The following is a 71,518-nucleotide window of genomic DNA, read 5'->3' as shown; positions in this document are numbered from 1 at the left end:
CTCCTCAGCACCTGATTTTTTCATACCTTTACTAATTTAGGCAGCCAGGCAGTGACATCCAAGGGCAGCATCTGTGGGTGCATGGACAGAGCCAAGGGCAGAGAGCTGGAAATGTAAGACAGAGGAGTTCAGCAGTGACACCATTGAAAACATGATGGTCACACTCTTGACGGGAGGTGCAATATCATTTTTATCACACGTGATACTTTCACTCTACCATTAATCACTTAAAAAAATTAATTACAAGCATTCTTTACTCTAGGCAGACAGTTCCATTTTGGTAGCAGGGAACAGGGTGTGCCACAGATTTCTCCCTGTCACGCTGAGCCTACTGTCCTTTCGTGTTTTCTCTGTGGAGGATTTTGGTGACAATATCCAGTTGCCTCACACCTTGCAGATGATTGCTCTGCACTTATCCTTCAGTGGAGTGGCAAGAGTTTTTCAGATTCCTGTTACATATTGCCCACTGACCATCTGCTATTACCACCTTAATGAGAAATCACTTGATGAAAGGTGATTGAGTGGTTACCATCCAGTACAAGGTTACAAGCTCATTATACTACTTCCCCCTCCAATAATCAGCAATAGTGATAAGCCAAGAGTCTTAGCTGATACAAACCAGTGCATTTCTGCTATTTCAATAGTGCTGCCTTTGTTTACATGACATTTAGCTTAAAAGCATTTACTGTTAGGTTAATTTAGATCCCAGCCTTTGGTTAAAGTGGGTTTCTGGGTGCCACTATTGTAAAATAGAAACATGGGATAATCAAGGAGTATTCTATTATTTATTATTCTTTTAGTCATCATGGATGGGATGCTTTAAAGATGAATCAACTGTGGTGTTTCTGTAGGACTTGTGAGAACTTGGTTTCTGTTTCCCCTCAGAGCACTGAGGTTTCCTGTAAAGCTACTCTGGCTCTGGATTTATGTACCATTTGCAGAGGAAGATGTATCCACTTAAAGCTTCCACTTTAGGTTTTGCTGAGTCAGTTTTATATATGAAGATGTTAAAAAAAACAAAAAAAACAAAAAAACAAACCAAACAAAAATAGGGAAAAGTAAGCTTCAAAAAATGAGTCCAGAGGAAGTTCACAGTTCCTTCAACAGTTTTTTTTTCCTAAAAGCAAACCTCTACATTTCTCTTTCTGCATCAGGTCTCTGCTCTGATGTGTTCCCACTAAACTAGAAGTATTCTATGCAGCCTGTTAGGGTCGTGGATTTCAAGACAATCTCCCAAATAAAAATCAGAGAACAGAACTGACTGAGGTAAGCTGTTAGAACACAAGAAAAAGCCAGAGCTGCCTCTTGTCATAGAGACATAGAGACAAAACTGCAGAGAAAAAAAAGCCTGGCAGTGTGATTCAGAACATACCACTAGGGGGAAATGATAGAGTTGCTGTACTTAAGTTTGGAAAAAAATGTTCTGAAAGGTTGTGTTGCTAGCACATACTCTATTTTAGTTCTGGGACTCATCCTCTAATGTCATATATATTCTGAGTGGTAAAGGAACCACCTGATGTCCAGCTTCATTTCAGGGAAAGGGAGGGCATAGGTATGATGGGCACTGGAAGACAAGTTTGGATGTACTCAAATTACTGGGAGATAGTTCAGAGGAGAGACACCTTGAAAGGTCAATGTCAGGAATGCAGCATGCTAATGATGCTAATGATATAAACAACACCCGAGATAGGTCTCCATTTGGTGAAGCACTTGTGTACATGTTGTACTTGAAGCACCTGAGCTGCTGTATTCATTTCAGCCAGGTGACCCGTGTACCTTACCAGACAGGAGTTCCAGGCATTGCACTATCACAGAACTGGTGTTTCTTGGCATTTATCCACACTCTTTGAATGCAAAGACTAGTGCATCTTCCTGTAATAAAACTGCCTTCTGCTGGTGATCATTCTCCTGATTCCAGACAGCTCTGATTCACAGCATAAGAAAAGCTTTCCCAAAGGATTCAAAGGCTCTTTTTCCCCAAAACACACACACCACCTGCATACATTTGTGTGTATCTCATTTTATCCCCAAAAATAAACAAATCACTTCTGGGCCCCTATTCTCTTATATCCAGAAGGAAAATATTGCCTGAGAAAACAGTTTTGCCCCCCCCCTTTTTTTTTCTTTTGCATAATAGGACATAATTTATTATTTGGCTTACAATCATTGACAAGGGTTCAGAAAAATACAAATCTACTGTTTTGATATCTTACACTGATTGTAACTTACCATGTCATAGGCTCTTTTAGCACCAGAGACATCATTCTGGTATAGTAATCCCTTCAGAAAACTCCTTCCAACAAATATAGAAGACTGTCATCATGATGAGAAAAGCCTTTCCCCTAAAAGTGTTTATCATCCAAGAATAAATAGAATAAATGAAAATAATGGCTTTTTGAGATTTTAGAGATAATAATCCATTTATCAGGCAGATTTTGTACATAAGCCACTCACCATTTCCATTGTCTTACAGTCATCTGAATGTCAATTAAAAAAAAAGAGAGAAGAAGATGAAGTTATAATGCTGTATCAACAGACAGCTGTCCTAGTGGGCACCGGGAGCACAGGATGCCTGGCATTGCTGAGCAGTGCAGTCACTGCCAAAGGAATGAGCTCCCATTTCAGGCTGATTCCCGTCCCGCTGGCCAGGCTGTGGGGCTCTCCCCCTTGCTCGCCCAGCTGACGCCCCTCTGCTGCCGGGACACCAGATCTGGCTCGTTAACGCGTCTGGAATGAGCCTGAGCCACGCTCAGCTGGCAGGCACAAGGGCCGTACTTGGATTCCCAGGTTGGAAGATTATCTCATTCAAGCACAGTTCTCCCAAAGATATATAAGTGCAGTGAGTGGTGGTCGCTGCAGAGCTGGGCTGAGCCCTGGGAGGTTTCAGCACAAGGGAGCACAGCCTTCCACCACCGCAAACATGACCATGATGATGAAAGTACAAGAGCTGGTAGGTGCAACCTTCTTTCATTTACTCACAATTCATTGTTTTCTACACTGCCATTAGACCAGGCAGACAGAGGACCTTTGTGGATCACTGATTTAGCAGGTTACCAGCACTGCTGGGCTCTAGGTGCAAACCCTCAGGTACTATTTACTATATTATTGTATTTTCATTTTCCTTGGGAAAGAGTCTCACCACAGGCACAACTACACAGCTGTTTGGGTTTGACATCACAGCACTAGGAAAAGATCAACCAAAATTTAGCTATTTATTTGACTTTGTCCTTGATTTTAATTTATATATATTTTTAAAAGCCAGTAATCTAATGATCACACTAAGTAATTCCAATCTAATAAGGGACTGGAAGAACATATTAATGCAGAGAAACTAAAATATTTTATAATACTAAATTAAGAGCTTAATAATAGTATTGTTTTCTAATAAGAAACTAGCAGTTCCTACAGCCACTGCTGTTTATGATGTAAGAGAATCTTGGAAAAATTAGGTCCAGATCACAAGTAATGGGACATTCCACTGCAGAATTCAGACTGTCTGGTCTAATCTGATCGAGAAACTGGGAAAGCAGGAATGATTCAGGAAAACACTGCATTTATGTTCCCAGATGGCTTTGTTAAGATACAACTGCCTAACTAATGCTGTCTTAAATTGTTTGGCAAGGTTCTCTCAGTTTCTTCTACATTAGACTCTATAACAAATACAATTTTACAAGGTAAAACAGAAAGGCAGTCTAGGCCACATGAACCACTCTCAAAATACACATCTGCCTGTACTAAGTTGAACAACTTATCTTTTTGTACACTCTTAATTGGGCACCAGAGGTATTTCTGAAAACAATTGAAAGCTGTTCTGCTGCACAGCACCACATAGCTTGTGCCATTCTGCTGTAAATGGGACTTTGGTACTGACAGCAATGGATAAAACCAGCCTTGAAATGACTCAGCAACCCAATTTAACTGCATGGGAGGTGTGCTCCAGGCAGTTGCATCCCCAGCTAACCCAGGCACAGGCAGAATGGCCTGTCCTGGCTGTCACACACTCCCAGAGGGCAGGAATGAGTGCAATCAGCCCTAGACAATCCACCATCCCAGGGGGTGGCTACTGCATTAAGAATCCACTGATCTTATTATATCATGTTTGCATTTACAGGTGACTGGGAAGAAGGTGGATGATAAGGAGACAGGCAGCTTCCTCCCTGAGGACTTCAAAAACGGAGAGTATGAAGCTGCTGTCAGATTAGAGAAGCAGGAGGACCTAAAGACCATCCCTGAGCACTCACTGACCCGAGGAGATCTGCCTTATGAGAATGAGAAAAGACTAGAAGCAGAGGTAGGTGCTTGGGTCTTCTGCTTGGATTTTTATCATCATGTGTGCACTTCCTGCTGCAGTCCTGGAAGTTCTGCCTCTCTCTAGGTTAGAAATACATGCATGGTGAGCTAGAAAAACCCTTGGGAGACCACCACAAAAGGAGGCTGGTCTGAAGTCCACTGAAGAACATGGAGACCTCCTCACCTGTGTAGCCTGTGGATGCAGGCAGTGACACTGAGGCAGAATCTAAAACACCCCCTGTGCTGCCTGACTGAAACCCTGAGAGCTGCTGCTGGCCAGGGTCACCTGCTGCTGGCTGTCAGTGAGCAATCAGAGCAGTGAGACACCTTCAGCTTGCACACCTAATGGCTGCTACCAAAAGAAACCAACTCACAAAAGATGGAACCGTGCTGTTCTGAAGCCAGAAGCCTTAATTAATATGAAAGTGTTCTTTTTATGAAAACACAGCATTACACTTACTAGCACATTTGGGAAGAACACTTACAAAGGAAACTCATACTGGTCTACAGAAAAGTACTGATTTCTGTTCCTGGAGAATTTGACAATTCTCCTTAGCTCCCTAAGAAATGATGCTTTTTCCCCCAAGAAACACAGTAGCTATAATATCTTTAATAATTTTTTTTTTTTTTGGTGAATAAGACATCAACTGGCTTAAACATTTAAAGTGATTTGGAAATGATATAGTTTAGCAGGGGGAATAAGACTTTGTTCTAAAAAATGAAGAGTGAGAAAGTCAGTCTCAGAAACATCAGAATGAAAAGTTTACTTCTTAAACTTCAACAGAGACATCATTACTGGCTACAGAGGGTTTTTTTTAGTTCCTTCAAAGCAGGTTCAGAAGAACTTTGTGGGTTTTCAGTTATCCACAGTCAGCATAATTATTTTCCATTAGGCCAATGATCTGCAGATCAAACCATAAATGCAGAGAACAATAAAAAGACGAGGTAGAAATAACTTGAATAATAATTCAGAAGACAAAAGTGCATTCACCCTTAATCACACCAAGGGACAGAATCTGTCATCTGTATTCACCCTGAGTTAGTCCTTGTTTGTGAATCTCCCTTCTGAAGTCAAGGACACCTTGTGGGATCTCAGCTCAGGCACTGCTGACACTTGCTCTTGGTGTCAGCAGGGCCCCACACTGACTTCATGCCCAGATGCTTTTTACAAGCAGGTTTGGAGAAGCCTTAAATATGTATTGAACTGCCCCATCAAGGACACAGGGCATTCTTTGTGGCTTCCCCGAATGCAGTAACACTTGCAGACTGAAATGCTAAGATCATTCTAAACTTTTTTCTTCTCTTGGGGGTATGTTTTTAAGCAAAGAGAATTAAATTCCAATAATTAAGGGGCTGCATCATTAAAAAAGTGATTAAAGAAAATCACTTGGTGGAAGCCAGTTGAAACTGCAGGAGCATTCCAGCTCTCATAAGTTCACGAGATTTTTTAAATTGTTGTGCCAGAAGAGACTGTAGTGCTGCTCTGACTCCTGGTCCAAATTCATGGCACAACATATGGTTCAAGAAGTTAGGAAGAGGCATATGAATGCTATATGAAAATATATAATAGAATACTAAAAACTACAGATGAGATAGAATTCCTCACATAGTTAGCAACTTATTGTAATGGTCAGTTAGCCCCAAAAAGAAAAGAAAACCCCCTACAAAAGAAAAAAAATTAAAACAATTTATTTCAAAGTTCATCCAATCTTAATTGAATTCAGTTGAATAATATCACACTGCTGTCCCACCACTCTGAAAGGGAGAGATGGTCACTCAGCTCAGCTTACTGACTTCCCTCATTTATTTCAGCTGAAGAAGAAGAAATTACAGGCCAGGTCAAAACTTGAAAACTTGGAGGATCTTGAAAAAATTATTGAGCTGAAGAAGAAGAAAAGATGCAAGAAAGTGAAAGTGCCTGTTTTAAAGAAACCTGAACCAGAAGTTATTGTAAGTTACTTCAAAGTACCTTATTCTGGGAAGGCATTAATGGGGGTTTGTGCCACACACATTTATGTTCTCTGTATTCTTTCCTTCAGACAGGACCTGTGGATGTTCCCACATTCTTCAAAGCTGCACTGGAAAATAAGTTGCCAGTAATTGAAAAATACCTGTCAGACAAAGGGGATCCAAATGTCTGTGATAAGGTACAGTCTTCTTCCTAATGCAAAGCCTGCTACAGAAAAGAGCAAAAATAACTTTTACCATAAGAATTTGTAGATTCCACCCTCATTAATGAAAACAAGGGATGGGGGAAAGTAAATAAATGCTGAAGTTCTGTACCTCAAGTTTTCTAGTGGCCACTGAGATCCTTCAAAATCATAATACCTCAAAGGAGTCCTTTATATTTAGAAAATGCTGTTAGTGCCCTGGAAAACCTGATTTTCTGTAAAAGGCGATCTTCCAATGCTATGGAAAAAGAGAGAAGAAATTTTTCTGCAGAACAACAGAAATAAGTGGCTGCCCTTATACTCCATAATGCATAAGCTGCCTTTTCAAAACAGTGTAGGATGTTGGATGGGAACTCAACAGGTGTCATTTCAAATCTGGATGTCATGCTGCAGATACTTCTCCCATCCTTTAAAATGCAGGATAAGCAACTCTCAGCTAGCAGGTTGCTATTAAAATTTAGCAGATTTCAGGTCTCAAAACCAGTAGCTCTTTAAAAGGAATCAGCATTGAGTATGTATTTGCCATCATCCAAGGGGGAGGAGAAGAGATTCAGAGATACCTTTGTGCCATATGTAATGTCTAACTTTGCCCTGCTTCCATTGCCAGTTCAAACGCACTGCGCTGCACAGGGCATGCTCTGAAGGACATCTGGAGGTGGTGAAAAAGTTGGTGGAAGCTGGAGCCCAGCTTGAACAGAAAGACATGGTATGCACATCCACTCACACCTCTTCCCAAAAGCTGCTTGTTGTTTTATACATGCCAGGAGAACCATTTTTAGAAGTGCTTCTTACAGAGAAGGGGCACTAAAAGACCTTACCTTTGAAGTTTATCCTTAAAATAATTTTGTTGATGTTTCAAGAGGGAGGGGCTGCTTCCCTGTGCCCGAATGGTTGTTGGAAAACACAGGGAATGCTGGCCAGCACAGTGCCACAAACAAGGAATCCCAGGGCAGGCTAAGAGAGCTGAGGTCAGGCTCCCACCTGAGCCAGGTGCTGGGACAGTGCTGTCACACACAGGTACCCAGGTCAGCAACAGGATTTCCAGGCTGTGCTCGGGAGAGCCCCCTGCTCCTCTGGAATGCTGGAAAGGGCTGAGTACCGACAGCTTCTGCAGCTGTTTCTTGCCTTCTCTGCCCTTTTCCCTTGGCTGAACAGGTGCTGCCAGCCTTGCTCCCCCTCGCTTATCCCAGCAGTGCTCGCAGAGGGTGAGGAGTGACAGGCAGAGTGGGACCATCCTGTCCTGCACAGCTCAGGGCACAGATGCTGAATCTTGCAGAGAAAAGGGGTTTAAATTAACTTACTTAAGCTGCATAACTCGGGAATTTGTTTTTTAAAGAGAACTATTCTTTCCCTTGAGCTTCATTTTCTATGCATTTTAGAACTCAAAAGGCATTGAATACAAAATATTAACTAGCATATTCCAGCCACACATCTGGCTAAAGGTAACTTCTAAGCTTAAAGAATAGACAACACACATCCTTTCTCACAGCAGGGTTGTCAAGATCTCTGTCTTTAGGAGCAATATGCAATGAATGTGAAGAGTGAGAAATTCACAGTACTGCAGAAATTTGGGCAAAATAAGAAAAGCTGTTACTAGAAGCATTTGTTTTTTACTAGAAACAATTTTTTTTTACTAGAAACTGTGATCACTGTGTGATCACAGTGAAGTGCTCTAGGTTAAATCGCATAAAATTAATTTGGGTTAATTTAGAAAATTGATCAAAATACTATTTTTGTTAAAATATTAAAATACTTTTAATTTCTTTTTCCTGTTAAAGCTTCATTCTACAGCTCTGCACTGGGCATGCCGGGGTGGCAATCTGGATGTTCTGAAATTCTTACTGGACAAAGGGATGAACATAAACGCAAGAGACAAGGTAGGTGCTTCTGGAACTCTGCAGCTTTTCAAATCGTAGATGAAAGCTGCCCCTCGCTCCGGGTAGATAATTTCTGGCAGCGGTTTTTGAGGCGGCTTTTAGCTGTGCCATGCTCTGACCGTGTCCCCGCGTCCCCAGCTGCTGAGCACGCCCCTGCATGTGGCGGTGCGCACCGGGCGCTACGAGTGCGGGGAGCAGCTCATCGCCTGCGAGGCGGACCTGAACGCCAGGGACAGGGTAAGAACCACAGAACCGCCCCTTGCCCGGCTGCACCGCGGCAGCCTGTCCCCAGCGGCCCGGGGACAGCCCTGGGCGGCGGCGGGTGGCAGGGCTGACCCTGTCCCCGTGTCCCTAGGAGGGGGACACGCCGATGCACGACGCCGTGAGGCTGAACCGCTACAAAATCATCAGGCTGCTGATCCTGCACGGAGCAAACCTGACCCTAAAGAACTGCGTAAGTAATAGCACCGAATCCGAGTGAGTTTTGAATGCTTTACAAGAGTTTCCCACCAGAGCAGTTCCATAGGTTTCCAGATCGGGAGAGACTATTTTGAACAGACTTAATTAGATCATCTCAGAGCTAATTAAAGCAGAGCTGAGACAGGGAAAGAGTAACGGGAGAGGTCAGGGAACAGAGGAAGACCCACTGCCTCTTTTAAAACCAGAACCCACTATCTGCTACTGCAACATCACACCTTTCTACGATTTAATTACTCATATCATGAAAATATGGAATAAACAGACACGCTGCACTACTCCTGGGCTTCAACCACCACTGAGACAACAAAGACCTTAGCTTGTAAGAGAAATCTCCTTTTTGTTAAGCCCACAGCTGAGAGGCAGCCCCAGCACTACACCTGGCTGGTAACCTAACTGCTGGGCAACAAACCCCTGTGGCTGAGCAGAGAGCAGTCCCACACCAGCTGTGCTCAGAGCCACTGCAGGACCAGTGCTGCTCCAGCTCTGTGACCACCTGTTAAAATACAGCACTTGACAGACCTTTTCTCCCTATCCAAACCTAGCAGCTGTAGCATTGCCAGTCAATGTTTTTGACTGACAATCAGTTAAAACGTCAGGGGACAAGGAAGAATAGTCACTGGGCTCTCTGTACTTCCTACTCTCTGCCCACCTCCCTGCAGTGTGTCTGCTCCCAGCACTACTCCTCATCAAAGTATGACAACTATGGAAGGTACAGCCCCAAAGACCAAACTTGCTCTCTCAGACTTTGCACATAAAAGTTGGCCCTACTTAATTCCTGTGCTTCATACCCTAATTAAATTCTTACCTAAATTCTGCATTAAACGGAAGAGTCTTACTGAGATTGCACCTAAAAATATTTCTAACCACTTGAAACTAGAACAAAAGGAACACCTGCATGTTCTGCTGGTCACAGCATTTGCCTAAACCCACTGAAACCCAGGGAATTTTCATCATGGGTCTGACCAGGGCTGGGACTAGCTGTGTAGAGCAAAAGTACTCTGATCTCAGGGGTGCAAGAGTAAGTCTAAGCTAGTGTGTGCAGAAGGGATTCACATCACACAGATGCACTGAACAAGCATTTAAGATAGAACAAGGACTTGGTCATCACTGGATAAAATTAAATATTCCTCTGTTTCTTTTAACCAGGAAGGGAAAACCCCTATGGATCTTGTTCTTCAGTGGCAGAATGGCACCAAAGAGATATTCAACAGCCTGAAAGACAATTCCAAAAAGAGTGCTCATCGAGGTAAATTCTGAAGAGAGAAACCAAACCACGCTCCTTTTGCTGCTTTGAAATGCTTCCCACAAACCTGGATGAAAATGTCCTTGAACATCTATTGAAAATATATGGCACTGGATTATTTGAGGTGCTTTCACTGAAAACTGCAAGAAACCTGCAAAGAAATTATTTTAAAAGACAGGTTGAGTGTTAAAATTCCACTAGCTCTAAAATGGCTTTATTTATTATTTATTATTTATTTATTTATTTAAAAGTAATTTTTAATTATGCTCACTATTTAAGCTTTTTATAGATGCAATTGGTTTAAATGAAATTTTTACCAGCAACATAAATCCTTTTTGTCTTAAATGGCATTTTCAGCTATATTAGCAACTTTCCTCAAGCCTTCCAATAGCTCTAAATAGCAAATACTTGCAACTGTTGCTGTGTCTCACGACTAAAATAACCTGTGAATTGAGTGGCAGTATGTGGAAGAGCAATGGGAGAAGGTATACTGAGGTGCCAAGTGGATTTAATGAAGTAGTTGAGTAATGGTGTTTACTCAGGGTTTGGCAATTGTGGTTGATAATGAGCCCAAGGACAGATCTCCAACCACCATGTGCCTTTTGGACTGAAGGATTCAGATATAATGTTGTGAGGGTGAGAGGAGATTGTATTAGGGAAGTGATTTTTTAAAAAACTAGACTACTACAAGTATGATGATAGAAGGATGCAAAATCAGATTATGTATATTTGTAAATTTGTACTGCTTTTTCTGTACATTTTGAACTGATCAATTTCAGATTAAATTAACAGAGTGGTTCTTTTTACTTGCTGGAGTGGTGAGCATGCATGGGGTAATTTTGTCTCTCTAAAAGAAGTTCACATAGTGTCTGCTGTAAAATTCTTAAAAATCACCACCCTCATTGTAAAAGACTTTTTCCTTGTATCCTAACTAAATCCACCCTTTTTTAGTTTAAACCCATTACCTCTGGTCCTATCACAATAGGCTGTGATGAAAATTCTGGAGAAATCTTTCTTATAAGTCCCCTTTAAACACTGAAAGGTCCCAGTAAGATGGCCCTGGAGCCTTCTACTCTCCAGGCTGAACAACCCCAGCTCTCTCAGCACTTCCACACAGAAGTGCTCCATCCTTCTTACCAGCTTTGTGGCCCTTTCTGGACACACTCCAACAGCTCCATGTTCTTCGTGTGCTGAGGACTCCAGAGCTGGATATAGCAGAGCAGAGGGGTATTTAGATGCTGCATTCATTTAAATTCCTAATTATCCATTGGGTGGCCTGATAGACAAATATGCCAGAGGCTCTCACACTCCTCACCAATCCATGTCAGCTGGCTTTAGAGTCTGGCCAAAGCAATGTGTTGGGCAATATCCTGAGGGGAAGTCAGAAGTGGGTAGCATGAACAGTTATTCCTGGAATGCAAATTTTGGAGTGAATTTACACAAAAGCCAGAGAAGCAAGCAAAATAATCACCTATTCTGTCTGCAGGCAGCTCTCCTAGACTGAGGCCAACAGCTTCAGACAGATGAGACTTTTCTCACACAAACATGGTAACTCACAAGTGTCACCTTGCCAGCCACAGGCCTGATTTGTGCACACCTTCTTCTCCATGGAAATTATGGCACACCTCCACTTGCTGCCCTTCACTGCAAACCATGACTTCCCTGCTTGTTTCTGCCCAATCACCCGGACAGGGGGAGCAAGCCTTGCAGGAAACAGCAGTGACATCAGTGCTGGCCATCTCAGCCTGTTTGTCACCTAACCCAGCAGCTGCTCAATTGTTCAGGCACCCAAGTGGCCACTGCAGTGTGCTTCAGGAAACTGGGGGAGAAGAACATTTTCAACCAGCTCCTGAAGCATTGTACCTAATAAAGGGCAAAGATCCAGAGTTTAATTTTTACAGTCAAATAAGTAGCAAGAAGGATCTCAAGCATTCAAAGCCTCCTTCCATATGTTAGTTAACAAGAACTTCTGTCATGCTCAAGGTAGGTTATTATCTGGCCAAGGCAGGATTAACATGTTATTCAGAAAACTGCAACAAACACATTTTGCTGCTTCTCTGGTTAGAGCATCATTTTAGATGTGAGTCCACTAATGAAAAACTACTTTATGCATATATACATATGTATATATACATACATAAACACATATATATATAAAAACTCCCCAATGCCTATAATAAAATGGAGTCAAGTCACAAAGTCAGCAAGTAATAACATACATGAAACATATTTCATATTTGTTGAATGAAGCTAAAGCTGTTAAATCTATGAGAACTTCATTAATTCTGCTCAATCCAGTTACTAAGAGCTCAGAAATGACCCACTGCAGGATTTCTGCAGTATATTTTACATGTTACAACTTCCACTTTTCAACTTGCAGTAGGCACTGGAACACTCACAGAAAAAAGGGCTCAACAGTATCTCCATACAGTATCTCCATGATTTTTATGTTCATTTAATGAAAAGAAAAATTTCAGTCAACTTTTGGAAGAGCTCTGAAAAAGCTCTGCTGATTATATCTGTTTGACTGTTTTTTTTTGGCAGCCAGATTAGGTTTGCTGAGGTATTAAAAGGAAGGAAAACAGAAAAGCAAGAGGCAGCAAAATGAACATGTGCATAAATAACAATTCCAGAGCAGGAAGTAAAGAAGGAAATAGTGCAGTAAAGATGATGTGAGGTGGGGGCTGCTCAGGCCTAGGTGAGACAGCTCCTACACCGCAACAATCCTTGCTGAGCACACATTGTAACCTCAGTGTAACCTTGGACTCTTCCTCCCAACTCTGGCAAACATCTCACAGTACTGTTTGGTTTTAAGTGCTGAGGACACAGATATGTCTCTGGCAAGTCAGGTCAGTCACTCCTACTGTAACCCAAATCCAAAATACCTCCTAGCAACTGACACATCCTGGGATCTTCATTATACCATTGATCACAAAACTGAATAGGAAGCAAATTTTTTTACTGTATTATTATTCTTCTTCTTCACAGGCCACTTGAAGGTAAGCTAAATCTACTGGCTTGCAGTTGTACAGAGATGTGTTTAAAACCTGAGAAACCAGAAGAGCTAGACTATGAAGGCGTGTGTTCTTAGACAAGTTTTTAATACAAAAGGAATGCACGTGTACAAGAGGAAATTTCCATGTCAGAAATGTTCTGTTGAGTTTGCATTGACTCCAGAGTCAGTCTCCTGACCTTGGCCAGAAGCCCAGCACGACCTTTCAGATGTGGTGAATACCATTCAGCAGCCTCATGCACACAGTTTTCCTCACTTGAATGCTGGAAGAAAAATTCTTCTGCAGGCTAAGCAAGGTAGTAAGGGAAAATTAGGTTGGTTGGAGGAAGACTCAACACTGGCTAAAGAAGAGATGGAGGCTTCTGTTGACATCTGGTTCAGTCCTTAAACTTGAGTCTTAGCTTTTTTGCAGGCTGGCACTGCTGTTTCTTCCTCCTCAACCTTGCGAGGCTTCTTCACCGTGTACACTACACCACAGGCACTCTTTCGAGTTTCTGGAAAACACAAGCAGAAGCTGCAGTACCAGTACCTCAAATACTCAAATAAATGCATTTAAGGCACACTCAGTTCAAGAGTTTGTGTCCCAAACCACAGCTGGACATGTTGAGCAACCAGCCAGTCAACACACATAGCAGGGAAGCAACCTGCAAGGGCAGGAGCTCAGGATTCACTGCATTACAGAAATGTCAGGGGGAATACAATGGTGGGTGTAGAATTAGAGCAAACCAAGCAAAACCAAGGTCTGCAGGGGCTGAGGAGCTGCAGAGACACTAAACCATAGGAAACCAGGCTTAGTCAGTTCAATAATCACAGAAGGACACATTCTTGGAAGCACTGACAAAAGCATTTCAGAGCCAAACATACTGTTCTTAAATACTAAAAAATGCTTTCACATGCCCCAGGATTCTTAGACTATGTGGGCACAACTGTATTGGCACAGGAATCCCTACATACCAAGGAAGTGATTTCATGGTATTGAAGAATTTTATTTACTGAACTCTCAACATTACCATGAAATACTGGTGTGTGATGCTACCAAATCCTGACATTTGCCAAATAAGCTACTGAGCATGATCATCCAATTTTATAATTACTAGTGGGAAGCTTCTCTGCAAAATTTAAGTTGGAAGAGATTCCCTACAAATACTCCATTAGCAGAGAGGTTCTGCAAGAACCTTGATGCAATATATTGACTTATTCTGGGCTAATATCCTCTCTGGGACAAGGGAAATGACACTTGCTATTTAATTTCACAGAAAGACAGATGACAGACTTGAGAAATCCCATATAAATCTGACAAACTCTTTATCTCTGTGTAGATGAGCAGCAGGTAGAAGGAGAACCTGTTGATTTTGCCATGAGTTTGAAATGAGCCATGTTGAAGAGTGAGTCAGAAACAAACCACATACTAAAGCATCAGAAAGGGACAAGACTAAGGTTGTTTCTGCACACACACTGCAAAAAGGCAAATGCAAAACACATGCCTACCCATTTTTTTTAAGTCAATCACTTAGTTTCTGTCAGTGTCACCATGATAAGCATTCAAACCTTTCTGAAATGGGATAGTTTCACTATGAAGCACAGCAGGCAGGTCCCTATTTTGGTTCAACCATTTATGACTCATTAATGTGGTTGAGACACTCCTCCAGCACAGACAGCACCATCAGTTCAGTTACTGATTTGACAGCATGGTAACAAGGGAAAATAAAACAGCTTTGCCACACAAGCTCCTCTTGGACAAAGAAGCTAAAACCCTGATCTGACTTGCCCAGTAGGGTCTCAGACCTTCTGGAGAATATGCATCAACAAGAACTTAGTTCAACAAATGCACAAAATTTGAGGAGCTCACAAGCACTCACCTCCATGCAGCATGGCTGCTCTGCAATTGGTGGACACAGCTGCCTTTGCTTCACCTTCTGACAGGCCAAACAGCAAACCTCTGTCACTGCTGCTCAGGATCAAAACACAGGAAGCAACAAACAGAACAGGGAAAGCTCTCTGCAGAGAGGTTTGCTTACTCTACAAATAACTAGGAATTAGCAAAGCTGTAACTCAAAGTGACATTTTGCATAAGGTCACCCAGAAGCAAAGAAATGAGGCACCCAGTTCTGGCTGCAGTTCCCTTGCAGCCCTCCTAGAAAGCTCCTGGCAACGCTGCTTCTTTCCAGACAAGAAGCTGTACTTTAGAAAATAAGTCTTTCAACACAGGAACATTCTAGATATGAATAATCAAGCAAAAGATTGCCCCATGGAAAATTTCCGTTTTGGGGATAGGTCACTGTTTGATACAAAAACATTATGCTGAGGTTTCCAGCCACTTTAGCAGGGATGACACCACATTAGCTATGTTAATTTGGGTTAAGCCTGACTGTTCATTTTAAGAGGGAAGAAAAAGTTGTGCATAAAATCCTTCCAGGCCACACAGCCTCCCACATGGTTCTCATGACTCAGAGCACACTCCTTCCCTACCAGGGACAGGCCAGATATGTGCTGCTGGGGTGAGGAAAGCAATGAAAATGCATCTGAACTCCTAAAAGAGGGAAGAAAAGACACTCTCCTTTGTTTCTAGAGCACAATCACTTACTGAACCTTACATGTGTAACTAAGGACTGGAAAATTCAGAACAGGAATAGTTACTGCTCAGATAGAAACTTTTGATTTTACATAAAGACAATTTTATAGCTTCTGCTACCAAAAATGTGGCACTTTGGAGACACTAAGTAATAGTCTCTTGTTTGGTTTATAGTATCCATAGATTTTTATGGATTGTATTAATTTCTCCATTTATACCCACACAACATGAATGCACATCACAACAAAACATTCCTGTAGCTGAAAAGTGATTTCTCATGCCACCCCATGACCAAGATCTGTTGCTCCTTCCACACACACTCAGAGCCCTGATTCACCAAAGGGGTCACCAACAAATTCCACTGTATAAAGTTCAAGGACTGTAAAGGATGAAAATAATTTCAAAACCACTTTAATCTCTCCAATGTTACTACTAGCTGCTGCCTTTGACTTTGGGAAAGGATACAGATTAGCCACATCATAAGGACCTCGGAGCTCCAGAGGCTAAAACAAGACAAAGAGGTTTGGATAGGTGAATGTCTTTGCTGTCAGGCTGACAGTGTGAGCAGGCTGGCCAAGGCTACCAGCTAGGCAAGATTAAATGCTATATAATAGCAAGCTACTGAAGATAATAGGAAATCAAGCAAATACTACTATTTTGGTGAACGGGGTCTCCATCTGGGAGAAAACTGTCATGGAAAATACCACAGCAGCAGGAAACAAAAAAAAAAACCCCAAACCCAACAAAACAAAACAAACAATAAAAAAAAAAAAATCCCAAAACCCACAATACAATTCTTTGGTAATGGCAACCATATTTGAACTTACAACTTTTATATGTTTAATGTGTAATTAAAGAAGTATTTTCACCCACACATAAATCTTTAAATTGTTGTGACTTTAAAAAAAAAAATCTGGGACTTACCCTTTCAGCTGCACTAGATATAACTATGTTCTGGAAAAAAAAAGAGAACAAACATTCACCTGTCAGACAGACCCAAGAAATGAAAAAAAAAAAAAGAAAATCAGCAAGATGCAAAAACTTTATGAGCATTAGCTGAGTTCAGGCTTAGAGCCCAATTAAACATCAGAGTACCTGATGCCCTCAGAAGAAGTAAACTCTATCAGAGTGGGAACTTAATTTGGGGACATGATAATTATTGCCCTGTTCCCTACACAGAGGCACAGGTACAAGTCCTCTCTTGCAATTACAGGAGATGAATAAATACATCACATTTTAGAGGGACAGGCTAAGCAGTAGAAGTGTCCAGAGTGATGGCATTAAGCAATAAACGATCAGCCTGTATCTCTCACAGTGGACTTCAAAGCACCCTGAAGAGTAAATAAAAATACAGAGCAGCAGGCACTGAGTTAAGAATTGTACCCTTTATTTACACCAGGTGAAAAAGGCCCACACAAACAACTCATCCTGAGCTGTAACAGAAATGGATTTAGGAATCCAGGATCCCCCAGAAGCAGCTTACACATAGTGCCTTGAGACAGTTTGGTGCTCCCAAATTTTCAGCCTGGACTGTTGCAGTAGAACTCAATGCTAGCATTCACATTAGCCTTGCCCATAATCATCACACTGGTTCAGGAAATGTATCTACACTTAGCTAGTGACAGACACTTTGTGCCACACACTTGCCTCAACACTGGCATCCCTATGAAAAACACCAGGCAGAGAAATTGTTCTCCCTTCTCTCCCCAAAGGTTTCTGCAGAATAGGTATGTGACTACCCAGGGGCTGACAGATCCCACAGCTCAGCTGCCAGAGCTCTTTTGATGCTAAGCTCCAAGGATGCTCACCTAGGGGGAGCCTGTTTAGCTCAGCTGGTAACTGCAGCAGCCAAACCTCCTTGCACCTTTTATTGTACTGAACAAAAGGCTTTGGGAATTCCTCCTTGAGTGGGTGAGAATTAGAATTGTGCTGAGGCAGATTTTCCCTCTCTGATGTCAGCACCACCAACACACCACTGCCATCTCTGGTTTCAAGGTGGAGCTTTAGATCCCTTCCCCACATTGCTTTGCTTCTCCTGACACTGCCCCAGCACAAAGAGCTGAGCAGGCACTGGAGGAAAATGCCCTGTGTGCAGCTGGAACACAACAGCTGAAAGACCTAGGTAAAAATGATTGTACATTCATGCTGGGCCCAAGGTTTCCTCATGTGCTGAGGAGGAGAGGATGGGACAGATGACTCTGCCTCACCATAAGGAAAGCCAGAAGCAGAAGCAACATATACATCAAAGTGACTTAACAGCACAGATCCTGGTGCCTAGGAGGCTGCTCCTTCTGAATAGCTCGCTTTTAAAATGGCTACACTACAGATCCCAAAGGTGCATTTGAGCCTAAGTGAAAGAGCTTGCTGGGAAAACTCAAGTCTCCTGCTCCAAACTGTAGCAACTAATGCCTGTCACCCAGGCTCAGAGAAGCTCCCAGAACAGTTGTATGAGATATTTCAAACCAGCACGGGATTGTGGATTGCTGCTGTGCAATGGAGATACACTCTGCCTGGTTCAAAGGCAACTGGCATTTCATTTTCATAGGGGATGGGTAAGATGGAGGAAGAAAAGCATTGCTGGTAAGTGAAGGAGAGGCAGGCAAAGGGAAATCCAAGGCAAAAGCTAAAGGCAAATCTGAAAGGCAAAACACAATCTCCCCCAGGTAAAGCAGACAGCAGCTGTTCAGTACACTGCTCCAGGCAGCCTCCAACTCAGTTACCAAAGCAGGGGAGGTGAGGGACTGTGGCTATACACACCTTTTGTCTGGCAAGGCAGGGAAGTTTCTCCTTCATTCCCTGCATATCTTAATGTTTTAAAGACACTGCTCAATGCCAGCTCTGACAACTCAAGTAAATTTCTGAAGGTTTCTCTGCCCTGCTATAATAGAGGAGGAATAAAAGGACCCAAAAGGTACTACAGGATCAGCATCTACATGCTACAGAACACGAGAGTTGCATGCCAGGTGCCAATGGAAGCGGCCTGTGGTCCAGCCATCCCATGTTTCATTTCAACAAGGGCCTTTACCTCACTGACAGAAGCAAACTCTCAGTAAGGGCTAATAACCATCAATGCTGGTGTACAACCTACTGTGTCTGGAGGCAAAGAACAAAGACAAGCTAGCAGCCCTCTTCCAGTGCACAAGATGTCATGTGAAGCTTCCAGGCACAGAAGAAACACTAGACTGACAGATGCAGAAGAAAAGGGCACCATGCACAGACTGAGTGCCTGAGCATCTCACTTGCCCTGTCCATGACATCAACTCAACTGGTGCTCTCCAGTTTATCAATAACCATGTAAGAAGCACATCCTGAACTGCACAGCAGAAAGAGGAGCAACGTCAAAAAGGGAATTCCAAAGGAAAGGGGTATGGTGTGTGTAGAAGTCATGTCTAAGTCAGTACTTCATGTCATTAACTACCAGAGTTGGGCTTCTCAAGATAGGCTGTGCAAATACTTCTTCTGTAGTACCAAGGAAACTAATCTGACCCACTCTGCTGTTCTTTAAAAGCTGCCATGCTTGAGGAGAACTGAGGTAATGATGGATCTACTTTTAATTTACCTTCCAAGCTCTACATCCCACCTCAGACTTTCCAAATCCAGCTTCTGTGGACTAGCTACATGTGGCAGAGGCCATTTACAATACAGAAGGGGGAGCTACAATTTCTGTTAACTTTGGTATGTATTATGATATGATCCCCTATGAAAATGCATGGCCTGAGAGGACACAGCATAACAGACAGCTTAACCTCATAGCCTGAGAGGAGGTAAGTTATGAAAGCCATGGGTTACAGGCATCTCAAAGTTACTTCTTCCTTGGGTTTCACTAGCATGGAAGAATGCAGTTCATCTGACTGCAGCAAAGCCTGGGCTGACAGCCTGCTAGCTGTTGGGTCTATTTTGGACACAGAGAATTTACTAATCTTCTAACAAAACAAAGTTTCTATTTTTTTTTCCTTATTGCTTTCTAGCCCCCCTATACAAAGTATACAGTCTAAAGAGGTTTTAGTCAATGAGAAATATGAAATGGAGGATTTTAAAGAAATATATTAATTTCAGTACTGGTGCAAACCTTACCTCCCACCTGTGTTTTGGGAACTGCATACCATAACAACACATGGGTTGTTCTGGGAAAAGAATCTAAGAGCTTGACAGCTTAAGAAGAAAGCATGCAGTGATGCAAGACTGGAAGTATCTGGAGCTACAATTATTGTGTCCTTGTGTTAGTAGGCCAAGATTTAGTCACAGCTTCAGATGTCCCAGCATCAAACTCAGTTAAAATGGCTCAGTCTGTACAACTCCAGAGGAATTTGATTTTATTACCTTGTTTTTACTTTGAGAGCTTACCTTTCCTTTGCAGATCTGCATCAGGCTGATGGCATTTGAAATTGTGTATCTTCTCATTGTAGAGTCTTTGATGGCAGGAGTGTAAAGAAGTTCAAAGTAAATGCCTCGATCTATTGCCTTCACATGAAAGAGAGTGATCAAAAATCAAAAGGAGAGAAGCCTAAGTCTCTAACAACTGCTGTCTATTATTGATGTAGCTTACTCTCAGTTTAACTGTGTCACATATGAAAAAATTAAGGCAGAATTGTTGCAGTAAGAGCATAGCACAGCATGACAGGAGATTGGGGGAAGGCTTCACTGTACACCAGATACTTGTGCATAAATCTTGGATGATAGATAAATGAGGTTTAATAAACAAATACCAAACACTTATTTGTTGCAATTGGCTATCACTAATATAATACACATTATCACAGAGTTGAGGAGACAGATAACCACTAATGGTTATCTGCTTTCTTTAAACTTCAAGAACCCTACTCCTCTAGTCCCACGCCCTGCTGTAAGAAAGATCACCACTTCCCTCAGTAGCTGTGTATTGCAGATGAAGAATTCCTCCTTGCATAAAAGCAGCAATGAGGACTCTTCTCCTGTCTCACAGCATACTCTGCTGTTTGTGACAGTGCTAAATAACAGTGACTCACAAAAGAGGTTTCAAATAGTAATACTGATTATATTTTCAGCTGCTTTGACATCCTTTGCTATCTGTCAAAGTGCCTCACCAAAAGCCTAGCATTCTTGTTTTTGCAAACACAGAAAGGTTAAGCAACTTGCACACAATGTGCCAGAGATAAAGACACAATGTAAAGCCAGGAGTTCTTTGTTCCACGGCAATCCTACATTTGCCTGAAATGATACTCTACATTTACACAATGCTATTAAAATATGCTGCAATGGTAATACTGTAAGAGAGCCCAGTAACTGAGTACAGCTGGAATTAATCCAGCTCCCACCCATGCATGACCTCTGCATGCAAGCACAAGAGAAGCTATATATGCATCAAATGCTTTACACAGAACTGGCCTGATAGTGCAAACAAGAGAGGCCTGAATTTATCAAAACCAAACAGGTGATGGTAATGCAACAATTTCCAGTCAAGGTGATTTTTAACCTCATCCCTACCACTTCAGCTGCCTGCCCATCTCTTTGGCATTGTAACAACCAAAACTGCCTGCCTCAGGAAGCACAGACCAGTCCAACAGACAGACTGCCTTGAAGTTGGGAGTGTGGAAGATCAGAAGTAGCTTGCAAGGAAAATGTCTACCAACACAGGGCTCTGAGACCCACACAGCTCCTTACCTGGACCAGCTGCTGGAGTTTTAGGCAGCTAGGATACTTTCATACAGTGCTTCATACTAAACTGTTATTCCAAATGAAATGTATTATTTTATTCCAATGTATTAGTTTTACTCTGTCTCAAAATTAACTATAATTAATTAATTAATTATAATTATAATAAATTAATTTTGAATTTTCATTCTAGGTCACACTTTCTAAGAAAAGGAAATAGGATTACTAGACAATTCCAAATTTAAATTTTTGAGTACTAAGTTCTATATCAGCCAAGAATGCCCATGTGGAATGAACCTTTACATATCTTCAGAGGAGAAAACAAGTTCCCCTAAGAGCAGATTAAGTTTTCTGGCAAATTACCAACAGCAGAACTATATTTGATCCACACTGATAGTCATCTTGGGTCCCACAGCACATATTTAGCAATGCTACATTTGGTTAATATAACAAGACATTCTTTTGTCCAAGTATGGATTCAATACAGTTGTCTTTCAAGTAACCAGCACCACATCCTTCTCCCAAATTAACACAGCCATTCACATTTCCTGTCTTTTAAATCAAAGGGCTGTTTATCTATTTCAACACAGCTATCCCATTTCTGGCTTGGGAAGGACCTTAATCAGTAATCACACCATATCTCCCTGCTTAGCAGCACAGTGGTTTCATTTCCACTCCTTGGGAACACCACTTCTGCCTTCTTAAGTGGGGACAGGAAGAGAAAAAGAAAGAACATACATCACTGTGTATTAAATGCTGCAGTGGAGGTGCTGAAGTGAAGGACATTTGAAACAACACTATACATTATGCAAGAAAATAAAAGAACCACTTGGATAGGAGTGGTGGGAGGAAAGCAGTAGGGAATTTGACTCAAATTCTGTATTTAATGTCAGTCTAACAGCAAGAAAACAATTTAGATGTAAATTTACCATATTCACAGGGGGCCTTCTGAAGTAGAATGGCAGCTTTTCAGTTACATTTATGCAGACCAGATCCACATCTAATGTTGTACAAGCAATCTACAGCAAAGAAATAGGAACAGATTGTTAGACATGCCAAAAATGCATAACCAACTAGTTAATTATTAGTGCAACAAGGTACACTAATATTGTCCTTCATTTCTTAATGCAACAAATGCCTCTCCAGGGTGAGTCCAGTTTTAAAATTAAGAGGTACTATGCCTTGCATGTATGCCAATAAAACAGCAGCATTTGAGACTTAAAACACAAGTCTTCCTCTTCTTAGAGAACTAATTTTCCAATAAAATAATGGCCAACCCCAAAGCAATACCTATTTCATTGTTTTTATCTGACAGAGGACATGCAGAAGCAATGCTGGCTTTTGACAAAAGAACTCACAGATAATAAAGGCCAACCCCAGTTTACAAAGGGAAGAGCCCAGGAACCATCATGCTCTGCGTCCAGTGCAGCACCTGTTTGTTTTCAGGATTAATTACTTTTACCAGAAGCAATAAAGAATGAAAAAAAAAGCAGAATGTGACTGTTACTGGTGGAGCTGCATGCCCAATACTGGAGACCAATCCAAAGAGCCTCCCTTTCCTGGCAGGATGGAGAATCTGCAGCTTCACCTGACAGCCACACCTCTGGCAGAGTCTGGAGACAACATTGAAGGCTACAGTTTAAGAGTTTAGCTTTGAATTCAACCACAATTTACAGGTTGTATTAAGAGATGGAGGGAATGAGCAAGGGGCAGAGACTCATCACACTGAGATACAGGGAAAATTAAAGGCACCTAAAAGGGAGTCCTTGATTTACACTCATCTCAAGCACCCAAGGTAGGAATTATATATGCCTACTCTGTAAGGATGATTACACAAGGCCAGACTAATATCTGTAAGCAGTGGTGTAACAAAGAAGGTAAGATAGGCTGAGGAAGTTGAAAAAGAATTTTCTGTGTGCAGCAGAACTCTCTGAACTCAGAAACCTGCCAGGAACTGCTCCAAATACACCTGGGCCAGGTGCCAACCATTCATCCCTCCTCCCACCAGCACAAAAACAGTGGGGCTGGGGGAGCCCCAGGGGTAAGGGCTGCTCTAACACAAGGCACACTGCTGCCTGGCAAACTGATCTTCTACCAGTTTGTTCACATGGAATTTGGATGGAGATGAGAGCAGACACTCAGCTTTAGGAATGTTTCTTAGCTGTTGATAGCACTCTCTCTCCCAGACAAGACAGCCACAGTACACATGCAGGCAAACCACAAGGTTTTTGAAGCTGAAGTGTCTCTGCCAGGACACTTAAGACTAAACTTTTTGTTCATGCCCTACCTTTATCTTTATCCTCCATTAGGCAGGACATGGGATGCCTATGGAATCTATGGCATAGAATTAGACTTGCATGAAGAAGTTCAGCCCTACTACAGTTCACTTCCCTCCTTTTCTTACACGAGGTACAAACTACTACACAGAGGTGATTTATGGGAACCTGCACAGAACAAATAGCTCTGAATCACAGCCTAGAGAACACGTCAGTGAGGACATAAAACATTCAGGAAGAGATAATGCTAAAAAATAAGGAAAGCAACAATAGACATCAGACACATGCAAGTTGCCCTATGTGAAGAGAAATCAGCTCCAGAAACACTAGAAAACTCTTTACCATTTTGCACATTAAACACTGTGGAAGAGGGAGTGACTCAAAAGCCAGGATATCTACAGGATTCCAATGACATGAACATTTCAGAAAAATATGTCCAAGGAAAAGCAAATTGCAAGTCATGTTTTCCCATGAAGAATTCCTGCACTGTATGAAAAACTGGAGAGCAGATTTCTCCAGAATTCTAACATTCAGCATAGCATTGGCTCCCAGAAAAGTCAGATATGCAGACATATCTGCCTGCTGAAAAGATCTGAAGTGCAACAACTTCACCCAGAAAATGACATGCAGCAAGTTGCACAACCCAGCAGCTGCCTGGCAGCTTTGTGGGCAAGAGCCCCATCTGCTGGGAAACTTCAGCCAGCCATTACTAAATACATCTGCCACTGTCTGGATGCTCTGAAGCAAGCTTTGGCAAATGTTTTAGGAATAAACATTGAAATCTGATTTTGCACTACATTTTCAGACTTACATATGTAAGTTATTTTAGATACTGGTGATGTGCTAAGTGCTTATGAACAGCAGACAGAGCTAACTAGTACCATTAAAACAGTCAGAAATCTTAGAAAGCAGAATTTTTAAAAGGCAGCAAGTACAGACTCTATTACCTGCATGCAGTGGGTACTCCTGCTACAGCCCAAAACAATCTTTTTAGGAGACTTAAACAAGGAGCCCATTCAATTGGTAAACATGGCTTCCTCATCCCCTTAAGGATATAAATTATTTGAAAATTTAAGCACATCTTTTAGTACATATCACTGCCACACTCAGTCACAAAAGAGCTTCCCTGGCTTGTGACAAAAGGGCACAAACTAGTTTTGGGCGATGCTAAAATTGGAGTATCTTAATGTATGTCATGTAATTTTTTCACAAAAACATGAAAAATCTTGTTCTATGGAGAAAATACAAGTGTCAAAATGTTAATAAAGATTATTGTCTTGAGGTAATGTTGAGTTACCAAAAGCCAATAGGAAGTTAATTTGTCATGCAAGACCCACTCTGGAAGGCTTTATTCTTAATAATGAAATATCCATGAGCTGAAAGAACCAAACTGTATGCACTGAAATCCCTCGTGTAGTGCCCCTTTCACCAGACTCCCTGTGTGATACCTCTGTGAAACTGAACCAGCTCTCCACAGAGTGAGACATTCTAAAATCTAAACACAAGACAACCATACAAACCCACCCTGAATGTGAAAATGTAAGGATAAGTCTTTCACCTCATGCAGTTTGCAAGAAACACGCTTGGGTTCCATCCCCAGCTCAAGTGCTGCCAGCATGGAAGCAATGAAGATAATCTCACTGACAATCCTGCTTCTTTCCTCACACCCTGTCCATCACCTGCCAGAGTGTCAGTTTAACCAGGCACTGTCTGTCCTGGCCTGCCAGAGCACAGCCACCCGCGTGGCTGGCTGCTGAATCACACTGGGAAAGTGGATCTGCTGAAAAGGAACTTGGCAAAAACTCTGGCTACTGCTCAGCCAAAAGCTGGCTCCTCAAAGCAAGCTAAGCAAGCTAAGCAAGCAAGCAGCCTCAGCAGCAAAGCAGACAGGCACCTGCAGAAATGAGTGGCTGTTAACACCAGTTTAAATGCCAACACAGCTGGACATCCAACTCCAGTAGGAGTCATGACATAGCTGAAAATAAACAATAATAACCCTTAAGTGAGAGAACACCCTTTTCCCAAAAAAACAACACAGAACACTACTGCTGATTACCTAGTTTCAGGTGCTTGTTTAAACACATGATAAACTGACTGAGCTCACTTGAGAAGTGAGATTTTATACTATTGCCATAGATCAAATGAAAGAAGTGGAGAGTGGCCCTCAAAAAATATTTTAAACCATTTGCCTCTGTCACACCCCAAGTGTCCTAAAATCTTGCAAGTGAAATAAAATTCAGAAATTAGCTTCATTTAGTGGTAACTCTTATAATTAATGCTTGAATTCTGCTGAAAAATTCTTTAAAGTTCATGTACTTCGACAGCCTCTTGGCCTTGTACTTTACTTGGACAAGTCTTGAAATAGGAGGGGAAATAACATAGAAAAACAAAATAGAAGAATACAATTTTAATGTGGCAAAACAGGTACTCAGCAGTACTAGAAAGTGACTTGAACTTATTTAAAATAAACAACCACCAGACTCAGTTTTAAAGTGAGAAACTCTCTTTGAAAGTAAATTCTTCAAAGGAACTTGTTTTTTTCACACTGCTTTAAACTGCATGCCTGCCTGCTGCCTGTCAGGGCTAACAGAGATGAAACTCTTCTATCTACTCACCCAATTCAGACTTAATGTTTATTATTTACAAGCTTACAACAGGTCAGACATCACAATTTTGGGTTTTGTAAGAAAAAGTCTGAGAAAAACTTAACTTGTTTAAAGGTCCTCCACCCAATCAGAACATTGACATCAGCTGTTATAAAGCATTTAAGAACAACTTAAAAATGTGAAGGACATGGAGGTGAACAGCTATCAGGTAACTCACAGAACTACGTTAGTTCTACTTTAAAATCATCCCTATTATATTAGGGAACAGGAATAATTAGTTCAAACAGAAGATCAAAAGCACATTTTAGGGAAGTTGTCAAGAGTTTGAGAAGTTAAAGATGAAGATAGAAGTTTTCTACATGATGATAGTACACATATACTGATGGGAAAAAATGATGTTTTCTCTCTTCACTAGAGTACAAGGCACACAAAGGCAACCACAGTATAGGGGCATACAAGTCCATTCATCAGGTAGGTGAGGTAGATGTTTCAGACTTCAACCTGTAACCAAGAGTCTTGCAGCCTCCTGCAAATCCTCCCAAACCCCTCAGCCTATCAACTGGCCAGACAGCCTATAATGTTTAACTCCATGAGGTCTTTATAAAATAGGAAATAAAATCAAAACAAAGCATGTACTTAAAATAGCACAAGACCCCAAAGGTTACTGAATAAGCATTACTGATGAGATGATTGTACTTACATGGAACAGTTTCTCAGTTTTTGGAAATACTGCTATGATGTCATATAACCTTATATTTGCAGATGTTGACCTCTGTAAAAGGAGCAAACAATTACTACCTTGAATTCTGACAGATGTAAAAGCAATGCACAATAAACACAACCAAAACATTGAGAAGAAAAATGCTTTTTCCCTGTCAAGTACTAAAAGCCAATAATAATCCAATTACACAGCAGGTTTCTTCAGTAAAGTCATCCATTCTCAGTTTGAGGCTTGTCTCACTCATCTACTAAGACACACTTTTTGCTTTGATCTTGTAGCCCAAAAGCACAACCAGACACAAGGCTTGCCCATGGCCTTCTGTTTTATGCACAGTAGTCCAGAAACCAAGGAACAGAATGTTGTTCCATATTGACAAATGATCAACAAAAGCCATATCCAGTCTTATAAATCTGCATCTCCTCATGATCAAATTATTTGTTATAGATGCAATCTCAGAAATCACTGCTGAGTGCCCTATAAATTCCAGAATGTTGTCCCCATAGAATTTCCAAAGTTTCATTCATTCACTGAGAAAAGGAAATAGAAGTTGCAAAACTGATTGCTGAGTATACTTACCAAGAGATTACAGTGGGAAGGATCAGAAACAATAAGTGTCAGCCGTGTCAAGACTCTAATTCTTTTAGATGTCCCCTACAGAAAAAACAATAACAAAAAATTTTAAAACTCAAAGCAAAAATTTGTGTTAATTTCTACCCAAATTGCTATAAAAAGAAAATGGTGCCATGCTTATAGTCTTGCTATACTAATTTTCTAAAGTAGTTACACTTCCCTAATTTACATTACCTCTTTGATATTATATCTGTCCTTACAAAGAATGACTTACTATACTTCTCTGGGGAAGAATGAATAGAAAAGAAAAAAAAAAAGAAGAAAAACAATCATGCAGAAAAGTTGAGTATGTTTTACTGCTACGATTCCCCAGGCACACCACAACTGCAAGGAAAAGAAGTTCTTGAATTAATCAATGCCAGTGACCCAAAACACAGTCTTTTATTTCTTTATATCCAAATTATATATCTCCCCATCAAAACCACAAAGTAATTTCCAAAACTTCAATTTCAAGAATTGTACTGTAATTGTTCAACTACAAGCAGATTCAAAATTCAGACAAAGCAATTTCTTTAATAATTTCTAAAATAATGAATAAAGCCTACCTGATGTGAGTGTACCATTCTTCCAATGCTTGGTGTTTAAACCATGAAATAATGGACAAATGTATCTTTTACGATTAACACTTCATACACAAAATCACATATACAAACACACAAAGGTAAAAAAAGGTAACTCAGAATAACAACAGATATATATAGAATGTAACTAGACATACTTGTACAATAGGTAAAGATGGAAACAGCTCTGAAGGGGATACTGGTTTGATGATTTCCTTGAAAGAGAAGAGAACAAAGTTATTAAAAATGTCATGGGTTAGGTTTGCATGCAAACAAAAACCGTGTTCCAATCTTAAGAAGAAATTTACCATCCTAAGAAAATTATTTTTGTGGGACAGTACATGAAACATATTACAAATTAATCCCAGGGCAGTTCCACAGAAAAATGGGAGTTTTGTTAGGAATAGAGAGGTTTTACTTGTTCTAGATGTGAATTCTGCAGCTAAAGCTATCAAGAAATATGCAATAAGGCAGCAGGTTTATTAAATAAAACACAGTAAGAACAAATAACCCCAAGAAAAATTACCTGTTTCTTTTCTTTAAAATCGATAACATGATTAAGTGCAACTGCAGAATATCCCACTGAAAAACACACAGTAAGAATATTTTGTCCAGTGAACAAAAAGGAAACAAATCCAATGAGAAAAATGTAAAATACTCATTACTTAAATGTCTTAAAGTTAATAATCATGTGCATGTTTAGATTTCACAGTGTTTTTTAAGATGACTGGCTTACCCAAAAGTGCTTTAATATAGGAAAAAAAAAATCTGTTTGGCTTTTAACACAGCCCTGACAACTCTTAAGGGAAGATCTTTATGAATACGAATACTTAGGCTTGGTGTCCCCAAAGGTGTGGCCTAGTTTGGCTCTGTTTATGACTTTCTTTACTGAGAACTGCTAAAGAGATTCAGGGCACTTGATAAAACTGCAGACAACGCAGAGCTGGGACAGACACAGAGAAGGCAAAGGGAGCAATTCAGGGCGATGCGGAGGAGAAGGGGTGGCTCAAAGGGCTCGGAGCAGGGTGACAGACCCGCCAGGGCCATTTAAACCACCCGCCACAAACAGCAGGCGGCTGTACCACAGCTCCGCAGGAAAACATCCGGTCCGTGCCAAATGCAGGCGGAAAAACGTGTCCACGATGGGAAAACCAGCTCTCACACCGGGGTACGCGGGCACAGACGGGGCTGCAAGGCGCACCAGGAGCTTCCCCTGCGCCCCAGGCCGGGCAGACCCGGCCCTGGGCCCGCCAGAGCTGCGGGCTGAGCCGAGAGCGCCCACAGCGGGGTCGGACCGCGGGAAGGGAAGGGAAGGGAAGGGAAGGGAAGGGAAGGGAAGGGAAGGGAAGGGAAGGGAAGGGAAGGGAAGGGAAGGGAAGGGAAGGGAAGGGAAGGGAAGGCTCGTCCCGGGAGTCCGGCCGTGCCCACCCCAGCCCGCTGTGCCCCCGAGCCAGGGGAGCCGCCGCCCGCGTCCCGCTGCCCTCCCGGCTGGGGCCGGCCCGCCCTCCCCTGCTCGGTCCCGCCGCCCTCGCCGCTCGCAGGACTCACGGTGCGCCGCGGCCTCCAGCAGGCTCTGCAGGGACTTCTTGTCCGGCCCATGCGGCAGGTTCAGGTCGGCGAAGCCGGCCATGCTCTCGCCGCGGCGGGCGGGCCCAGCCCGGGCCCGGCAGCGGCTCCGCCCCTCCCGCCCGCGGCAGCCTGGGGCCTGTAGTCCCGCCGGGCCTGCCGTCCCGCCCTCACGGCTCGGAGCCTCGCCCCGGGCTGGGGGAGCTCGCTCAGCTCTCAGCGGGGGCCCTGAGGAGATCCCCGGTTCGTTCGGGCTCTGAGGCCGTCCCCGGCTCCGCCGCTCGCCGCAGCCCAGGCTCGCCGGCCGCTCCGAGCCGCCGGGTGCCGGCAGGGGGAGCGGTAGCCCCGCTCCAGCCGCCTGCTTATCCCGTTACACTGCTTCGGCTCCGTCTGAACCCTGCCAGTAAAAACCAAAAACAATCGTTTCTATTTGTAGTTTTGTCGTTATTCTCTCTCCTACAAAGCCCCGAGCTGCCATGTCGATGATATTTACTGACACGGAAAAGGCCTGAGAAATTCTCACAAACAATTACAGCCAGATTAAAATTCACTGTGTAGCACTGCCACAAAAAAAGCACAAATGTTGTTCTACCACCGATAAATAGCACAGAATATGTAAAATACAAATGGAAATTCTCAGTAGGAGTTTTTTAGTGACTTAGAGCCGCTGCTGAAGGCAGCAGGTCTGCAATTTCTGTCCAACTTCAGGTGGCCAGACCAGGGATCCTTCACTTTGTCTATCTTCAGACTGGGCTAAATTCTCACCAGGGGAAGTCTGTGGAGTATCTGGAGCCCTGAACTCTTAATAAGGCAAAAATGCTTCAACCAATGCCAAGGCTGCTGCCAAAGCCTGAACATCCCTCCAGACAGAGTCTGACCTTGGTGCAGCCTGTCCCAGCTGTGCACACAGGACTGGTGGGGACCTGGGACTCATTCCTACCAGAGATCACTTAGTTAACAAAGCATGGCTCAGATATAACAGCGTGGTTTTGGCATGTTTCCAAACTTACAAATACCTGGGATGGTGGCAGCAGAGAAGACACTTGTAGGCTGCAGTCACTGGACCAGGAGTTGAAGCAGCTTTGAGGGTCAGTAGAAAACAGCTCCCACATCTGTATGGCAGGAAAAAAACACATCACTCTGAAAGAGGCAAAAACCCTCAATTTGTAAACCATCTTAATTCATGCCACATCTATGGCAGCATTTTCTTGACAATATTAGGTCCAGGTATTTCAATGAAGGATCTCTGTTTTAGTCCATCTGCATCTGTAAGGTGCTTGCCTGTTGCATCAGATCAGCCTGCTTCTCTGCCAGCCATTTGAACAAGCACCACAGCCTGAATGTTATTGCCAAGGTTTTTCTTCGATGTGAAAATGGAACAGCTTGAGATATTATTCCAGGTTTTCTTTGGCTCAGTGTTTAATGTAACTTAATTTTTTCTTAACGAATGTAAAAAGTGATCCAGAAGCCTGTATCAGTTATTTCTGAATGGCCCTACTGCAGCAGTGTTCAGAGATACCAGAGGATTAAACAGCCTTTATGTTTGGCAATATACAAGCAAAAGAAACCTTTCTTTGAGGTCCTTAAAATGTAAACAGATCATCATGCAGAAGATCTGCAGAATTCTATTTGCTGTAATGGTGTAAGAATCTGAAGCACTTTTAGTACCAGGTATCAAGAATCATTACTCAGAACAGTGCATTGTTTCCTATGTTATTATTCAGATATTACTGCTTCTATTTATGCCATCCCCAGCGGTCTGCCTAGAACTTCCTTATGGTCCTCACTGTTCAGCTGCAAGCTTCTAACGTGCTTGGTTTCACTGCTGGCCTGAAGTTTTCCTTGGTGAAAACAGATCTCCTCACTCCAAGTGTTTCTTTCTCGATACACTTAGACCTCAAGACAGTCCTTTCAGTAAATTTTAATGCAGAAACCATCACAATTCTTCTAATAGGTTTCCAATGGGCAGCCCATGATAGCAACTGTTAGGTTGTTTCACTTTAGTTCTGCATTTGGTACTTTAAGGGTGCTAAGATTTTATTTATTACTATCTGCCTCAGCAACTCAACAACATGAATGTCACAATTACTTCTATCATAACCTCATAACCTCAATAAGCTCCTGTGTAAAGGTACAGATGGAGTTTTCAGTTGGGAGCTCTCATTTTGAGTGATACAGAATTTTAAGCATAAATGTCATCGTAATTGCTCATTTTCTTTTCAGATGCCAGCTTGCTGTTGTTAGCATTTGCTGGTTCCCAAAAAAGAGAAGACATAATTTCATATTTAAGTTGCACAGATGCAAGTATTTATTTTGACAATGATAAGAAATGCCAAATATGGGAATTGTTACCTCTCTGTTTTAGTGCCACAGAGTGATGATGATTTATCTTTACAAAGACAAGAAAAGGCAGAAAAGAAAAGTGCAGCTGCAACATATTTGCTAGAAATTAGACAAGAGTGTTATTTGCTAAACAGTACATGCTGGGAATAAAAATTGAGGTTTCAATAATACCTCTAACCAATCTCTGATAAAATATTCTGAATGTTTTGACATATTGCCTTCCCCAAGGCATGAGAAATATATACCTATACTTTATTTATTCTTCCCAACAGTTGGTCCTCACTAATCTTATATTGATTTCTAAGAAAAAAGGAAAAGGAAAAGGAGGAGAAGGACAAGGGAAAGGGAAAGGGAAAGGGAAAGGGAAAGGGAAAGGGAAAGGAAAAGGAAAAGGAAAAGGAAAAGGAAAAGGAAAAGGAAAAGGAAAAGGAAAAGGAAAAGGAAAAGGAAAAGGAAAAGGAAAAGGAGAAGGAAAAGGAAGGAAAAGGAAAAGGAAAAGGAAAAGGAAAAGGAAAAGGAAAAGGAAAAGGAAAGGAAAGGAAAGGAAAGGAAAGGAAAGGAAAGGAAAGGAAAGGAAAGGAAAGGAAAGGAAAGGAAAGGAAAGGAAAGGAAAGGAAAGGAAAAAAAAATAGGACAGACAAATGAAGACAACAGTTCAAGAAAATATGTTCTCTTAGGCAAGGAAGGACAAAAAAAGGGGGTGATAAGAAAGAACAAAAGAATGAGAAACATTTATGATGTGTTTATTTACTGCATTGTATACTCATGTTACCTTCCTGCTACGTATACAATATTGAATTATTTCAGCAGGGAAATGTAGCACTGCCTTCAACCTTTTAAGCTAAGCTGAGCAGGGCTATTGTTTCCTAGAGGCAGCTGTGTGAGGGAAGGTGTCACCATGCTGGGCTGTCAGCGTTTTCTCCTCTGCAGCTGAAGCTCTTGCACTGCTTTCCTTGACCCATTTCAGTCAGGATCCTCCAAGGTAGCACGGATCTGTTGTCTGCAAGCAGTAAGTCCTCCAGGGAGGGATGAATGATACAGGATTTAGAGCCAGGTTTTTCAACACAAACACTTTGATAGATACAGTCTGGCCCCACTAAATCAACATGTGCTTTGGAAACTGTATTTCCTTGGCTAGCCTAATGACCTGTCTCACCTTATCTCACTAACAGGGGGGCAAATAATTAATACCAATACCCACTGCTATAGTATACATTTAGTATGAATATCAAAGGCTAAAGATGTTGTGTGATTAGCAGTGTTTTTGGAGGAGGGGAAAAAATTAAACAAAAGAGTTAACTACTTTGGGAGAGGGGGAAAAATCAAGCAAAAAGGTCTCTTGCATTTTTTTTTTTCATCATCTGAATGTTTTCTATATAACAATAATAAAATACCAAAGGTGAGATTTGCAAATAAAGTACATTATCAAATATTAACAAAATAGATTAACTTCACCAAGTGTAGAAAGAATGGGGATGAAGGACTTAGCACAGAATTGGAGGTATATGGATATATAAAGAGGCTTTTATGCATAGAGAGCCTTAATTACTGAAAGGACAGGATTTTACTAAGCCCAGCCAGAAGAATGATTTGGTGATATTTTTTGAAGCCTAATGGAAGGTGAAAAAGTAATTTCTTGGGTAGAGAACAAATGTCAGCTTGTTATTCGTCACACCTAATTGGACATTGTTTCACTTCTGTATGCTGTCTGGAAGAACATGTTAGAATTTTTAAATAAGATCACTGAAGACAAAAGTGGGATGTACCCTTTGAAAGATTGAGTCTGACTTTCATGTATTGTTATTTTAAGTACCTAGAATAGATGTTGTCTCATGGAATGATGGATTCTCTATGCTTTTCCAGACACTGGCCATTTGAAACCATGTAAACCCTCCTGGAAAGCACCTCACCAGATTCAGCCCATCCTGGGAATCTGGAAGTTGTTTTAGGTGTGTCCTAGTAAAAAGCTTTCAAGGAACATATTTTAGAGAGGTGTCAGCTGCTCTGTCTTGCCAGGGTTTTCCACATCTTCTCCACAATGGTACATAAATCCCTTTCTATAATGGTACATAAATTGACTTAAATTGCTTTGTTTCTTCAAAGATAAGATTTCAATAAATTCAAAGAATGGTAACTTGGCCTTTGAGAAGGAAAGAAATCAGATGATTAACTTGGAATGAACTTCCAGGGAATTTAAGGCCCAGAACAAAAGACAAGGCTCAGTCCTACTTTTGGGTTGGAATGGGTAGGAGTACACACAAATGATGCTGTGTATCATCCACTGAGAACATTTAGAGTCACATCCCAGAAGTGTATTGAAAAGCTGTCAAGAAGAATGACTGATTTAATGAACCATGTTAACACATTTGCAGGAAGCACCAGATTATAATTTGCTCTGCCTTAGTGACATTTTAAGCAATTGAAAAACTGCTTTTTCTGTGAGTATTAAACTGTACAAATTTATCATCTTTTGTGGTAAGAATCTATTTTGAACAAAATTTACTAAGTTCCTAACTGCTTAGCTGTACTTCAGACACTATTTTTAAAAAATATGTTCAACCAATAAGGAAACATTCTTTCTCCAAGTTTTGCCTTAATGTTATAATTTAGATATAACCTTGCCATTTCTAAAGACCCTTTCTAGTATTTACTTAACTGAGGACGACAAAAGATTTGATTTATCACCAGATGGGGTAACTCACCTGAAGCTCAAGGCTCATGAACACATTTTGGGTGGTTAAACAGGGATTTTTATTTTGTGATTTTATTGCTTTTGTTGTGATTGGATGCAATAAAGCAACTAACAAACTGTAGGAAAACACTTGACTGAACAGGAAAATGCTTTCAACTTGGTTATGGTCAAGGATCTGCCCAACAAGATTTCATCCTTATTATTGCTTATTTTATTGTCTTAGTCCAATCAAGATGGGGTGGTAGGGAAGGGCAACAATTGAATTACCAAACCCTGCATTTCTGACCCTGGAAAACTCTGCCTGTGCTGAATCTGTGTCAGACACAGCTGAGCCCAACCTCTCAGTCCCATACATGCTCATATGTACATATGGCCCTATGCTGAGTCCTGCATTGTGGAAAGCCCATCTTCCAACAGGAAGAAGATGGAGAAAGCAGGAGATGCTGGCAGAATGAATGATTACATTAAAACCAAGACATTCTGTGAGTCAAGTATGGAGGCCTCAGTTGCTATGGATTTGTTTCACTAGTTTGTAGGGTTGTCAGCTGGTGGTTTTGGGGTTCCCCCCCCCAATAACTGAAACTTTTTAGGTTTGTCTTAAAGCAGATTTTTAAGTTGGTATAATGTGGACCATCCTACAGCCTTTCTCACTACTGAGCCGCACAAACAGTTCCCTGTCCCCTGAACACTTAAATAAAACTTGCTATGTTGTTGCAAGATAACGCCTCATTTAAATCTCATGGTTATTGATACTCCTGCAGCCAACGCTTCTCATTTCCCCTCCTTCTTTGGTTCATCTGGTTTCTGTCTCGTGTTGAAAATGTGAGGGACACTGAGGAGCAGTTGTTTCTTGTTTTCAGTCCTTACTGTCTGGCATGCTACTATACGAAGGGGTGTGATCTTCCGCTGGCATCCCATGGGTAATTCACAATTTCAAAGATTGATTTTCACCCCATTTGGAGGCAAGAATAGGGCTTAAAGAATTGAGAAAGCTAGTGAATCCCAGAAATTGGCTTGTATCTAAGTGTTCAGGGGACCTATAGGAAAAGCAGGTGATTCAAACAATGGCAGTTTGTTTTAGCTTTCCTAAAGTAATTACACATGGAACACTGAGTAAATTCAAAACCAGAGTATAAAAATATTAATAAAAGAGAAAATATAGGTGATGATGTTCAAACCAACTTAATACGAAGAAGAATCTGCAAGCTTGGATACACAGAGAAGTGTTTCAGTGCTGGCCGTGCTGTTGGAGATAAAAAAAGAGCGGCCACTATCAACTCTCCAAGCAGCAGCGGGGTTCCGCCGGCCCGAATGGTTCTGCACGGACGTGCCCCAGCGCTGAGCCGGAGCCGGCAAACCCAGAGAATCGTAGCCCGCTCCGGCCGGGGCAGCTCAGCCTGCGGCCACCCTCCCGCAGCTTCCCGGGTGAGACCTGGCTACATACGTACACATATACACATACATTACTCATACACATATACACAGGTATACAGGGGGTTCCCGGAGCGCCCCTCGCTCGGAGAAGGAGAAGCCGCAGGAGGCACCGGCTCCCTGGACTGCGGGGAAGGGGCGCAGCCCCACCTGCAGCTCAGAGGGCAGGAGGGAGAGGGAGGCGGAGCGGTTCCCATCCCGTCGCCTGTCGCCTCCGGAGAGCAGCCGCGGGCGGAGCGGGCGATGGGCGCGGGTGGGAGGGAGCGGCCGCCACCTCCGCCGCCCCTCCGCCCGCGGGCCGGGGGCGATAGCGCCGTGCCCACCCGCGGCCACCCGGGATGCGCCGGGGGCGAGCTCGGCCGCCCCGGGGGAAGTTGAAGGCCGGGCCCCCACGGACCGCTCGGCCGGCTGCGAGGGGGCGGGCGGCGCCGGGAGCCCGAGGAGGAGCCCGAGCATCCCGGCGCCGGAGACAGCCGGAGAACGGGCGGCGAGGCTTCATGGGCTGCCCACGCCAACATGGTGCTCGCCCTCAACGGCAGCCACCTCCCCGGTAACCTCCGGCCGCTGGTGCTGGAGGAGCCGCGGGCGCTGGGCGGCGGCAGGATGATCGGCGGCTCCTGGCCCCCGCGCAGCCTGGCGAGGCTCGGCCCGTCGCCCCCCCCGTCGGCGCTGCCCACGGCGAGCCCCCTCCCCGCCAACGACTCGCAGTGCGGGGAGCAGATCCTCAGCTACGGCAGCGCGGAGAAAGTTCTCATCGGGGCCGTGCTCTGCCTCATCACCCTGCTGACCATCGCCGGCAACTGCCTGGTGGTGATCTCCGTCTGCTTCGTGAAGAAGCTGCGGCAGCCCTCCAACTACCTGATCGTCTCGCTGGCCCTGGCCGATCTCTCGGTGGCCCTGGCCGTCATGCCCTTCGTCAGCGTCACCGACCTTATCGGCGGCGAGTGGATCTTCGGCCGCCTCTTCTGCAACGTCTTCATCGCCATGGATGTCATGTGCTGCACGGCCTCCATCATGACCCTGTGTGTGATAAGTATCGACAGGTGAGACAGCCCGGCGCCCCGAGGCTTGCCCCGGCCTCCCGCCGCTCCGGGGGACCCGCTGCCTGCTCCGCCGGGTCCCTCGGAAGGAGCCGCGCTGAGGGCGGGCAGCAGGCGAGCGCCAGCCCCGCCGCTCTGCTCGGAGGAGCCGCCGGAGCAGGGTGAGCTGCCGCCGCTGCCAGCCCCGGTGCCCGGCTGTCCCTCCGGGTAGCTTCCTTGCTCTCACTCGGGGCAGGGTGTCAAAGCCAAACCGGACCTAAGCTGCCAGCGTTTACCATGGCTCTGTGCGAGTAATAGGGCATTTCCAGCTGCTTTAATGTCTCTAAACTGCTTTATACCACAGGTATAAAGCTGATTCTTTCAAAGCTGGTGACAGTGCAACTTCACTGCAGTGGAGCTTTACCAGACCAGAGAAAGTGCAGTAATTATAGCTTACTAAGGTTCTACCTTTATTCTAGGACAGCACAATTTCATTGTTGACAAATGTTTTGTTTGAAAGAAAAATTACTTTCAGACGTTTGCTTTTAAAAAATTTTCATCTGCTGTCTTAAAAAAACAGGTTATGCTCATTGACATTTAGCTTCTTCCAAAAGATAAAATCACTGGGACAACAAGGAGGTGTGTACACTCTGCAGAAGAGTATCTGAGGTGTTCAGTTCTGATGTAAAAACCATACAAGAGCCCACATTTGTCTGTGTCAGTGCTCTGCTCTGCAGAGCAAGGCTGAGAGATTCCTTTTTTCCATGCAAGTTCTATTCTGAAGTAAGTTGCAGCCTGTAGGTTCCCTTTTCCACAGCCTAAATTCTGTGTCAAGAATTTGAACAGCTAGAAGGTAACTTTTCATTACAGCTCCACACAATTGGCTGAAATTGAAAAACTTCATAACTAGATTGTAGAAGTAGTTTGCACACTCTGATATCCAACAGCAGCTTTCACTGTTTACTTCATAAAGTTTCAAGAAAAGCTCTGTATTAGGCATCTGCAAAGCAACAGTCTTTCAAAAGAGATTCTTGCAGTAAATGGAGGTTGTTTCGTACCAGGGAACATCACAGTTTGTATTAATTTCAGAACTTTAATTTCTGTTCAAGCATCCTCTGCTCCAGTACTTTTTGTTTGTGACTTCTATTTTGGCCAGCTGTTATCTGAATGCTGTGAAGCATCTTGTAGCAATGAAATTCACATGCACACCTTGACAGTATCAAATGGTTTGTGGTTTTGGTGGTTTTTGTTTGTTTTTTTTTTAATTTGCTGTTACATTGACATTTGCTTGATTTAAACTTATCTAAGTTAAATTTTAAACTTAATTCCTGTATTGCAAGAGAATATGAATAGGCTTCCAATTCCAAAGGTATTGGGAAATACCTTCTCAATGTTATTCTCTGCTTTTCTGTACTATTTTTAGGTAGTGAAGATAGGTGATTTCATTTTTACACTCTCTTCCCCTGAACTATTTATATTCTTTGATTGCTCTTAGCTATATCTCTGAGCTCTCCATCTCCATTTCTACTAACCTTTTGAAAACAGTTTAGCATATTAAGCTTTCTTTAGGATGTGTGATGATTCACACTGTAGCACTGGGCTTTCCTATTTCTTGGTTTAACATTTGAGGTCACTGCTGTGTGCTGAGCACCAGCTTTGACTGAACTGGTCACACTGATGACTGCATCTCTTACTGTCTTATCTCAGTTCTCCCTCCACTCCCCTCTCCCCCTAAAATACTAACAAGGGATGCATATCTGTATTGAGAAAGAATATAACCTCTTGTAAGTGTCTGATTTTCACCAGCTTGTGCTGATTTAAACTAGAATTATTCTCTTGTCTGCGTTCTCACTTCTTCCACTGAATGTTTATTGAACACCATCTTTCCATAATTCATTATACTGTTGTCTACTACCTACTTGAAATTAAAATTCCGTTACTTTGATGCTTAACCTCTGTCACCCAAATTCATTATAGACTTGAGATAGTAGAAATATCATAAATAATTGGGATATCAAAAATATCAGGAGACAAGCCAGCAATTCATTAACAAAATGTCTCTACTACTTGGCAATAAAGAACTAAAAAATCTCCATGATTTGTAATCCTATTTAAAAATAATTAAAAATAATCTTAAAAAATAATCTTATACTGTAACACTGCTAAACCAGGCCAAAGATTAGTTGTGGATATTAAGAAATCTTTGAATAGTACATATGTACAAAATATGCAAACCAGGGAGGCATTATGAAAATCAAATGTGAATGATGAAATATTGCCTGTGTAGCATTGATGGTTATGGTGCTGTCATATCATCAGTTGTTCTTACATGCATGTAGTTAGGAAATCCTTGAATGATCACTGAGGAAAATTTCTCTCTGAAAGCACATACCTCCAGTTGAAGTGCTGTTAGTGGTACAAGAGCTGCAAGTCACAATGTATACAGTGCATTAGAGAGTCAGATGGTTTCACAAGGTCTGTTTTTCCAAGGCTTTGGTGAAAGCACTTCCAAGTTTTCTGGTATGTAGGCGGGGAAGATTACCAATGATACCTCCTTTACTAGTCTTACTATCTCAGGGTGAATAATACAAATACAAGACCAGGAAATTTCAATCAGAAGTTCCAGAAACAGAGAAAGTGAATGAAATTCACTGTCCTTCAAGTTGGGCACTATCCCCAGAGGTACTTAGATGTACTTAAATCTTAATGATCCTGAGGTTACATGGGAGACATTTGTTTAGAAGAAGAGTTAAGACAGGACAAAGAAGCATTTTTGAAATACAATTAGGAATTGCACTGTCACATGGCTCTTTAGGAAACCTTTGTTGTGATCCAGTAACATTTCTCCTGAAGCAAAAGATAAGGCTGATGCAGGCAGTGCAGAGAGAACAAATAGATTGACTATTTTAAAATTTGTTAAATTCCTACATTTTTTCCTGAAGCAGATATGAGAATTGGATAAATAGTTGAAAGAATATTACTACTGAATTAATTTTAAAGAACCAAATTTGTTACAAATCATTTGGTAGGGTTTGTAAAGAGAAGTAATACCTTTTATTAAACAAACAATTAAGTTAGTAAAACAGAGGCTTTAAGGAGCTACCAAGAGGGATAAAATGGGTAAATTGAAAAGGCTTTTTCATTTTTTTTATCTTGCACAAATATGTGCTACTCAGTTTATGCCACTGAGAGCTGTAAAATACCAGCAGCTGGTGAGCCTATTGCTCACAGAGAGATTTTGCAGCACAGCCCTCAGTGGTGGATGTGTTTTTTAGCTGCATATATCAGCTTCTGAAGGAAGCCTATTAGCATGGGGTATACAAATGGGCTGGTTTCATTCTGTTGGAAAACCTTGTATGTTTTTCCTAGTTAGACACACCAAGCACCTCTTGTACTTTTAAAGTTGCTTCTATTCTAAGTTGTATGAATAATAAAGGTGCAAAGTAGATATTAATGTTTTGTTATGGGGATAACTAACTTTGCACAGGGTGCACAAGGAAGCAGCTAGGATGGAAAGGTTTGATTATCCACAAAGATCTAAATTTGCAGATATCATGTGCCAATGTCCTTGAAGTTACCAAGATTTTTACTATTATGCTTTTCTTCAGATCATATATTTTCTTTTGTTTCACAGCATAAAAACCTTCACAGATTTTTATCAGGGTGACCTGGGATGAACATATTTTTAGGCACCTCTATCTTATTTAAGCCCCCACTTTGGAAGGCTATCTGCTTACAGGCAAGTCTTTCAGAACTAAAACAGATATGATGGAGAGATAAGAGTATTTCTGCCTTTTCAAATTTTGTAAGGATTAAACAGGCAAGACAACTTGATACTCAGTCAGTGATTACCTTTGCTATTCCCTCCATCCATGATATGAGGATTAACTCTGTAGAAGGGTAGGAGCTATAGAGACTTTCACAGGATAACTGAACAGTGCTCTTCTTTAAAAATTTTCTATTAGTGTGCTTGGATTTTTTTTTTCTTTTGCTCTTAAGGCTTAACTTTTCTGGTTCTGAATTAAATAGATTATATCACACCACAATTCCTTTACATTCTTTATATGTAAGAGTGAGAAAACATTCAGAGTGAATTATGAGGGATGGATACAAACCACACCTTAGTGGGGAATGAACAAATAAAGATAATTAGTTGTATTTGAACTGGTGTTGTTTTCATGCTGATTCATCATGCTGTTCTGACCCAAGATAGATACAGAAATGCTGTTTTGGAGAGTATCCACAGGATAACTGCATAAGTAACAATTTTTAATTCAATTTAAAAATAGTTCTTTGGCTGAGAAAGTGATAAAGAACCATAACTACTCAGATACAGTTGAAGAATTATAACACTTTCCCCACACCCACACAAGTAATGAAACAGTATTTTTAGGAAGTTTTCCAATCTGTATCTTGGCCAACAATTCACGAGTATTCCAGGCTTCCATTAAATTGATGAGGATTTAGAATTTCTATGCAAATAAGTGGGCCTTTTTGTTTATCCTGAGATTTTTATAAAGAAGTCTCAACTCTCTCTCCCTGCCTGTGCTGCCATGCTCCAAGTATGAGTACTTGTGCTCCTCCTTAGAATGTGGCAGTCCCAAAAGTTCACTGACTTCTTGAGTCTTCATTCCATGTCTAGGAATTGTGCAGACCTCAAATTAACTCAAAGAAGGAATTTGGAACAAAATTTAAATAAAGATGTAAGCATTTTCAATAGAATCCAGATGTCTAAGTTCTACCTACATTCCAAGATGATAACATGGCCTGAAAACTGTCAGCAATTTGCTAAACCTAAGGGTAGCTAGCTGTCCTGTCTGACTTCCTATTTGGTATGAAGAGTTTTTCTGCCTCAGTGTCATGGCTGGAAAAGGCAGCAGTCTGTTATGCCAACCCTGCTCAGACCATTCATAAAATCCATGGAGAACAGACATACAGAAATAGCTATGAAAAAAATCCTCTATGTAATATGTTTTGGATCTAGAATAAACATGGACAGCCACCAGTAGTGCCACTCATAAGATTTTTTCTTCTCTCTCTCTATATATATTTACAAAGAAATAACTTAGAAATGAGGTAAAACCTAAAAGGAACTATAGGAAAAGTGTGTGATTAAGTTATTGCAGTTAAGGTCTATACTGCAGAAGAAAGTTTTGAGATCAGTATGGCAGCTAATTGCTAACAACAGGCACTCTCACAAGAGCCATTTTTTTTCAATTTTTTGCCTGATAAACAACAGTATACTTTCTGAGCCTGTAAATAGCTTGTTTAGCTTATGAAAGACACAGACAGCATCGATAAACTAAACTAAAGTGAGAAAGAACAGAAGTCTTACTTCTTTCCATGCAGTTTTTCTAATGCAGTCTGTTGAAAGAATGTTCCTTAAGCTGATGTAGTTTCTTTTTTGAAGAGAATTTATTGCAGAACACTTATGCAATCTCCATTTTTATTTATGTTGAGAAAAAGGTACAATATATATTTTTGGTGCAAAATTCAGAGATGAAGTTCAATTGGAAGTTGGATGCATTAAGTTGTATTAGGCAGTGCAATGTTTATTTGCCACTGAGAACCCACTCCTAAAGAGTAAATTAATCTGGGGGGGTTTGTTACATAAAAATGATCCCATTTCTTTAGGTACCTTTGTGTGACATCCTTGGGTGAAGTTCAATTGGAAGTTGGATGCATTAAGTTGTATTAGGCAGTGCAATGTTTATTTGCCACTGAGAACCCACTCCTAAAGAGTAAATTAATCTGGGGGGGTTTGTTACATAAAAATGATCCCATTTCTTTAGGTACCTTTGTGTGACATCCTTGGGTGTTGTTTTCTGTGTCACAGGCAGCCTGAAATTGATTCAGTTAGTAACAGAGTAACTAGTTTTAACCACAGGTATTGTTTCATTATGTCTTTGCAGAGACATTATGCCTCATGAACACACTACCAGTTGCACAATAAACAGGGGGGAATTAACAAATAAAAGATATTTTATAAAACAGATGGACTATTCAGTGAAAACTTGACAGAGGAAAAAAACTATTAACATCAAAAATGAGTGGAAGTTTTGTCCTTTTGCAGAGGAAAAAGGTGTAAGATCTGAAGTTTGCTGGGTGTCTTGTGTCTGCACCATAGAGGCTGACAAAGTTTGGGAAGCTTAAAGATGTTACAGAAAGGAAATCTCTAGGTTGGATATTCTCTTGCTGTTCCACACTGGATGCATTTAAGCAGTGTTGCTGCAAGGGAGTCAAAGTGTGGAGATGCAAGATAACCTAGAGGTGGCAGTGCAAAGGGAAATGCAATTGCTAATTTTTCAAGGAGCATGAATGGGGAGTTATAGTTCAGTGAGTAGCAGGAGATTTGAGATTAAATCAGATTTACCTGAATGCCTTTTCTTAAAACTGGATGTTGTATTTCCCCCCCACATTTGAAACTATCTTCTGTTTGCTCCTACCAGGGTTTAACACTGGATGAGTTTTCAGAAGTGATTTTGGGGTCTCTAATTCTTGGGGGTTCATCCAGACATTTCAAAGGAGCCTGATAAGTCAGAGGTAAGGGAACATTAATTTGCATTTTTGCTAAGCAGGGCACTCTGGAAGCATTTAAGAAGTGATTTCTTTCCTATCAAGCTCACAAAAATAGTTTCTATAAGTAAGGTTGGATGTGCTTCAAGATTGACAGCAAAAATGCAATTTTTAGAAACACTTCTCTTAGTTTTTGAAGGGAGCTTTCAAAATTATATCTCAATATAAATCACAAAAATGCAAATGAATATCACACTGGCATGATGTGTAGTGTAACCTGATTACACTGGTAGCAAAATACATTTTCCTAGTGATTTTCTTGAACTGGGTGAGTATCATAGAATGAAACATCAAAGCTTTTGTAGTTTTGTACACTGAAACAAGATAGCTGTATCAGTAGTAGCATTCTCACATAAGAGTCTAGAAGAACAGAAATTAGTCAGAGAATGTTTTCACTTTCCTGAATTAATTTTCTCTGAAAATTATTTCCAAAGCTCCCTGAAAATTTTATAAAGTATCTAATTCATTTTAAAGAAACACGGTATTATTTTTTGATATTGTCTTTGAGTTTGAAATATATAATTGGAAATATTTGTGGCAACTTTTGAAACTTTCTTCATCTGCAGTTGATAAGTACATATGGCACTGTCTGTCAGCTACAAACACCTCTTTTTTTTTTTCCTCTCAATATATAACACACAGATCTGGTCCTTCCTCTGTGGACCAGAAAGTCTAAAGAAAGCTGGCCATTGTAGGTTTTGTGTGAAAATTTATTTGAGAGCTTGAGAAACAGTTGAGTTTGTTCAGGTGCAGCTGTCAGAAGAAAGACTGGGGAGCAAAATCACAGGTTCTGATAACTGCATGTCCAAAGCACAAGTATCATGAAGCAGTGCTCACTGCAGTTTTGTTTTAATGGTCACTACTGTCTGCAAGGTGAGGATGATTTCTTTCACCTGGAAAGCTTATAAGTTTTAGTTTTATTTGTTGTACAGGATGGTCATCTACTTCTAAAGGATTGAATAGTTTAATTCTTCCTATATATACTAAAAAGAGGCAAAAAACAGCTGACATTTTTTGAATGATCTCTTACTGCAATTTTTCATTTTCAAAAGATTCCAGGACTAAATATGTCATGGTGGAAATTTGTTTTTATTCTGTCTGAACTAACATAGCAAAATTAAAAAGTGAACATCATTGATTTTCTTTTTGTACCTTATTGTTCATTCAAAGCTTTGTATTGCAACCTAGATTATCTGATACATCTGTGTGGTTCTGTACATACTGGCATATGTGCAAATCTGGTAATGATTCACTTCAAACAATAAACGTTTGTTAGAATGGGCTTTGGGTGATGCACAGACAAGAATGAATTCTCTAGTTGTGCTGAACAGAGATGTGTGTGGAAATCAAATCAGTACTGAGCATATTCTTCCTATCATGGCCTTTGCTATCAAAGGGAAGCTAGCACAAGACACCACTGAAGGGGGGTTATTTCAACACTGATTGCTCTTTCACTGCTAATTGCCATTATAGTTCAAAAAACAAACCAAAACACAAAGCCAAGAGGGATATTATAAAAAAACTTTCTTAAGGGTGAAGTCTATTCTTAGAAGTACATTGTGTCTTGAAGAGAAAATTGGCAGCAGAGTTCTTTCCTGAGATGTGTCAAGGAAAAGGGTGGGATTTTTGCACAGTTAAACACCTAAACCTGAGTTTTTTAGCTTGTAGAAGTTTAAAGTATAACCACAAGGAAAGTTTGTAATCTGACAAAAATTCATTTTTGTGCACACTTCTTATGTCTCTTAATGAGATTGTGGGAAGTGGAGGCAGAGCCATATAAAGGATAACATTTCTCTCACACTGGAAATTATTTGTCCTGCATGGTGTGGCAGGTTGAGAGCCAAACTGCACCTTGCCACGTATTGACAGAAAAACTGTCAATAAAAAACTGGAAAAACTGGGACCAAGGGAGAATGGCCAGAGCTTATTGTGTCCCAGACATTCACCAAGTTGGGTAAAACCAGAGCTGGCTGCAAAGGCTTGCCTGCAAGAACACTATTTTTGTGGCAGACTTATGTACAAACTTCTGACTTTTTATTTTTTGGCTGAAAATTCTCTAGTTTTTTGGGAAGAGATTGTGTTTGGAGATCCAGGCAAACACATCATGAGGTTTCTTCCCAATAAGCTGGCACGGAGCTGTGCCACCTTCACTGCCACTGAGTAACACTGATGCCCTTGGTGGCATTCCAGTCATAATTTCTTGTCAACCACACAAGTATCTGTAGTCAGAAATATGGCCTATTGCTGCTGCAAGTGAAATTGGGCCACCAATAAAGATCTTTAAGTACCTTATTTATAAACTGTTTGCTTTTCATGAGATGTGTTGGATACTGGGGACAATGTATTTCAACATATGGTTTGTAGATCTCTAGAGAGGGACACAAAAAGTAACTAAAAAAATACCAAATTGTGGCAGTAGTGTCTGCTCACTAGAGGACTGCTCCCATGTGAGAAAACATAGGAATTTTTTAATGAAAGTAAAGAATAGTGCCCTAGAAGATTTATTCTGCTAACAGGTGTTGGTTCAGAAATTGTCAATCAGTATAATACAAGAAGGCAAAAAGGGAAGGCATAATACAGATAACAGGAGTATATGCTGTTATCTACACTTATTGTAGAATTTACAATGTAGCTGTCATCATGAATATAAACCATGAAAACATGTGATGTCATGAAATATTTCAAATGTACCATTTGGTGGAACAATTTTCTGTAAGGAGTTCTCCATGTGGATGGTTAAATTTTGTTTATTTGCTGTAGAGGTTGACATTTAGTAAACAGGTGAAATATTAAATCCCTGAACAAAGAGTTTGTTCTCTGGCCAGAAATTGCTTGGAAATATTTATACCCATGACCCAAAGGAACTGCTGACAAGATGCAAATCTTTAATAGTCTAATAAGATGTTTTGATGCTAAAAATGGTAGAGCTTTGGCTGAAAAGACTTTTGAATTGTTATGTACTGCAGTTTCCTTTTTACCCTAAATATCTGCATTTGAAGACCCACTACTTATCACAAGCAGTTTTAGCAACAATACTGATTGTTGTGGCTCAAGAGTGTATTGTCCCATTTAAGAAAGCTATTTTTGCAAAATGAATATGGTCATTAAAAGAACACAATACTATTTAAAAAATAACTGAAAATAAAATAGCATAGTGGACCATTTGTCTATAAATTAAACAACACAAGAAGGAGCTTAACATTTTCAAAGCCTATTATCTAACACAAAGCTTCTGCAGTGCTACTGAGCTGTTGAAATTCAGGATCTTGTCAAATTTCTGAAACACCTGCAGCTTGCAGTGAGCTGCCTGAGATGCCCATAGGCCAGCTGTGCTGATTGAGCCCACACTGATGCCAGCTAAATTCAAATGCTCCTAAATTTAAATGAATGTTTGAAGTTCTCAGTTTATGATATGTTTTTATGTTTTTTGATAACAAAAGCTGTTATCATTGGAAATTGTAGTCACAGAAATAAACCCTAGGTATTTTACTTTTTATCCACACAGAGTTGTTGCCACCATATTTCAGAACCTTAGAGTTACCAACTTGTTTCTAAGGAGAAAAAAAAAAAGCAAAGGAAAGACATTCACTGAGAGGTGGGAAGAAGGGCTTCTTTCTGCTGATCCCACTTGTTCCACTGCTTTTGTGTGTGGTGTAGCATCTGTAAAATGAATATAAAAGAGAGTTCTGTGATCCTTGATAATCTTCACATCCTGCTATCTTTAAAGGTTGTGGAGGAGGAGATGATCTATCATCAGCTGTATTTCTGTTTCAGCATAAATGTATAATTCTAAATTCTGAGGAGCTTGAAATGGTGTTATGAAGGTATTGTGACAACACAATCACACATTCAGCTGGAAAATGGGTATTTGTGAAAAATCAATAGCTGAATGTGTCCTCAAATTTTGTCATTCTTCACAGAAAGCCCAGGGGAAGAGAGCCAGAAACTCTTTTCTTGACAAGAAAAAAGCAAGAGGTTCATTTTGTAGAAAGAATGTTTTTATGCCTGTGAAGTTGGTGGTAGCAGTTTGTGTTGAAATGTGTTCTATATTTTAAAAATATTTAGTATTGCAGATTTTGCATGATTTTAAAAATAAATAAAAATATGAAGGATGTTGCTGAAAAAAAGAATACACTGTAGTGGAAATTTGTTGTGGGCAGGCTTATGTTCTTCTAGACAAAGAGGACAAGCTGTCCTGGCTGATCTTTCCCCAGCTTTCCTGTCTAGTGCTCTCTAAACTCACTTGCAGCTACCTTTACAAAGGCAGACATATTAAATGGGGAGTATGGATTTCTAGATTTGGATTAAATGTTGCTGGTGCAAGCTGAGAAAAGCCACTGATGTGGAACCACAGCCTGGCAGGTCTGAGCAAGACCCAGGAGGTTCAAAGTTCATTAGAGTGGAGGATTTGTTAGTTAGAAAGAAATAGTGTTCATTTGGCCATTACTATCTTCATTCTGAAGACTGCTGGCAAAAGTGAATATATATATTGTGACAAATGAATAACTAAATACTGAGGTTGGGAAAGGCTGAGCATACAGTTTTACTGGCTGCAGTTTGGGTTTTGCTGCAGTTACTTCCCATCACTAGATCTTTCTTTCCTTCATATTTCTCCTTCAGTTAAAAAGCAACTGGGGCTCTGTATTTAGAGATTCTGAGTGACTGCAAAGGGATGAAATATTTATGAGGTAATATTAAATTCCTGAAAGTTTTCTATTTCCCATTTACATAGGAGAGCTCAACATGACCAATTTATTTATTGATACTAAATTCCAGAATATCACTTAATGAGATATTTTGTGAGGAAAATGACAGCAGGCAGGAGAATTACATGTGAAGGGTGAGCTCAAGACGGGGTGTTTAAGCATGCTGTAAGTGAATATGTTATTTAAAATGAGTGCTAAGGAAATAAATAACATATGGTAGAGAAATGTGATAGCTACAGTAAACCTTACATTCATTGGCATGAAAGATGATAAGACATGATAACCTCATTCTGTACCACATACTGAGCAGAAAATACACTGCTAAAATATCAAATTACACAAAATAGCTGTTTATACAAGTGACAGAGGAGGAATCACCTTATTATCCAATGATAAGTCACTGAACCAAAAGTTTCTGCTGGAAAGGACTGTCAACAGCAGTTTTCTAAAAGGTTCTTGAATTGTAGACTCAGAATTTGATCTAATCTCCTGCCTTCCTTCCTTGATAGCTTCCCCTCATGCTGTGCTCTCCAGTCCACAGCCTCTGCTTCCAAAACTGGGTATGATTTTTCCTGTGTTAAGACTTATTCATACTAGGAAGTGAGAAATTATTTTACTACTCTAGGGAAAGCAACTTCAGTGTGCATCTTTAAAAAAACAGCTAGATAAACACTACACAAGATGCTTTGTATATCCCAAAGTTTTTGAAGGAATATCCTTAATTAAACCTGCCTTAGACTTGGATTTTCCTGTGTGTGTTACACAGTTTATTGATATAGTTTGTTTTTTGTCTGGCTAAGTTTGGGCAAACAAGTAAAGCTTGGTGTCATCATTTATAATTTTCACATACCTGGTCCACTGGAAGACAGCAAAACTTTTGTGTAATTAAAAAAAAAAAATTCAGGTCTGCCTTCAGGCCAATACAACCAATGGACAAAGCCAAAAATGTCCAAGTATATTATGTCTGTACTGAGATTCACCCTTAATGACTGTACAGGTGTTTTTAGGGCTGTTGCAAAATTACTGTCATGAAGAAGCAAAGAGGAAATTTGGACCTGGTCTTTCCAGCATTTTTCCTGTCTCTTCAGAGAGAGGAAAAGAGAGAAGGGGGAGGACAGAAGAAGTATTCTAGAGGGGGTTGTTCCTTAAGTGCTTTATCTGGAGATATTATGTTTAAAGTGTTTGTATTCCAGGAAGGAAGAGAAGGGATGTAAATATCAGCACATTGAAATAGCTATTCCCTGAGGATACTTTGTTTTAATATAGTGGTATTAGCAGTTCAGTGGGCTGTGGTTTTTCATTTCATTCATCACTTACACTATGGAAATTTCTGAAATGTTTAATATAATTGCACTGGAGACATCATGATGATTTTCGAGTTAAAGTTGTGGGAGGCTTTCATTTTGAAATACTATTATAACTTTCAAAATAATTCCTTTTCAGCTGATGTTTAGTGTCAATCCAAGAGTGACTCATGTAGTGAGGTTGGAGATAATCACCTTAGCCATTTCTGCTTTATGGTAGTCTGATGACTGATTAAAAAAAAAAAAAAAAAAAGACAGTTTTTCATAGCTCTGAAATAGAGCCTCCACACATTCTTTGACAATTCCCCTGGGTGTGAGGGACAATAGGGTTGAGATGGGGAGAACACAAAAGGAAAATGAGGATTTTCGAGTTCCTATCTACAAAACATATTATTTTGCAACCTTTTTTGTTTGTTTCTTGAGAAGCTGCCTCTGGTGAGAAGAGTAGGGATTTCATCTGGGCTGGTGCTTCAAGAAGCCAGATTTTTAAAGGGCAGAATAAGTCCCCTGCAGCACTGTTAAGCAATATTTCAATTGAGCTGCTGTTCCTCAGCAGCTTTCAGGCTGTGTGCACTCATGCTCAAGGTCTCTGCTGCTCCTGGGGCTCACTGGCTGCACCACCTCCCTCCTGTCTTGCCACATCTTTACCCAGATTCCTTTTCCCTTTTCAGAATCACCCAGTTCTCCCCTAACATACAAAAGGCTACAAGAGATAAAACTCTTTCCTAGCTTCTTCCAACCTATTTTCCTGCTTGTTCAATTGCTAATGAATGTTGCATCACAATCAGACAGAAATAAACAATAAAGAATGTAATTCCTCTTTAATTCTTTTACCAGAAAGGAGCTTTCCTATCTTATTTCTCCCAGATAGTATCAGAAGGTTAAATACCTTCTCTGACCTCTCAAAAAGAGGCCAGGCATGTTCTAATAACTTAATAAAATTAAATACTGCATCATACACATAAAGATGAACATGAATGTAAAAAACCCATGTAATTAGAGACTCTGTTAGGTATAACAGTTCACATGGGGCAAATGAACTGCATTTGTTTCTATGGATCTACAAGATTTTGAGATAATAAAAGATAGATTTGTTCTCAGTGTGGAACAAATTAAACTGTAAATAGAAATAGTGTTTTCTGATATAAATCTCCTTATTGAAGATAGCAAAAGTCTGCCATATTTGAAGATGTTTCAGTTTTCCTTTTTCTCCTTGATTGATAAAATGACTTAACAATTACTCTGAGTGATACCACGGGGTATGAAGCTTTATTCACAAGCTTCTGCACTTGTGAAGCAGCTTGTGTGTGTATTATGATGAATTTCATGATAAAATTTTCAGTAAATTAGGAATTTGTTAAAAAGTCTGGGAAGTCGTTCTCTAGCGAATATTCCTAAAATGTTACTAGTATGTTGTGTAAATCATACTTTATTCTATATTTTGATTAATGTAACTTTTTGCTTAAAAAAAAAAGATAAATTTAGGAAAAACATTTTTACTCTCTTCTCACTTCTTCCACAAAAATAAATATATCTGTGTTAAATAAAGGAGCTTGCAAACCTGGGAGGGGGTGTGTGTGTGTGAAAAGGCAGAAGTGGGTAGTATGTCCCTAACAGAGTCATGCATTTTCTTTTAGAAAAACATGAAATTATTTTTTATTTTACCTCATCCTTCTACGTTGTTGAACAGTGTAAAGAAAAATGATTCTTCCTACGTGTGACTTGCCTGGATTTGGAGAGCTTTTGAAGTGTTACAAATTATCTATCAAGAAGTGGGCTGAAAAACCACTTTTGAGCTCTGTATATAATTAATCCTGCTGCTCTCAGTAAGCAAACCACACTTGTATACAGGAAACAAGTGATGATGAAACCCACAAAGTTGGAGTTCAGGCATTTTGAAAAAAATTAAAAATAGTAAGTCTTCCATTACAGAATGCAACTTAATTCTAAATAATTTGTGTCCAAAACCTTTTCAGTTTTCAAATGTATCTATTTCAAGGAGTCTGGTGAATGATTAAAGGGGCTGAAATCCACCTCCCTCCTTATATCTCCCACATTAATGCCTCTGGTGATGGTAGAAAAGGGAAAATACACAGGTACAGTTTTCTTCAAAGAGAGGTAATAAAAGCATGTAGTCTATAATTTAGAATGTGTATGAGGGTAATTGCAAAACACTGAGTAGGAAATGAATATCTAATATTCAGGCAGTGCTGCAAAGTAAACATCAGCAACTACACGTTGGCACCTTCTATAATTTGTAAATATATAAAGTGTATAATTTGCAGTGGAAAATAAAGGCTACTGAGCTGGTTTGTCAAGAAACTGAGAACAAGATGTGACAGGTGATAAATGCTCTGACAGCCACGCAGGGTGAAAATGAAAGGGAAAGAGTGAGTGCAGGTGAAAGAATTTTTCTAGGATCTGAAAGTAAAGAGCAATATGGCTTCAGAATTACAAATAAAGCAATGGAAGCTGAATGGAAAGATGTTACACATATTCTGGCCACATGGGTGTTATTTCTTAGAAAGAGAACAGAATGCATCCTCCTATCTATGGGATGGATGTCTAAGATTAGTAGAGAAAAATAAAGAAGGAAAAATACAGAGCTGACAGAGAAGGAGAAATAAGACATCAAGAAGGTGAAATAAAAATGAGTGAAATAAAAGTAGAAAAAATGATCTTAAATAAATAAGAAAAATATGAAGCTGTAAAATTATGCAATATGAAAGGGAGAAAGCCCAGGAAAGCACAGAGAGACTAAAGAAATGTAAGAGAGGAGAAATCAACCTTCTACTATGCAAATTACATTCCTTTAGAATGAAGATATTTAATTTTGATTGACTTAATCCTCCCCCACTGCCAGGAAAGCCTACACTTCATGAGTTCATAAAAAATAATCCCCTACAGTGATTTTTGAAAAAAAGAAAAATCAAGTCAGAACTTTTACAATGTAGAATAAATTCAATAGGTACCCACTATAGCAGTGGAAATGAAGGTCATCCTATAATAAAGAGAATTTGAGAAAATACATTTCACTAAGAAAAGAAAGGGGAATGATGTAAAGTGTTGACCTTACTGAAAAAAAAAAAAAGTATTTCCTTCTCATTCTTCCAAATAGCAAAGTTAACATGTCACCATTCAATGATAAGAATAATGTTGAAATTTTATGAAATGTGAAGCATAAGCCTCTAGAAGAATAGATATCAAAACATATTTAAGGTCTTTTATATTTGTGCATTCACCATCAGCTGAAAAGGATGAAGTGGAGCTTTCTAGGATTTCTAGCAATTAAGGTTTGGGAGCTGACCACTGGGCTGACTTTTATAAACTGTGTACTAATTCACAGCATAGGAAAGATGCAACATTTATCTAGATAGAGCATAGAACTAATAAAAATCTTTTTCTCTCCATTGATTATTGTTTTGATTTTGTTAGTTCTGCAGTCTCACTGTACCATTGCATGATATTTTATGTTCAGGTTTTTAAGTGACCCAATTAATATTCTGGAAAGTTTTGCATATACATTGAAATTAGTAACTTTGATAATTTCTGCTAAGGAGAAAAGTATTTTACTGCCTCTGAAATATCCTCCTCTTCCCAGGCAATAACTGGCAGTGACCATGATGTGATTATGAGGCCAGTCTGTATTGCAGAAAGGTAAAATGCTGTTGTACAATAATTAACAAGATAATTGTCATTATAGCACCACAGCTGGGCACTGCAGTGCTCATATCCCCTATTTAGATCTTTTTATGTTTCTGTTCTTTTACTTCTGTCTCAATTACTTAAGTATGTGATGGGATTAGTGTTTCCCTGATCAGTTTGTATACCTTGCTTTATTTAAAAGGAAGTCTGAGAGACAGAGCATCTCTTGCATTGTGCAAACACATAATCTTTGGAAAGAAAACAGTATTTGCTAGGTGTTTTGACATAGCCATAGCAGAAAGAATAGCTTTGGTATTTGTTTCAACTTGCCACATTTACATTTGAAGGAAAGGAAAGGAAGTTATTTAGATGCATTACTATACTTGGGAGAATATTTTTGAATGCTGGATAGATTTTAGGAATGGCATTTTGTTCCTATTCTTGTGAAGCATCTCTTAATGTTGAGCTGAACCAAATAGAAAAAAAAATATGAGAGATGATAAGAGAATCATAGTCAACGAAGAAAAGCCAATAGATCAGCATAATTCTTGAGAATAAGTTATTCTTGCAGGTGAAATACAGGATGGGATTCCATAGATGTGGGTTTGCAAAGAAATCCAGCATGGAGATCAGCATTGTTGTGTCTTTGTAATAAAGCAGTTTTATGACCCTTAAAATAAAACAGTAGGAGAACTGAGAGAACCTCACATTAAGCACAACACCTAATCAAGTGGTAAGTGATAACAAAACAACAGTATGTTGCAATTCCTGGCAGAAATAACTGCAATACACAAATGTATCATTGCCAGTATAATCCTTCTAGTCTTATTCCATAGCAATCCAATCTGCTTCATAAAATCATAGTCAGGCAGTGAAAGAGCTGGTTTGATTCTGGAATCTGTTAGATCAAATCAGTGAACTCTGAGACATAAACGTGGACTAACTAGAATGGAATTAAAGTCTATAAAGTACATGGAGACCAGAGACAAAGGAATTACATGTGTGGTACAATAGTTGCATAACTGCTGCTGATGTCATGATGCATTCAATTTATTATTAAATTGGGCAGGAAGCTTCAAAACTATTTTAATTCTTTTAACTGTACAGGTTTTGGTTGCTCTATGACTTTACTCACAATGACAAGCAAGTCCTTTTACTCTTTATCTTTTAGCCATATAATGGAGGTAGGGAAGAAAGATTTAGGACACATGATCTCAAATTGGACCATCCTGTTACTATTTTCTTTCTATTGTTTAAGTCAATGTAGTGTGAAGTCTTAGGTCGTTTGCTGGATATTTCAAAACGTGTGAAGACTAGACCCATCTGCCTATCTGATCTACAGTTAAAGTGATAACAGAATTTTTTTTTTTAGCCCTGTAGGATAAAAACTATTTTATGTGGTCATTGTAATGGGTTCATAGCAGAAAGCCAGAATGAAAAAGCCCACAAACTGAAGGAGCAGACCTATATAGTTATATAGAGCTATATATTTATAATGGTTTTACATTAAATTGTCTATGACAATTTCTTGTCATTAAATGCTAACCATTTAGAGATACTGGGGAAGAATTCTGTGTCACAGGGAATCAGATTTTTGTGAAGTAAAAGGAAGGATTTTCTATTGTTGGTGTTCATTGTGGCAAATGGCAATTGTGTGCAATGGCTGGTGAGAGGAGGGAATGCTTTACCCACTCCCAGGTTTGAACAGAGCTCCAGAAAGAGGATGGGGTAATTTTTCCTCCCCAGAGCTGGGCACACTATGTGTGCCTCACCCCTGAATGGGACTGCAGCAGAAGAACCAGCTTCCAGACCCCAGTGAGGAGACACTGAAGAAATCCTAAAAAACCAACCCAGAATAGGGATGTGCTCATGTGTGTCTATACACATACATGTAACAAAATGTTTACTCTGCCCTTCACCACGTGCCATCTTTTTGTTCTCTGCTATTTGCTTTGAGCTCTCCAAGCAAGGCTCTGTTTTCCACTTATGTGATGCAGTAGAGAAGTGTTCTCATCACCCTTTTTTGCTGTATCCATTAAACAGCAGTGCCATATTCTTCCTTCTCAGTGTTTTGCACTCACTCAGCACCCTTGGAATGGCAGCTGTGTGTGTTGTGCCTCTTGCAGGGCTGCCCAACTGGTACAGCATCAGTGCTGAATGGAAAATGCTGTGACCAGTTTGGGAGAAATGAAGGCCATTCATCTGCCTTGGGGGAGTAAACTGGATCAGACCTCACTGTGCTGGGTGAACCATGGAGAGATGCCCTGTCTGGCAGAACCAGAGTCAAGAAATTCAGAGCAGGAAGAATACAAAATAGCATTGCCCTTCTTCTAAATGTGAGAATTGAGGCACAGTTTCTTTTCTACCAAGATTAAAATGAACATCTGTGGCATGTGAAAGAAATAAATCTCAGAATACCAAGTCTGAGACACTTCTTTCATGTGGGGGATAGCTGAGACACATGAAATGGGCTTTTTAGGGACTCTGACTTCATTCTTTCCCAGTAATAAGACCTCAAGGTGTTACTTGCACTAGAATATGTTAAATTCAGCTGATTTACCTTAAGTATTTTTTATTAAAATACTAGTTTAAGATTAAGCATTACAAAGCATATTTTTCCACTGTTTTTGACACAATATTTTTGAAGTTCATGAATCTATTAAGGCCTGAACACTCTCTAGTGTATTAGGCAACAGTAGTGATTTACATTATTTTGACGTTGCAAATGAGTTTTCAAGGGTAATGGATTTCATATAGAGAGATTAAAACATAACATTCCTCCATTTGTGCCTGCTGACTTCTTCCCTATCATACTACATTTAGCAAAATGAATAAGGCAGAAATTATGCTGGTGTATTTTTATGTTAATTAGCATATTTTAATTTCAAATAGCATTTCTGAAGAAAAGATACACTCCTAAAAAAGTGATGCCAGGGCAAAACTAATGAATTTTCATTCTTTTCAGTATACTTACACTTTCATGAATTCTTTTTGTTATATTCTGGTGCATGAGAATGCATCAGTAGGCACTCAGAATATGCAACCCACAGATCTGATTTTTACAGAAATCCAGCTTAACTACATAGCTACATAATAAAGTTCACCTCAAAAGTGTGTTATTTTTAGTGACCAGTTGGGTAGTAGCTCTACAAGTGCATACTTCAGGAAGGCAGATAAGGATTTTTTTAAGAACAACACATTGTAAATGACAAGAAGTCTTTGTGCTCAAAGGATGTGTTTAACTGTTTTGTACCTAAATCGGGCTATTCTTAGACAAATTTTAAGGGTAGGTCACTCTTTTAAGGGTAGATCCCCAAAGTCTGAAGCTGAGAGCTCCGCCTTGCTGAAGCTGCATTGCTTAAAGCAGTGTGATGTATACTTTAATTAGTTAAAATGAAATTTCACTGCACTAACTCTTCTATATCTTGGAGCACCTTGGAAAATCCTTGGCTCCTTTGGAATGAAAATGGTTTTGGCCATGGTGCTACAGAACAGAAATCTCCATGGTCTGGAGGCTGATGGCCATGGCTGCTATATTCTGACTATATTCTAGTGCTGGTGGTGAGGGGCACAAGGAGCAGCCCTTTGCAACAGCACAGTCCATGGATTGCACTGCTCTGATCCCAATTCCAATAAGAATTCCCAGTTCATGGCCCCTCCAGGCACAGATCCACTGGCCAGATACTGACCTGCTGTAATTTGCTTGTGCATTCTGTCAAGAACAGAGCACAATAAACCATTTCTGTCCTTTGTGTAACTCTTTTCATAGCAGCAGTATAAAACCAATGACATGGTTGAGCAGGATTGTTGATACTCATCAGACCAGATCATTGAATGATGTTTCTTTTACTTCCATAACTGTAGCACACCTGGGTGCTTGTATAAAGCAAGAGCACTGGCCATGATTTACTGCACTGCAGTAAAATCAACAATGCAGCATTCCACAGAGCCAGGCAAATCTCATATTGGATGTGCTAGGGGAATAGACAGAGAAAACATGCTCCCCAAAAACGTTTTTAATCATATTGCTATAATTCTTGTTGACACTACAGAACTTTCACTATAGGACTGGAAAGCTCTTGAAACCAAAACATTATTCAGAAATTGATTAGAAATAACTTCTTCTACAAGTAAAAAAATAAGTCACAATGATTTTATCTAAATTCTTTTGGAGGAAGTGAAAAAGAACAATTTGAGAAGTTAACAGTAGCTCATAGGTAAATTCCAGTTGAGCAGAAGCCAAAATTGAAACCAAAAATCTTAGGCCTATATAAACGCATCTGATTTCACCTAAGAGAAAATTCCCATTGTTAGAAAGGAAATACAGAAATTTTCTATAGTCAAAACTAAATTCAAACTTAGGATATTCTTATCCAGCTATATAGAGCCATAGTAATAATTCTGTAATTAGAAAAAGATACTTAGTTTATAGCACTGTAAATTAGGAAATATAAAAGTTGTCAACAGACTGAAGGTTTTTTTTCTATTCAAAACTGACCCATTATAAACATTATTCTTGTCTGTAAAAATGGGTTTTTTCCTATGTCTTCTTGAATTGGGACAGATTTTTATTTTGTATAGTAAAAGTTTGGACATTGAGAAAACCATATTTTCTTTCTAATTAAGTGATGATAAAAATAATTATTTTAGTACTGAAATATTTTACTCCTGGTATAAATTGCATGCCTGAAACATGAAGGAAAGAAAGAAAACTCATCAGCTCAGTGGCAGGGTTCTTCCTAATTGTTGAATACATAGGAGTGAAGGTAGATGCTTGTTGTAACCATCCACTCAGTACAAAAAGTGATAGGCTTTGTGGAATGAGTATTCTTCTATACTCCAAGATTTCTAAAGGCAGCAAAATAAAATTTAGGTTTCAGAATTTCCTTAAAGGTCAAAATGTGCTTTATCTGCCTGAAGATTGAACCAATGCATAGAAATCACAGCCTGTTATGGTCAATGGGAGATTTCCTTCTGGAATAAAAGACTTTTATAGAGAATGTTAACTCTATAAATTTTAGCATGAAAGGCACATGAATTAACAAGTTGGAAGTACATGCAAAGAGAGGACTGAAAATTATGAAACAGAAAACTCAGCCACAGATTTTGGTCTAGGGCAAACTACGTGACATAACTTTTAGCTGTTAACCCCTGCCCTCTGTAGTAACCCTGTGTTATCATTCCAGGTACCTGGGAATAACCAGACCCCTCACCTACCCTGTAAGGCAGAATGGGAAGTGTATGGCCAAGATGATCCTGTGTGTCTGGCTTTTATCTGCCTCCATCACCATTCCCCCTCTCTTCGGCTGGGCCCAGAATGTAAATGATGAAAAGGTTTGTCTCATCAGCCAAGACTTTGGCTACACTATCTACTCCACAGCAGTTGCATTTTACATTCCAATGTCGGTGATGCTTTTCATGTACTATCAGATTTACAAAGCTGCCAGGAGGAGTGCTGCTAAACACAAGTTCACTGGATTTCCCCGTCTGGAAGAAATAGAAGGGATTTCTGTGAATGGACTCGTAAAACTGCACAAGGAATCTGAAGAATGTACTAACTTTTCACGACTCCTAAAGCACGACAAGAAAAACATTTCCATCTTTAAAAGAGAACAGAAAGCTGCCACCACCCTTGGGATTATTGTTGGGGCTTTCACAGTCTGCTGGCTGCCCTTTTTCCTCCTCTCCACTGCAAGGCCCTTCATCTGTGGTACAGCATGCAGCTGCATCCCACTGTGGGTGGAGAGGACATTTCTGTGGCTGGGCTATGCAAACTCTCTCATTAACCCTTTTATTTATGCCTTCTTCAACCGGGACCTGAGGACCACCTACCGCAACCTGCTGCAGTGCAGATACAGGAACATCAACCGCAAGCTCTCAGCCGCGGGCATGCACGAGGCCCTGAAGCTTGCAGAAAAGCCAGAGTTTGTTCTGTAAGCTCACTCATCCTCTACTGGGATAGTTTGGTGTTCTATCATGTTAGATTTTTCCCCCACAGGTTCAAAAGAAGTGTTGTAGGAAGAGCAGGCTGCTTGTCAAGGCAGACATCAAGAAACAAGGGAGAGCACAGCAGTCCTAATCAGCCTGGAAAAACAACACCACCACCCAAAGAGTTTGGGTGTAAGAGGAATAAAGGATGAAAGTGAAATGTGGTGCAGGATGTTTGAGCTGTTAGTCAGGAAAAAGCAAAGTTGGCCTAACCCATTTGTTTGGCCCAAAAAATGTTTAGTAAGTCTGAATGTTGGATGCACCTTGTGTCCCAGAGATTGTTTTCCTTAATAAAGACCTCAGAATGGTGAAAAGTTAATTTCCTTCCACTTTAGTATTACAGAAATAAATCATTAAAGAAGCTGAATCAAAGAACTTCTATTGCTTAGAAATATTCTTTATTATAAAACCCCATATGTTCATTAAATATTAATTTACTGGATTGCCTGGAAATGAGCTATGTTGCAAAATTTAATATTGCCTTTGCACAGCAACTCTGGCACTGAAAGAATATGTTACACTTTCAATGTGAGTTTAAGAGTTTGAGTAAAGTCACAGGGACCAGCATCTTCACTGCATACAGCCATGCAGCACAGTTAGCTGCAGTGCTGCTGCAAATCACACCAGGTAATCTTGTGCTATATTTCTGACATAACAAATGTGCCTGATTGCAGTTTATTTCAGGATCTGTCTGGTCTTTGTCCATCTCTTCATTCTTTAATTCTCTTGGCTTTCTCAGCTGAGCACTTCTCTAATCTAGATGGAGACTGTCTGTGCTCAAGTAATTTGTGCTGATGTATGACTAGTCCTTGCTCCACTTCAGTAGTTAATTTACTGTCTATTTGAAAGTTCTTCTGCTTTTTGGGATTTCTTTCTCTTCTGAAGTCAGTAAGGAAAAAATAAACATAAGATCTTATGACTTCAGAGACATCTGGACTTTATCCTTAAAAACTGATTTTAATCATCACTTGTGCGTAAAGAGATTTAAAGCTTTTTTGCGTGTATGAATAAAGATAATTTACTTTTTCTGGTTCTAGCTTTTTCTACCACCATTGCAGTTTGTCCAAGTATGTGATCCTACTTCTCCTGACTTTGGTAACAGATCTCTTTGATCAGTGTAGCAGGGCCAAATAGTAAAACAGCGTTCCTTTTAAAACTTAATAATTAACATATTGATTATATTAATGTATTACTAGCAATGTATTAATATAGCACACAGTGGTTGTTTAAGGCACTTTTATAATGACAGAAAATACTAATAAAACAACTCATAAGATCAAGATGGGTTCTTTGGCCCGAGTTTGCCCTGCATACCATGTTCCAGCTGAAGCAGAGGGTGAGGGTACATTAGTGAACAAAGACTGCTTCAGAGCTCGAGCTGCTTTCTCAGCTATCAGGACATCAGTGAGGAGACATTCATTATCAAATTGCCTCAGCATCAGATCACACTTCAGGCTGACTTCTGTCCCCACTTTCTCAAGTCTGAAACCAAAATGACTTAAATGAGCTCAGTGATGTTAATTTGGGCTAAGCAGGGAGCAGCCTGTGCCAGAGCCCTCATTCCCAGCACAGAGATGTAATTGCAAACACTGCAGCCTCTAACTGGCACACAGACAGGACCTGCACTGATGTGCTGGGCTATGTGCACTGAAACATGCTGGAGTAGTTTTAGATGCATTCATACACTACAGTAGGGAGTACATTTTGACCCCATTTTCAGAATAGAATTATAGAGTAAGAGGCTGTATTCCAGCTTCAAAATTGTTTTCTGAAGAAGTTTCAAATTTATTTGGGACAGTCCTATTTCTTTTAAATGTTCCAATATTATGTACAAGAAGAGATTTGAGCCCAGAACAGCCACGAGCTCTGGAGTGTGGAGTAGAGCTCATGTAAACTCAAGTATATTTTCCATATTCTTGAAATTGCTGTTGTTTCTTTATTACTTATCAGAGTAGCTTTTTGTTTGCTTGATTGCTCTCAGCATAAGTGAAAAGTTTTCAAGACCTTCTGTAAGTTTTGGGGGGTTTTTGTGTGTAAGGATATACATGGGAATATACTAATAAATGTATCTGGGAAGACTCCAAAAGGAACTATAAAACTCTGAAGGTGATTTTAGAATTCTGGACAAAAGGTTCAGTGTTCTTATTTTGCAGGAAAGCCTGAGAAGCTGTGTTTCCTCCAAATAAGATTTTTCTTTTTTTTTTTTTTTTCTTTTTTAAAAAAATGAAATATGTGTCTTGTGAGTCAGAAATTGACATTTGCTCAGCTGTCACTAAAGGCAATTGCTTTCCTCTGGGAAAACATCCTGCAGGAGTCCAGCTTTCCTCTACCATCTGTTTCAGGTAATGAGAGCCCAGGAAAGAATAAGAGTTGTTATGGTGTGTACACCAATCCTTGAAGTTTCTGGAGATAGACATCCATATTTGATCTCTGGATATGTTTAGAAAGAAAAGAGAAACAAAGAAAAAAACCCAAAACACAAACTAGTACAAAGTTTCTTCATACAGCCAAACCAAAATACAGACAAATGGAAGGTGTTTTAAGCAGAGCTGCATTTGAGAGGAAAAGTAAAGGATTTGAGAAGATTGGAAGAATGTCCCATTGCCCAAGCACACAGAGAAGAAAATGTTTTCAGAGAGAATTGTAATGGAAAGAGGCTTTAAGAACAAGAAGGAAATAATTGTTTGGGTTCATGAGCAGAAAATGTCACTTTTTGAAAAAAGATATGTAGAACTGCATCACAATATCTAACTGCAGCAGTGGCATTTTTTCACTCAGATAATTCACTACACATCTGACAAGGGAGTAATACAAGAATGGGTAATGAAAAGTTTCTGTCAACATGTGCTTTTAGCAAACCCAAGAAGAAACTGCACTTGTGGTCTCTGTGTTCTTACTTGTGTTTCCAGAGGAAAGCCAGAAGGGTGAATCAGATAGATGGGGTTGTGAAAAACATAAAATAAAAAATAAAATACTCCAGGAACCATCCATAGCACAGGCAAGCCATCACAGCACTAAGAGAAGAGGGAGAAATTGTACTCCCCCTGCCAGCTCAGCACTGTTTTGGAGAGGCAGACTGTGGTAGGAACCTCATTGCCAGCCCTTTCCCCAGCTTCCAGCACCTACCAGCCTGTACCTCTAATGCTGTAACACTGTACTGGCACTTCCCAAACTCCTCTGGTTAGCAAGAGTCTTACTGGGAAGAAATAGGAATAGCAGAGTAGCCAAATGTGTGACTGGATGTTAATATCTTATTATTGTTATTCCTTCATTGCTTCACATTTCAGCTTCATAAAAAGAAAAGCAATGTCTTTCATGCTCTGTTCAGAGCTAGCACCACCTGCAGAAAGAGTGTCAAAGTGGCAAATAAATCTCCACTGCAATGAGACATAAAGAAGGGAATTACTTCAAATTAAATTATCAAATTAATACTATAAATAAATGCAGACAAAATCTACTCACTCTTTGCCTGTGCTTCCTGGCAGGAAAACAGATTTCCAGGCAACCATTGCTCCAAACACTGCAGCATTATTAAAAGAACATTATTGAGTTAAGTTTTTGGGTTACTGACCAAGATGCTGCAGTTACAGAACTGGAAGGTGTTAGAAGCAATGACTTTGGTTTTTGTGCTTTCCCCTGTGTAATTTTCATATGATTTTTCTAATCTTTCAGGAAAAAATCTATTTAAATTACAGTATTTTCAGAAAAAGTGCAAGATCAATGTGTCATCAAATCCTCTTCACAGTTTGCTTAAGAAGTTGTTTTTGTCTTTTAAAATGTTTCCCAGGAAGACACAGAGACAGAGAAAGGAGAAAATTAAGAGACTTGGGGAATGGTTTTAATATGCAAAATTATGAATATCCTGGAATAGAGGAGACTCTTATTTCAAATGCTGAGAAGGGATTGTGAGGACTAGATTGTTTTGTTTTTTTTTTTTTAAAAGAAGGGCTTAAGCAAGTAAATTTTAGAATAGCTTGAGAAACATTGAATCAGAGAAATGATCTTTAAAATTTGCAAGGAATACAAACTTAGGTCCCTCTTCATTGTTTTTAATCTTCTAAGGTTGTTATTGCCAGTAAAGAGGGGGTTCAGCATGAATCTGAAGTGAATTATATTTTCTATATCCACTTTCTAAACATTTTCCCCAACAGGCCTGTCATTCCCCACACCCAAAATTCAGCTGCTCTCCTATTTTGCCAAACCCCTTCTCATGCAGGGATAGCACCAAAAGGACAGAATGGCTTTTATTTGCTGAAAACTGAGAAGATGCTTATGATTCCCAGATTCATTTCTCAGTGTTGCAAGCTAAAAAAACTCTCATTGAGCCATTTCTAGAAGCTATTAATATATGGTGATTGCTGAAGATAATATTTTGATGATTTGTGTAACTTTGCAACTTTACTGATTGAAATTATAATTTCTCATTTGTTATCTTTCACATAGAGCTAGTCAAGTTACTTCAGAAAAAAAAAAAAATGCACACAATGTATCAAAGTTTCCAGAAGACATCATGCAGTTTTATAAACCAACATACCAGACTGAATAAATATTTTGCCTTTAGTTTTCTGTCTGCTCAGTCAAAACCAACGAGATTTCATTAATTCTGTAGTTGTGTGGTCTTGCTAATTCCAGAAAACTGTGTTTACAGTATACTTATTTTTACCTTTTGCAAGAGAAGAGAAAGTAAGCCACTGAAGTATGCTTCTGGATAAACTCATTATTGCCTCAAAAAACTTGGCACCTTTGGCTAAACTAACCAGGTCTGTGTTAAAACAACAGGGATTCTCAGTCAAATCTACCATCCTGAAGATACTTGCAAGGGAAATACAAAATTAGGCAAATTAAATGAACATTTACTTCCCAACTATAGTTACAAAATCTGAAAAATCCGTAAATTTTATTTCTGTCTTCGAAGAAAGCAATAAATGCAGTGAGTGAAAATCATGCTAAGGACCTTTCACTTGTCATTACATGAAAAATCAAACCAGAAGTTCAATTAGACACATAAAGTTTGTGCTGCAAGATAATATATATCTTTTTAGTGTTAGCATGCTCTTTCTGAAATAATCATATTTCAGCCCAGAAAAGAGAAAAGCAACATTTTCTAGGGCAAATTATATAAAATCCAGAATTTTATTCTGGCTTTAAAAGAAAATCTACAATTGCCTGAAACATAGCATTTAAAATATCTTTATCTTTCCCTTATATCTAGTTTTCAACTTGAATACAATTACCAACCTTCCTTTAATTTGGATCATTTTTTTGCCAAGATATATTTTCATGTAATAAAGTATTTGAAAGAAGTGAGAATGCAAGTTTGTCTGTAAAAATGTCTGCTCTTGATACAATTAGAGACATGAATAATTCCATGGTTTCAAGAGAAAAATTATAAAAAGTTATGAAAAGACAAAACAGTGCCTTGCTGCAAGTCTGGAGAGGGATGCCCTGAGCCCTGCCTTGTGATCTTGCAGATGTTCCTGTTACATCTCACTCTGGTTTCTGTACCAGAGGGGTTCTTCCCTTCACCCAGCTTGAGGAGAGAGGCAGGAATTTGTATATTCCATGCAGTATTTTGCAGAAATTCTTTCCCTATAAACAATTTTATGAAAGCAAGGAAGAAGTGTTCATTATTGTGCTGGCTCTTTTCTCTCTCACTGGTGAGGTCTCCATGGACAGTGACAGTGGAGCTTTGTGCTGCCACCAGGCCAAATGCAGGGCTTAATAAAGTCACCTTTATTTAATTTAGGGCTTTTGACTCTGAATTGTGTAAAACAGACTGAGAACTCCCTCAATTCTCATAACCACCTGAAATATGATGAGTACAAAGGACTGAAAGCCCTAGAATGCTCCACTTTCCCCCAGCTTCCTCATTTGTGTGGGATTTTAGAGAATTATCTCAATAGACATGATCTAATTGCCTCTTGAGAAATGTTTCCATTTATTTCAGTGGTATATTTGGTCAGAGCTTTTAGTTGCTCCAGGATATTTCTCATCTAATTCATTCCCTTTTTTAAAAACAGGAGAAGTCCTGATTTCTCCAGGGAAAAAGAGTCATGACCAAATGTGCTTCAAAGCAGCCAGAAAAAATCAAGCCAGAACAGGAAGAAGAAAAATGAAGAGTTGGCTTCTGAAGAAGTGGATAGATTTATGAAATGTACTTCATCTTCCTTTGATGGGAATGTGCTAAAAATATTCCATGAGCTCAATGCATTACGTTAAATATATTTCTATTGGAAGTACTCACATCTTGTTTGTTATGGAGGAAAAAGCTGTTACTTACAAATGAAAGTTTCCTGCCTGAGAAAGCCAAATTATTTCAGCAATAAGTTTGTGGGGTGGGTAGAGTGCCACTAAAACTCAAAGATCAAGCATTGTATGGATTTACAGCACATTAAATTATGTAGAAGAACATTTGTATGTTTACCATGCTCGTGGATCCTGACACTGGTACTCATATTCAGGGATTGTCAGTGATACTGAATGTATTTTACTGTACTAAAAAAAAAAAAAAAAAAAAAAAGAGGTTTTCAGGCAAATGCTGTCTCTGTGGATGCTTTCAGAGCTTGTGTTCAAGAGATGTTGTACACCTGCAATGGGACTGAGAATGACAACAATAAAAGACCAATTTTTGTTTAAGATTGTTTAAGATTTCTGTTGTATTAAGTAAATGTCTGTTACTTGTTAACATACATGTGGCTGGTTCTCCCAGACTTTTGTAAAAGCTGCTTTCATTTATGCAATGATGAAAGTTAAGGGGCAAAATTAGAATGCACATGTATCACACCACAGCTAATTTACAAACATGATTGCTTTGCTTTATGTAATTTTCATGATCTGCCAATTTATAAAATTCTTTCATTTCAACTCAAATATGTATAAAAGGCTGGAGAATTTCCACAGAACGTTGCTTTTTGTCTTACTTATTTCTAGCTAGAAAGAGATTTTTTAATTTTTTTTTTTGAAAATGTGTTTAAGAAGTGTTATTTCTTGTTATAATTAAAACAGATCCCTTTGGCATGGCAAAACCTAAATAGGTGAGTATAAATGACCATTTTCCCCAGGGAAAACTGATTCAAGGTGTTGTTCCTTAAGCAAAACTCAACCTCTTTATTTTAAGCTTTTAATATTCATTTCCCTCCAGAGTTTCTGAACTATGCAGGGTTATACAATGCACAATGCAAAAGCACATCCCATTCCCAAAGTCTGTCTTCTTTAGGGTACACCTCAATGAGCACTTGCCTTATTCCCATAACTGTGGTATTTATGGTAACTTAATCCCTTACTTGCAGTTTGACCAAAATGCTGCTGGCAAATCATCCAGTGGCTACATTTACATTGGGGCTATGTTTTCTTTTGTTTTAAGATAAAATTTCACCATAGCTGCCTAAATAAAGAGTCAGACATACCAGAGCAGGCTAATTAATTTCTTATTGGCAAGGGATCAGCATGGGAAGCAAATCACATATATGTTAAGTCTATGTAAAACCAAGAACAGAGAGCCTAATCCTTCTTCTACACATAATCCTGACACCCTAAAATATTCCTGTGGTTACATGGGAGCACCAAATGGCAGATTTTCATTTCACTAGGTCAACAAGGCTCATTTCACTGTTTTACTGATATAAGTACTCACTGTGAACTCTGCATCTGAAACAAAATGAATCTTACAGTTTATTTTTCAAAGGGAATGACACATAAATGCTTTTTACTTGGTTAGCCTGATGTATTTAACAGGAAACAGGACAGTTATTGTCAATGGCCAGTGACCAGCTCTGGCTGCATTATATGAGAATACATCCAGAGGAACTCAGCTGAAGGCAAAGTTACATTGGCAGACATTATAACTGAACCTGGTGAGAAAGGGAGATGATAGGTCCATAAATATAAGAATAAAAAAGAAAAAAAAAAAAAAAAGGAGGGGAGGGGTTTATTTTTTTTAAAAGCAACCCAAGCCTTAAAATGAAGGGCAGTGACCATAATAAGAAAATCATTTGCAAGGTTTATGGTCTCAGTTGCATGTCCCTATCACAAAGGCAATGAAACAATTTTACTTTGATGAATTATACTGTCATTTTCCTTGTTCCTGATGCTGTGTCGAAACCTTAACTTGAAGTGAAATGGAAAAATTATATTCTATATCAATATTTTAAAGGATAAATAAAAATACCCAAATAAAAAGCAGCTAAGAGTAAAATTTTTCTTTGGAAATTTAGGGGCTTTTAATATCATTATTTTAAGCTTAATAGAAAATGTGCCATTTAAGAGAAACTTAATAGAGGGGAAAAAGAGAAAGAGCTTTTAGCTGCTAGGGAGCTACAATTCTAGGCAGATATATCTATACATGGATATAACACACACTTATGTCCCTTGTATTCTAGGGTGTCACTGCCTCATGAAAAAAGGTAGTGAATTTATTACTACCTGATAAACACTGGTTTATTTTACTACCTATTACATTCCCAGAATCTCATAGAAATTGTGAGGATATTTCAGGACAGGTTGTGGAATCACAGACCTATAAAGTTGCAGCTCTACGTATTTCTGCATGAGAAGTTTTTCACCCTGGAGTTTTCAGACACACAGAGAACTTTAGAAACTACACAATTCTGATATTTTTCCATATGAGATGAAAGTCACTGTTTTCCCTGCTGTAACTCAGGTCTGTGAGCACTCTACAAACTTAAAGCCTTTTCCTGGCTGTCCCTTTGATTCTACTGTAAAGTTCTTACTAAATTATGTAGCTTTATCAATCTGACAAATTGCTCAATCTCCTGTAGACCTGAGCAAAAAATATATTCAGTGATAAAAGAAAACAGTTGTTATTATCATAATATACACTGATAAAGTTATATGAAAGCACAAAAATCATATCTATATATACTATGTAAACAGTCAGATAGTCTCAATTTTGATAGACAAAAGTGAATTCTATATATATTATTTCAATATATTTCATATATTAATTCTATATATTATTATTCTATAAATTATTTCAGGGAGTTTTAATATGCAAAATTCACCAGAAGATTGAGATGGAACTCCATTTTAGGTCATATATTTTACTTGGACAAGGTCTGGTAAAACAAAGATGGGTAACATAAGAGACCCTTTCCCCCTGAGAGCTTCCCAAGAAATACAAATATGATGAAATTAAACTCTTCATGTTCTAAGAGGCCTGTGCTGAAAACATTGAGTATCTTTTGCTGTAATATGAGTCTTATGTGTAATAAAAAGAGCTGCTGTCACTTGCATTGCAAATTATTCAAATTTATACAGCAGACTAATTTAGCAGAAAAGGAAATAGGGTTCTTCTGTATTAGGTAACGAGTTATATTATACTTTAAAAATGTATAAGCCTAGAGGAATATTAAAATGTTAATTTGGATAGTATTTAAAAGGTAATTACTTTTATACAATAAAGTAAGAAGTCTACTGAATACTAATCCCTGTGCCATATGCTTTTTTTGAACTAATGCAACATTAAATAGAGAATCCATTTGTTTAAGTGATTTTAATTTAGATACATGGAAGACATTATCATCTACAAAAATGTCTGGGTTTTTTCAGCTCAGCAAATGTAAAATACTTCCTGTATTAAATTCAGTGTTGAAGAAAGTACCTACACTTGTTGGATGATGCTGAACTGAAAGAATGAGATTTTTAATGACTCTCCTGAAGAAAATGTGGTTTGGTTGCTCAGCTCAAGTGCTGCTACAAAGAGCACTGGCAGGGCCATACAGAGCAGCTTGAGACTGACTGCTCCTAAACAAAAGCTGATTTCATCTGTTCAAGCCTTTTGAAGGGAAGGGTGAATATTAAAAAAAAAATATTAGCATTTCAGTCCAGAGAGGACTGCATATTTTGTCCAATTTCTTGAATTATATAATCTAACCTCTTGTCTGTGATAATCTTTTCAATGCACAGAAAGCATCCATTTTGGGACATCCTCAGAAAATTATATTCAGGTGCTTTATAATGTATTTCATCCATGCTAGTGGTTTTTTTTTTCATTATTATTATTTTTAAATCTGTTAAATCAATGCTTATGTCTTTAGCCAGAATCTTTCTCTATGGTTCACTACCTATATGAATTATTTTGTTAAAAATACCACTAATTTAGGTTGGATATTTAGCCAAATAGAAATTATTTCCAGCTGAATCAAAAAATCCAATAATGCTCTTTAATTTCTAATAAAGCCAGAGATGACATTTTGATTTTTTAAATATATTATAAAAGATTTTTAGAAAACAAGGTGTTTTGAAACTGCTCTCAGAAAATCAGTTTTTCATGTAACCATTTCAGTTGTTCTGAGCACATCCCTGCTCAGTAAGCTTGATTCTCCTCAAGCTGGATTTCTGTCTTAATCTATCTTAATTTCTTAGTTTTTAGCAAGAATATGAAGCCCTTTTGGAAATTATTTCTGATCAAGTCCCAGCCAGTGCATATTAACCCTGTAAGAGTCCTTCACATGGTGAAACTCAGGTTGATCTATGCTGAAAATGAGAAATGTTAAGAACCTCTCTGCTCTCCTAGGTCATTTACATATGCCCACTCTGTATTCATTAGTTTGACATTTACTGCTCTTATTCTGTCAGCAGAAAGATGACTTGATTTTCACTCTTGCTATTACAATGTGACAGGTATAATAGCACTATGAACAGTGCAATAGATTCACAGAGTGAATAAAATATTACTTCTGAGGAGTAATTGCTGGTAGGAAAATAAATTTTAATAATAACTTACAACTGGTTGGCAATTAACGAAATATAATTATTTTACTAATTTTCATGATTTATAGATGAATCATTAGAGACAAACCCCCAACAAAAAGCTTATCTTTCATCTAAAACATTATGAAGATAATGATATGGTGAGTGATCATTTTCTGGAAAAGGATAGCAAAAGCAAAAAGCAAGCAAAGAGAAAAGCAGTAGAAAAATTTTTGCCTGTTTCAAATCACTAAGAGCTCTGATGCTGGTAAAACTTGCTTTCAAATTTAAATGTGATAAAGTGAAACAAAGCTCTTGTTTTATGTAGATGTGACAAAACCCCGTGATTTTTGAGCAGAAATATGGCATATCTAATAAAAAATTACCCTGAGGCAGAAGTTTTGTGGGATTGAATGAAATATTTCTGGAAGTGTGATGCAGTAAAGCCCTACCTGGCTGCCATCACAGTCTGGGAACCTCTGACCCAGCACTCCTGTTTGTCCCTAAGGGTCTGCAGGGCACAGGGGCTGCAGAGACAGAGCCAGAGGCAGCCCATGTGAGCAGCTCTCCAGGAGCCTGGACTGTGCACCCACAGCTCTGCACAGCACTGGCCACCTCCTTTCAGAGATGCTTGTGGCTGCATCTGTGTTTCCTATAAAGTCCTCAATCACTCAGCACATGGAAAACCTATGAGCAAGGCTGAAATCAAATCCACAACCCCCTTACCTGGAGGCTGAGAGTATCAGCAGGCTGCTCCAGGTGACAAAAACTCTGCCTGACCCTTCTGGGGAAGAGCCTTTGCAGAAAGCCATTCATTATTAATTGAACTGAAGGAACACATGACTTCATAGCCTAATGCTAATTTACATCTAAGGGGCTCTTTATCCACTGAATGTATTGTAAAAGTACAGTCAAAGTTGTGGATAAAATTCTGGGAGCAGAAAACAGGACTCAAGTTTTTACTGTTTCCCAGATGAGCTTTATATCATCATACAGATCATTATGCACAACCTGAAAAATATAATTTATTGCTGTCCTAGGGAGGGCTTCAGACAGAGGCACTTCTCAGCCATAACATACTGATCTGATGTTACCTGCTGCAGTGGGGGCTGATGAAGGACATTTGACATCTTAACACTTGGCAATTGGAATTTGTGAGAATTTGGACAAGCTCCATTATTTGGATTTGTCCTAATGAGTTTATTGCTGGTTCCCAGCTATCCACAAAAGCTCAGATGGCAAAAATACTTTCACTTTCACAAATGAAGCTAAAAAACATGCCTGTTGCATATAATAAACTAATATTTTACATACTACAAGCTTGGATTTGGCAAGGGAAGGCTATGTAACACTCAAAAAAAAACCCCCCAACCAACCAAAATGAAACAATGAAAACCTGAGAATTTAACACTACTTTTATAATGCACAATGTCTTATTCTCCTGCTCAATATGACTTTTCTGAGTGAA

The 71,518-nt window shown here is 39.6% G+C and overlaps 3 protein-coding genes across 5 annotated transcripts; 2 read left to right on the top strand and 1 right to left on the bottom strand.

Moving 5' to 3' along the window:
• The first annotated feature begins 2,859 nt into the window (after positions 1 to 2,859).
• ANKRD1 (ankyrin repeat domain 1) lies at positions 2,860 to 10,867 on the top strand. The gene is made up of 9 exons (XM_079311965.1): positions 2,860 to 2,950; positions 4,112 to 4,291; positions 6,103 to 6,240; positions 6,330 to 6,437; positions 7,069 to 7,167; positions 8,240 to 8,338; positions 8,477 to 8,575; positions 8,694 to 8,792; positions 9,965 to 10,867. The coding sequence occupies exons 1-9, from the start codon at positions 2,921 to 2,923 to the stop codon at positions 10,073 to 10,075; spliced, it is 963 nt and encodes a 320-aa protein (XP_079168091.1). The 5' UTR covers positions 2,860 to 2,920; the 3' UTR covers positions 10,076 to 10,867.
• A 1,279-nt stretch (positions 10,868 to 12,146) lies between these two features.
• Positions 12,147 to 29,773, bottom strand: RPP30 (ribonuclease P/MRP subunit p30). 2 transcript variants are annotated; one of them, XM_079311966.1, is made up of 11 exons: positions 29,619 to 29,773; positions 28,597 to 28,652; positions 28,229 to 28,285; positions 27,457 to 27,531; positions 26,860 to 26,931; positions 22,207 to 22,296; positions 19,991 to 20,107; positions 16,571 to 16,600; positions 16,112 to 16,149; positions 14,934 to 15,013; positions 12,147 to 13,568 (listed from the first exon to the last, which is right to left on the bottom strand). In XM_079311966.1, the coding sequence occupies exons 1-11, from the start codon at positions 29,698 to 29,700 to the stop codon at positions 13,459 to 13,461; spliced, it is 807 nt and encodes a 268-aa protein (XP_079168092.1). In that variant the 5' UTR covers positions 29,701 to 29,773; the 3' UTR covers positions 12,147 to 13,458. The 2 variants fall into 2 exon arrangements, with proteins under 2 accessions (XP_079168092.1, XP_079168093.1); XM_079311967.1 differs by lacking the exon at positions 28,597 to 28,652 and having other exon boundaries at positions 29,619 to 29,758.
• Positions 29,774 to 36,400: 6,627 nt separating this feature from the next.
• On the top strand, positions 36,401 to 66,119 carry HTR7 (5-hydroxytryptamine receptor 7). 2 transcript variants are annotated; one of them, XM_079312311.1, is made up of 3 exons: positions 36,401 to 37,145; positions 58,539 to 59,285; positions 65,361 to 66,119. In XM_079312311.1, exons 1-3 carry the CDS (start codon positions 36,619 to 36,621, stop codon positions 65,395 to 65,397), a joined length of 1,311 nt encoding a protein of 436 aa, XP_079168437.1. In that variant the 5' UTR covers positions 36,401 to 36,618; the 3' UTR covers positions 65,398 to 66,119. The 2 variants fall into 2 exon arrangements, with proteins under 2 accessions (XP_079168437.1, XP_079168438.1); XM_079312312.1 differs by lacking the exon at positions 65,361 to 66,119 and having other exon boundaries at positions 58,539 to 62,364.
• The last annotated feature ends 5,399 nt before the right edge of the window (positions 66,120 to 71,518 follow it).

The sequence above is a fragment of the Erithacus rubecula genome (assembly GCF_903797595.1).
Source record: "Erithacus rubecula genome assembly, chromosome: 9".
Classification (NCBI taxonomy): Eukaryota; Metazoa; Chordata; class Aves; order Passeriformes; family Muscicapidae; genus Erithacus; species Erithacus rubecula.
Note: the sequence above shows the minus strand (reverse complement) of the source record. Positions and strands in the feature narration are given on the sequence as shown.

Bases quoted from the DNA above. Each gene is read 5' to 3' on its own strand.
- RPP30 (XM_079311966.1), bottom strand. From the start codon at position 29,700: ATGGCCGGCTTCGCCGACCTGAACCTGCCGCATGGGCCGGACAAGAAG. The intron at 22,297-26,859 runs GTAAGTACAATC...TCTTTGCTGTAG, and splicing joins AAACTGAGAAACTGTTCCAT to ATTGCTTGTACAACATTAGA. The intron at 15,014-16,111 runs GTATCCTTTCCC...CAGCAGTGACAG, and splicing joins CCTTATGATGTGGCTAATCT to AGGTTTGCTGTTTGGCCTGT.
- ANKRD1 (XM_079311965.1), top strand. From the start codon at position 2,921: ATGACCATGATGATGAAAGTACAAGAGCTG. The intron at 2,951-4,111 runs GTAGGTGCAACC...TTGCATTTACAG, and splicing joins TGATGAAAGTACAAGAGCTG to GTGACTGGGAAGAAGGTGGA. The intron at 8,339-8,476 runs GTAGGTGCTTCT...CCGCGTCCCCAG, and splicing joins ACATAAACGCAAGAGACAAG to CTGCTGAGCACGCCCCTGCA.
- HTR7 (XM_079312311.1), top strand. From the start codon at position 36,619: ATGGTGCTCGCCCTCAACGGCAGCCACCTCCCCGGTAACCTCCGGCCG. The intron at 37,146-58,538 runs GTGAGACAGCCC...TTATCATTCCAG, and splicing joins TGTGTGATAAGTATCGACAG to GTACCTGGGAATAACCAGAC. The intron at 59,286-65,360 runs GTAAGCTCACTC...TTTTAAAAACAG, and splicing joins GAAAAGCCAGAGTTTGTTCT to GAGAAGTCCTGATTTCTCCA.